The sequence below is a fragment of the Oculina patagonica genome, chromosome 7, assembly GCF_052425735.1.
Source record: "Oculina patagonica isolate OP01 chromosome 7, crgOcupat, whole genome shotgun sequence".
Taxonomy (NCBI): Eukaryota; Metazoa; Cnidaria; class Anthozoa; order Scleractinia; family Oculinidae; genus Oculina; species Oculina patagonica.
Genome location: NC_135764.1, coordinates 30,114,380 through 30,186,284, shown reverse-complemented (window position 1 = coordinate 30,186,284; position 71,905 = coordinate 30,114,380). Strand labels below are relative to the sequence as shown.

Below are 71,905 nucleotides of genomic sequence, written 5' to 3'. Positions count from 1 at the left end.
ATCCTGCTCCCCCAGAGACCAGTATAGTTGTACGTCGACTCCTGACTGATCAGTGGTCCTCTTGGCCAGGCCTTATGTAAGCTTGCTCCCTTCTTACAAGATGTCTCCCTTGATGTGTCTATTCAGAGCCTGGTTCTCATAGCAGTGGATCGATTTGGTGCTGTGGTATTTCCCCTCCGTTCCCCACTTATCAGTTCAAAGCTGTGCCCCTTCTTCGTTCTCGCCACTTGGATCGTCGCCATGGCTACCTGGTCTCCTTATCTCTTCGCCTACAAACTTGTTGAATATCAAGGAGGGCTGATGTGTGTAGCGCAGTGGCCGAATGAAGTCTTTGGAGTGTATTTAGATTACATGTTAGCAACAATTGTTGTATTCGTTTATACCCCCTTATCGTTGATAGCCATACTTTACATTTTCCTCTATGTAAAGCTAAAATCACAGACGTTTCCAGGCGAACAGTCCTTCAACGCTGGGCAGCAACGCGTGAAAAGGGAACGAAATGTGCTGAAGATGGCCATTGCTATTGTGCTAGGCTTTGCAGTATGTTGGGTGCCCTTCACTCTCGGGTTTCTTTTTTCCATCTTTGTATCGGACATACGGTCTTGTGGCCTCCAATACTTCTGGTTTGTAGCCTATTTTATGTCTCGTGCAAATTGTGCTATAAATCCTTGCATCTGCTTTATTTTCAGTGGAAATTATCGTCAAGCACTGAAGAATCTCCTTAGATGCTATTGAGCACCCCGTGGATAATCAGGCCTCAAAAATAGAGTCTCCACTGCATGATATTATTGGAAGGTTAAACGGATGATTCAGTCTTTAAAATGCTAGAAACTCATAATCTAACCCAAAACGCAAAATTGCGATTGTGCACTAAATAGTTACAAATAATACTTGAGGAAGACATTCCCTGTTTCGACTGAAACGTACAATGATATCAGTTATATTGCAAGGAGCTTCTTCAGTTTCCACTATTTACCAATTCAAACACCGCCGCACGGATTAAATGCGAAAAAAGGGTTAGAGTAATATATAGAGCGGTACATAAAAAGAAAACCTTTAGTTAAAGGGGAAGTATCACGGGATTTTGTGAAACTTCAAAAGCTAAGAAACATTTCAGTGTTATTGGTTCAGGTTCGTTATAAATTACCACCTAGTATACTAAAACTGTCGACAAGTGTCTCTAGCCATGGGTGGAAATTAAAGGATCGAAATGAATTACAACTTGAAAAATTCCGGCGGAATTCATTCAAATTCTCGCCGAGTTCTCGCATTATTGTTTCCAAAATATGATAGAAACGATCCTGAGTTTTCTTTTTTTCGAGAATTCGGTTGATATCTTTTTTGTGGTGTTCTAGGATTTAACACATATTGCCATTTTAGAACAGTTTTAAAAAAGACAACTCAAACTTGTAAATAACATTTATTTCAAACCTGGTTTCATTCTATTCAACGTACACTTCAGAAAACTTTGCAGTCAATTCGAAAGTATTTTGTAAACGTTTTGTGTAATTTTCGTAAGTGCAAAGGAAATTTCAGTCGACCTTTAACTCTAAATTATATTTATTTTAAAGTACTTCTGTTTATTTGCGTTAATGGACACTGGCTTTAAAATTTGCAATTTAAAGTTCTTCTCTTCTTCTCTTCTCTACATAATTTATTTTGTATTCAGGAAGTGTCTTTCGACCTGTAACTTTTAATTAATATTCTTTCAAAACAGCATTGTATTTGCTTCAATTTGAAACAAAAAAATAGTGACATTAAATAAAAGGACTCGGGTTTAGGGAATTCTTACAATTTAAGCAGAAATCATTTATCTCAAAGGAATTTTTTCCGTCTTATAGAACTGACCATTAAAAGTTATAATTAGAGAATCGACCATTTCACAAAGAACTCAGTTATTATTTACATTACAACGCAATCGAACGGAGAGTCAATTTCAAACAAAACCTGGTCAACATGAACAGTAATAACATCAATTTTAATAAACTGTAATTAACAAAAAAACTGGATGGTGAAATGGTTCTCTAGTCCAAAAGGCAATTTTCGACTACAAACGCCTAAAGAAGCAAAAGATTTAAGTTTTCGGAAAACATGAATTATTCCGTGATCATATTATTCTTTCTGAATGCGCGGAATTAAAATGTCCTACATCACTACATTATCATATGGCAGCAGCTGTCTATTTTCAGTCGACATCGGAAAATAAAGCTGTTTCTAATAAATGCTGTCAGTTAGCCTTTGAAAAACGAATTGTTTGCGAATGAATAACCTCAAGCCAAATAATTTCCAAGCCTTCAGGAGAACAGAAATAACGCGAGGCTTGACGTTAAAGTTGGGCAACTAGATGACAGTTACACCATTTGAGAGAGAAATAGCTGAATGATGACAACCTGAGCTACGAGAATGTTGGGAAACGTGAACACGACAACGAACGGAACACAGCTATTGAACTGCTACAATCCTACAGCAGAAAAAAACGGAACAACCGTCGTTTACTGCCTGATCTTTGTTGTTTCGCTGGCTGGAAACATCTTCATTGGAATAATTGTCTACAAGACGAAAACCATGAGAAAACCCATCAACTTTTTAATCGTAAACATGGCCATGTCCGATCTGCTGTGGCCGATTTTCCTGTTCCCCCAAAAATTCACAGAGTTGTACGGGGACTCCTGGATGATCAGTAGTCCTCTTGGCCAGGCCTTATGTAAGCTGGTTCCCTTCTCAGTTACTTTCTCCCTTGCTGTATCTATTCAGAGCCTGGTTCTAATAGCATTGGATCGATTTGGTGCTGTGGTATTTCCCCTCCGTTCCCCATTCATCAGTTCAAAGCTGTGCCCCTTCTTCATTCTCGCCACTTGGATCGTCGCGATGGCTGCCTCGTCACCATATCTGTTCGTCTTCAAACTTGCGGAGTATCCAGAAGGAGTGATGTATGCTCCGCAAGGGAATGATCACGAAGTCTTTCAAGCGTCTTCTTATGTTGAATATTTTTTAACAATACTTGTTGTATTGTTTTCCACCCCTTTAATTTTGATAGCCGTGCTTTACACCGTAGTCTATGTTAAGCTTAAGTCACACAGGATTCCAGGCGAGCAATCGATCAACGCTGGAGAGCAACGCAAGAAAAGGGAACGAAATGTGCTGAAGATGGCCATTGCTATTGTGTTAGGCTTTGCAGTATGCTTTGTGCCTTACTCTATCTGGTGGATTCTGACCCTCTTTGTATCGGACATAGGGTCAGATTGTGGCTTCCATTACTTCGGGTTGGTTGCCCGTTTTATGTCTTACGCAAATTGCACCATAAACCCTTGTATCTGTTTTATTTTCAGTAAAAATTATCGTCAAGCGCTAAAGAATCTTCTTAAATGCTTTTGAGCACTCCTCAGCAGGGCCACACCAAGTCAAATTTAAAGTGGATCGCAGAAACAATCAACTAAACTCGTGTCTTTACCAGTTATATTGATAGGTTAAACGAATGATTTCTTTAAAATGCTAGAAACGGAAATTTAAGTCAAAACTCGAATTGCGATTGTAAACTAAATAGCTGCAAATCAAACTTGAACAATACAAGGAAGGCATTGATTATAAAGGTATATATAAATGTGCTTCTTTTCCAATATTTACCAAACAGCACCGAACAAATAAAATTCGAAAAAATGATTAGAATCGAAATTAAAATAATGCAAATATCAGGATAGGCCGGATCAGATAAAATTATTATGTTTGAGGACGGTGAATAACCGCTTTCGTCAGATCCGTGTTAATCATAATTCCTTAATGGAAATGTCTTATTCATTATTTCAAGCATTAAAACCTTAAATGTTCCTTATCCATTTACTGTCTTAGCCCGTTATTCTTTATTCATAATTCCTCTTCCACCCCCGAATGTAGCTATATTGAAAACTTTATATGTAATTTTCGTAAGTTCATGGGAAGTTTTAGCTGTCCTGAAACTTGTAAATAATATTTATATCAAACCTACTTTCATTTGATATAATGTACACATCAGAAACACTTGCAGAACGGTTTAACAGTTCGTTTGGATATCATAGTTACCGTATTTTCTCGATTAAACGCCGGACCCCGATTAAACGCCGGCCTCGTATAAACGCCGGGTCAAACTTGCTAGTTTTTAAAGGAGGTTCCGGCGTTTATTTGAGGTCAAGAAAACAAGTAAATATATTCTGTTTGTCACAAATCTCGATTGCAACATAAACTATCCAATCCGTAATAGAGCACCTTTGGGAAATAATCACCTTTGGATACCCAGGGACACTTTTTCGGGGCAGAACGAAGAGAAAAATTGTCCCGCCTTGACAAAATGCCCCTTGGTCTCCAAGATCGGCAACAATAAATCAATCTGAAAAATTGGCAGAAAATTGCTGTACGTTAATAAACGCCGGCTTCAAATAAACGCCGGGTTCACGAAGTCAAGTTTTAAATAAACGCCGGGGGCGTTTATTTGAGAAAATACGGTATATGGTAAACTTTATATGTAATTTACCTAAGTTCATAATAAGATGCAGTTGCCCTTTAACTTGTTATTAATATTTATTTCAAAGTTCTTCAGTTTGTTTGATTAATTTACACTTAAATTAGAAACTTTTCGGAACGGTTCTTTAGAAGTCTCTAAGGCTGTCTTTACAATTCGCCAGTTTGGAGTCTTGTAAATTCTACAAATGATTTTGTTCTTTTCAGAAAGTTTCAGTTGTTTCCATTTGCGGAAAAACGAAGACTTGGCAACTTCTCAACTGTAGGCTAAATCGTTCAGTTAAAGGAAATTCTAGCGCAAGCTGCAACAAAGAATATAAATTAAAACAATCCCTACAATAATTCTTTCAGCTTTACGATAAGGAAAGAATTCCGGAAATGGCATGAAACAACAACAAAAAAATATACATGAAAGAAAGGAAGTCGGACCATTTTTTCGCAAATAGCGAAAACTTAAATATTTGCATAACAGTACACCTGAACTTATAAGCGAGCAATTTCAAACACTTCTGCAAAGAACAATTAACGCCATATGAACATATGATAATTAATAAATGGAACCGTCGAGAGCTCCGACCAATAAAAACCGTGTGGATTTTCAGCAACAAGAAAATATAAAATCGCGAAAATATTATAAGGCATCGTAGAGAAATTTATTTTTTCAGTATAACCCGGCATAATTATCCCGTGGCTACTTATTACAAAATGAAGTTACACTCTGGACCAAAAAAAAAAAAAGCAAGCTCTGAAAAGAATAATCATAGCACACCTTGATTACAGCTGTCGGTATTGTGACACGAAATGAACAGCAATTAGTTTTCCTTAGCCATATTTTTCGCCGTGTACAATACGCATAGAGAAGAATAAAGAACACAGGAAGTTCCGGCAAAAAGCCATCACATGATATTGTGCTCTCAATGCGCGGAAATTTCCTACATCATGACATGCTATATTTAATGATCGCTGTCAGTTAGCCTTTGAATATTGAACTGCTTTCGGACGGATGACCTCCAGCTAAATGCATGATTACGCAGTCTTCAGTAGAACATAAATGAATTATGGGGCTTGCAAGTTAAGTTAGGCAACGAGATGAAACATCATTTGTGAGATAAATAGCTGAACAAGAACCTGAGCTACGCAAATGTCGGCAAATGTGAACACAACGACGAATGGAACACAGTCATTGAGCAGCTTTATTCCTACAGCAGAAAGAATCGGAACAACCTTCGCTTACTGCCTGATCTTTGTTGTCTCGCTGGCTGGAAACACATTCATCGGAATAATTGTCTACAAGACAAAAACCATGAGAAAACCCATCAATTTTTTAATTGTAAACATGGCGATGTTCGATCTGCTGTCGTCGATTTTCCTGTTCTCCAAAGAATTCACAGAGATGTACGTCAACTCCTGGCTGATCAGTGGTCCTCTTGGCCAGGCCTTATGTAAGCTGGTTTCCTTCTTACAAGATATCTCCACCGCTGTATCTGTTCAGAGCCTGGTTCTGATAGCAGTGGATCGATTTGGTGCTGTGGTATTTCCCCTCCGTTCCCCATTCATCAGTTCAAAGCTGTGCCCGTTCTTCGTTCTCGCCACTTGGTTCGTCGCGATGGCTATCTTTTCCCCTTATCTCTTCGCCTACAAAATTGTTGAATATCAGGGAGGGCTGATATGTGTAGCGCAGTGGAATGAAGTCTATGGAGAGTCCTCATCTTTTGAAAATTACGTGTTAGCAATACTTGTTGTATTGTTTTACACCCCTTTATTGTTGATAGCCGTGCTTTACACTGTAGTCTATGTAAAGCTGAAGTCACAGAGGATTCCAGGCGAGCAATCGGACAACGCTGGAGAGCAACGCAAGAAAAGGGAACGAAATGTGCTGAAGATGGCGACTGCTATTGTATTAGGCTTTGCAGTATGCTGGCTTCCCTTCACTATCTACTTAATTCTGTTCTTCTTTGTACCGGACATATTGTCTTGTAGCCTCATTCACTTCGGGTTCGTTGCCGTTCTTATGGCGCAGGCAAACTGGGCTATAAACCCTTGCATCTGCTTTATTTTTAGTGGAAATTATCGTAAAGGGCTTAAGAATCTACTGAGATGCTTTTAAGTACTCCAGGAGTGTTTTTAAGGTGGTTCGTAGAAGAATAAATTCAAGTCTAGTTTTCACTAGTAAGACTAGTACCGCATCTGGTAGGTTAAGCGAATGATTTCTTCACATGCAGGGTAAAGAAAAACATTAATCAACTACAAACCAGTTATGAAGTTTACAAGTTTCAGTTCGTCAATCTGTACAGAAGTATCATTACGTTAAAAAAATGTATTTGATCTTTCTGTTTTTAATGCAAAGAGATGTTAATTAACTAAATATCTCTTTCAAAACGCCTTATTCCTCTATGTATCGGCCTATGTTATTTAATATAATCCTTTTGTTCGCGATATCTGGTATAAAATAGCCTAAAAGAATGCACCTTGAAAATATCTGTTTTAACCAAAGCACAATAAATTTTCTTTAGGGGGGGGGGGGGGAGGAACTTGCCCATACATCAATCTGAGCGATGTACTCACAACTTACATAGCAATCATGCATGCATAGGTGCGGTAGTCAGCAGATACCTCTAAGGCGCATGAGCAGCTCCTCTCATTCTGAAATTGCCAAAACAATTTCAACAACAACAACATGACGCCGGGGTGATGGGAGGAGAGTTCGGTTCCTTTTTTGTAGCAGTCAAAAAAGGTTGTCTCAGTTGTGTCTTTAAAGCGGAAAAATGGATTAAAGCCAAAAAAAAAAAAAAGGATTAGAGTAACATATAGACCGGTACAAAGATAAAAAGAAAATCTTTAGTTAACAGCTTTCCATTGAAAACCTGAAAAAGATCAAGTAAGATCTTTCTCTGAAGCGATTGTATAGTCGACCTGAAACTTGTAAATAACATTTATTTCAAACCTGCTTTCAATTGATTCTGGCGATCGACTGTTGTACGATTGCTTAAAAAACCCCTCAAAGTAACTTACTGAGAATAATTTTTTTTGTCTATAATTCACAAAGGTTCAGGTTTTCTATCGCAGCAAATAGCTATGTAAATATTAACTTAAAATTTGTGAAAGTTTTTTCAGGTTTAAAATAAGGAGGAAACAAGCAGCTTTATTATTTAACAATCCTACGCTTCATGTCATTTTTTAGGAGTCAAAATATAAACAGACGCTCATTAATTTTTCCTTCTTCGGCTTCTGGCAAATATATGTCTTAGTTTACACATTTGGGCAACCACTTTGACAACCAATGCAAGACCAATGTGTATTTTGTAATTAAATAAAATTCTTCCTAAAGGAGTACAAGAAGGTAATTCCGCTTTTAATACAAACACAATTCGACCAGCGTGTACACGGCGATAACTTGAGACCAGATGAGGAATAACTCTTTGGAGGAGTTTATTATAAATCGCTAATAAAAGGCATCGTAGTAGTATTTAATTCGATTAAGTCTTGAAGCTTAAAGTGCAGCTTAAACCCCCAGTGGAATAAATAACGTTTGAAGCTACCCCTTTATTTGACAGCATCTTTAATGGAGAAAAAGACTTTGTCTATCCGTTAAAAAGCTTTCATTATGATTACCTTTACATAAGAGGCGGTGGGGTTGTGCTTGTTTAGTCTAATTTCCCCCCCAAAAAGTAGAAAATCTTACTTATTTGTTGACTGAGTGGGAAGCCTGAGCAGGAAGCTTCTGTCAATCACTTGCACGGATGTTAGTTATCACGTGCAGTTCCCGGATGTTCTCCTCTTGGACACCTGCTTTGCTAAATCAGACATAATAATAATAATAATAATAATAATAATAATAATAATAATAATAATAATAATAATAATAATAATAATAATAAACCTTTATTTAACCACGATCTGTTTTAAAGCAAATACATGCTTGAGGGGTCGTGTGTACGTGTGCTAACTACCTACCTAAGAGAAATTAATATTACATTGTAATTAACTAAAATAAATGATATTATATTTAAATAAGAATAAGACTTAAAATTGAAAATCACACATGTGTTTTGGAGTTGTCTGGATTGACAAACTGCCAAAATTAAGTTTTTTTAAATATGGGGTCCATTCTCGCCTTTTTGCAAAACTGCTTGTGGTTAGTGGTTGGTAGTAAGACGCCTTCAAAAGTGATATTGTTGAGCGAAAACTAAGGGAAACTACTCTAGAACTAAAATCTATATAAATGCTATCCAGCAAAATGCATTGCGTTTTTGCCTTTGCCTGCACCACCACTGCTTCCCTTGCCAATGATTACCCTGTCAACAGTTCCACAAAGTAAATTAGTGCGACTTAAACGTTTTTGGAAATGAAAAATATTCACCCGTTTTGGATATGGCTCACAAGGTTTTAAACGATAAGCTTGAGGGATCTAAGAAGTTTTATAATTAAAATTATCCTTAATCAACGATTGTAATTTAAAAATAAAATAACGTGATATTTAAGGAAATGTCATTTTAATAACTTGTGACTTAATCAGAGAAGCTAAGGGAGATTCAAGGAAATTATGGAAGGCTGTAAACGAAGCGTCATCTCGTACCAACAAATCTTCGACTCCACAATGTATTATCGCTGACGGAGCTCATCATACAACTCCGCAGTCTATCGCTTCTGCACTGAACTCTCACTTTGCTTAGAGGATTCTAGCTGACAAAATAACATCTGTAGCTCGCGCTTCATTGCCGATTGCTCATCTTTCTGGATCGTTTCAATTAAAAGAGATCAGCGAAGCGGTTGTCCTTGAGCAATTGTTTAGTCTCAAGGTTAACAAAGCTATTGGACTGGACAATATAAGTGCAAGGCTTTTGAAGTGTGGCGCCCAATCAATTAGTCATTCCATCACAAAGTTAATAAATTTGTCTTTACGCTCAGGAAAGTTTCCGGGGATATGGAAGTGCTCTAAAGTGACAGCTTTGTTCAAATCAGGTGACCGAACAAATGCAACAAATGATCGTCCCATCTCAATACTGCCCACTCTCAGCAAGATCTTAGAAAGAGTAATCCACTCCCAACTGTACGAACACCTGGACTCAAACAATTTACTTTCAAACAAGCAGCATCTGTGGTGCCGTATTTCTGGATCTTACAAAGGCGTTCGATACAGTCGATCACGGGATTTTGATGTCCAAATTGTCATCAGTTGGAGTCTCCCCCAGGTCTTTGGAGTGCTTTGCTTCTTACCTTAGAAATCGCAAACAGCAAACTTCTTGTGAAAATAATTTATCCGAAGCCCTTCTCGTTACTTTCGGTGTTCCACAAGGAAGTATCTTGGGACCGCTATTGTTCCTTGTGTACATCAATGAGCTACCTGCTGTTATTGAACACTCCGAGGTGTCATTGTACGCTGACGATACTGTTCTTTACTGCTTTTCAAAAGTACCGCACCAGCTGGAGAGCAAATTAAACGCAGATCTTTGCAACGTAGCAATGTGGCTAAAAGCGAACAAACTTACACTGAACCTTACAAAGACAAAATCCATGTTAATCGGTAGCAACAGAAAATTAGTAAATATTTCCTCAATGTCTCTATCTATTTTTGATTGTAAATTAGATAGTGTTCATTAGTACGTTGAAATATTTAGGGATTAAGCTGGCCTCAGACTTCACATGGTCTGATCATGTAGAGTATGTAATTTCTAAAGTAAATCAGCGACTTGGTCTTTTACGTAGGATCAAACATTTGTTACCTTTCACCGCTCGCCTACTTTTCCACAACAGCCTTGTTTTACCAATTTTTGATTATGCTGATCTTGTGTGGGGCGACAAGAACAATGTGGAGCTTATGAATGACCTACAGGTTTACACAATAAAGCCGCGAAAATCATCCTGGACAGACCACTTTATTCGTCAGCTTCTGATGCCCTCGTAGCTTTAAAAAGTGGCTTAACCTAGAACAACGTAGATTTTATCATCGCTGTATATATGTTTATAAGTGTATAAATGGACTTATGGATCACTCTATGCAGCCTTGCTAACAGGGACATTCATAGCTATAACACAAGGAATAAAGACATGCTTAGGCTACCTCATGTAACAAGGAATTGGGGAAAGCAGAGAGTGTGTTATCACTCTCTGAAAGACTGGAATAACCTAGACAGAGACACCAGAAATGCACTTGATTTTGTAAATTTTAAGCGTAGCGTTCTAAGTAGGCTTTTTAGTTAATTATTTCTTTTGTATTCAAGTTAGTTTTTAATAATAGTTTTTAATTCTTAGGTATTTTTCGTTTTATTGTATATAGTCTTATTAAGTATTTTTAATCTTAGTTAGGACCTTTCTGAAAACCACTGTATAGTGAATGAAGGCTTCCTAATAAAATATTATTATTATTATGAATTTTATCAAGTAATAGAAACCCTAGACTACGAGCAGTGGCGACTCATTGATCGACAAGTGATAAGCGGAAGAAACAAGCAGGGAAAACGACCACGCGAAAATTGAGGGCGCCCTAGTTTATAACGATTTGTCCCGCACGCGACGTTCTTTGAGAGTAGGAAGGGACTGCCCATGGTCTTTCAATAAGCCAGGATACTTAGCGTTTTCAAATCAGTAAGGCCAAGTAAAAAAAAAACAACAACAAATGTTTCTTGTCTGGATATCTATGAAAAAGAGAGAGGGCGGGCGCTTTTGTTTGTTATTTGTTATTTCTTCCATCGTCAAATTCTCCAGAAGCAAAATAAATTTTGACCTCTCCAGTACGGACCTAGTGTGCCAAGGCATTAAAATAAAACTTCTTTAGGCCATAGAGAGTCGGAAAAATCAGCCAAATTTGAGAGAGACCGGCGCGTAAAATCATTATCACTGTTTCAGTGAAAAATAAAGATATAGCGCCGCTATTCCGGGAGAAAAAAAAGGATAAATAAAAAAGTTACCATCGAGGTTTTTCTTGTGCAAGTATTTCAAGGCAGGAGAACGGATTATCTTTCTTTGGTGAAGTTTATTCACGACTTCGCTTTCGGGAATTATCATTTGAAAAAAATTGCATTTACACGAAATTCTATCAATTGGCGTTACGTGTGCAAACCAGCAAAATGTAAATGTTTATTTCGTTCATAAAGCTGGCGTTATTTAAATGGACGACAAGTAACTTTTCCGCAATAATTTACCGGGTGGAGCCTGGTGCCCAGCCGGTTCTTAATCTGGACGGTGTTTTTTTTGTAGGTAGGGCATCGAAGGTCAGGCATGTTGATTGGCTTAAAACAGGTCATCTTTCATCACCCACTTTGCGAGAATCATGCGTCACGCATAACCCCCTTTAATTACCACGCTTATAAATGACTGTTCCGCTTTGCATTTCAGGATGTCAGAACGTCGAAGCGAGGCAATGACGAGCGTAAGTTGCGACAAACAATTTTTTGATTGTCTTTAATATCCAATGTTGAAAAAGATAAACAGTGACTAACATAATTAAACTCTGGAAAACAGGAAGATACCATCCTTTCAAAATTGTCAAAAAAATTTCGTGATAAGCAGATAAGAAACAAACAGCTGCTCATTTGTTTTCGCATTCGTTTTTTTAAAATTAACATCGGCAAATTAAACTGTTTTAAAAATCGTTATCATGTTTTAAATTGCCGTAATAATTACATGAACGTACATGATTGACGTCTCCGCGCCCAACGATTATCACGCCTTCGGTAGAATATAAATATAGAGTGTTATTTCCTCGTTAGTAAACCAGAAGAAGAAAAAATGTGAGAGAAATAGCTGAATAAGAACCTGAACTACGAGAATGTCGGCAAACGTGAACACAACGACGAATGGAACACAACTATCGAGCTGCTTCAATCCTACAGCCTTAAAACTCGGAGAAACCTTCGCTTACTGCCTGATCTTTGTTGTCTCGCTGGCGGGAAATATCTTCATAGCAGTAATTGTCTATACGACGAAAACCATGAGAAAACCTATCAACTTTTTTATCGTAAACATGGCCATGTCCGATCTGCTGTATCCGATTTTCCTGATCCCGCGGAGACTCACAGAGTTGTACATCGACTCCTGGCTGATCAGCGGTCCTCTTGGCCAGGCCTTATGTAAGCTGTCTTTCTTCTTACCAAATGTCTCCAGTGCTGTGTCTGTTCAGAGCCTGGTTCTGATAGCAGTGGATCGATTTGGTGCTGTGGTATTTCCCCTCCGTTCCCCACTCATCATTTCAAAGCTGTGCCTGTTCTTCGTTCTTGCCACTTGGATCGTCGCGATGGGTATCAACTCTCCTGATCTCTTCACCTTTAAACTTGTTGAATATCGAGGAGGACTGGTGTGTTCACTGCAGTGGATTGAAGTCTTTGGAGAGTCTTCATCTATTGTAGATTACATGTTAGCCATATTTGTTGCATTCATTTATACCCCTTTAGTGTTGATAGCCATACTTTACATTATCACCTACTTAAAGCTGAAGTCAGAGAAGATTCCAGGCGAACAATCGGACAACACGAGACAGCAACGCATGAAAAGGGAACGAAATGTGCTGAAGATGGCCATTGCTATTGTGTTAGGCTTTGCAGTGTGCTGGCTGCCCACCAGTATCTGCTGGATTCTGATTCTCTTTGTACCGGACATATTCATATGGTCTTGTGGCTTCCGTTACTTCTTTATTGTTGTCAAGTTTTTGCCGTACGCAAATTGTGCTATAAATCCTTGTATCTGTTTTATTTTCAGTGGAAATTATCGCCAGGCATTAAAGAATCTCTTTAGATGCTTTCGCGGCAATTCAAGGGTACTGATCAGGCCTCAGTGAGTCAGACAATTAACTAATTGTGCCTCTGCTATAAAATAATTTCGGCAGTTCAAACGGATGATTTCTCAAAATGGCCAAAAATGCAGTTCCTGAATTTAAATGTAAAATGTTAGGAACGGATCTTTAACCCAATTAAAACGCGAATTGCGATTGTGCACCACACGGTCACAAACAAAACTTGGAAGCAAACAGAATTTTTTTGTTTTCAGTTTTGACTAGAAAGATTATACACTGTTACAAGGCGGTTATTTTCAACTATTTATCAGACATAACCGAACGGATTAAATGCGAAAAAAAGATTAGAATAACATATAGACCGGTACATAGATTAAAAACTTTAGCTCGCAGCTTTTTATTGAAAACATGAAGATCAAATAAGATCTTTCTCTGAGGCGACAACACTTCTGTAAAGTCGAACTGAAACTTGTAAATAACGTTTATTTCAAACCTGCTTTCATTTGATACAATGTACACATCAGAATGTTGCAGAACAAATTTAACTGTTCTTTGGAGACTGATTTACAGTCATTTCGTGGTTATCAGATTATTCACTTTATATGTAATTTTCGGAATCAACCGAGCATGACATCCACCCAAGAAATGCCACGATCCTTGAACGAGGAATCTCAAGTTACACCAAGAGACTGTTCCTAGAGTCGTGGTACTCTACGGTGGATTCCAACGCGGTTAACGAAAGGAAACCCCTTCCGCGCGCTTACACTCCATTGTTAAGGAATTAAAGATTGGATGGCGTATTCAAACATGACTAGCGCGCGCTAATATTATAACGAACTCATTTTCAATTAGCCATGTTCAAAACGAGCAGGGGACTGGGTACGAATATTCAATATCGATTGCACTGAAAAACTGGGCCCAACATCTGAAAGAGCATCCAAAAATAAGTAACTCAACCAAATTTGAGAGTTATTGGTTTAAACGCAAAGGCATGGAACTCTTTTAAAAATCGTTAAAATAAGAGAGCTTTGTATGGCTGGATGGACAGCTGTCCCTCCAATCCATACTAAGCTCTCTTATTTTAGCAATTTCTAAAAGTGAACCATACCTATGCATTTAAACCAATAACTCTCAAATTTGGTTGAGTTACTAATTTATGGATGCTCTTTTAGATGACGGGCCCAGTTTTTTTCAGTGTTATCGATATTGAATATTCGTACCCAGTCCCCTGCTCGTTTTGAACATGGCTAATACTCTGATGAAGGTGGAAAATCTCGTACCCAGATCTTCTCAACCCTGGTAAGTAGACATCTGGGTACGAGATTAGAAGGTGGACAGAGGTCACCGAAAATTTAGTGTTTAACAATCTCAGATCGGATGAATCATTCTTCTGAAATTTCGTAAGTTAAGTTTATAGGAAGTTTCAGTCGACCTAAAACTTGTAAACAATATTTATTTCAAAGATCTTCAAAGTGTTTAGTTTATTTGAGTTAATGCACACCTTAATTTGAAACTTTGCAAAACGGTTCTCAAGGCCGTTCTTGGGACACTGGCTTTACAATTCGACATTTTCATTGAAAACTGGACGTTCAAATAAGATCTTTCTCTGAAGCGTCGATACTCGGCTGTATAGTCGACCTGATACCTGCTTTCATATGATTTAATGTACACACCAGAAACACTTGCAGAACGGTTTTTAACTGTTCTTTGGACACTGGTTTACAGTCATTTGGTAGTTTTATTGTAAACTTGATATGTAATTTTCTTAAGTTCATAGGAAGAGTGAGTCGACCTTAAAAACAGCTTTGTATTTGCTTGAATTTACACTTAAAAATTTGCAAAATGGCATTTTAACCGTTCTTTAAAGACCGGCTTTACAATAATTTTGTATTTATTTTGTAAACTCAGTTTGTTATTTTCTTAAAGTGCCCCTGTGATCAAATTTTTGATTTTCAGTTTTTTACATTTTTTTCTCAAACTCATTAATAATTCATGAATTCACAAGCCAATCGGGATACGCCAATTTGGTCAGGTGCGTGTGGTTTGAAACCCCGATGGAACACTGGACAGAGGCCTTTCCACGATAGCTTGATGAAATATCAAACTGAATCAAACTGTAGGGTTTGCATTCTCGTTCCCAGAGCCCGCGTCCCCCTGGACCAGCGGTCGGAGATGAAACGTCAAACCCTTGTGATGCAGGGTTATCCTAATTTAAATATTAATGACACAAACACCGACTGAATAGACAAGCTTCTGTTTGGAATAACTCTAAAATTTACGTTTGCCTCGCAATTCAAAAACGTTCCTGAATATCTCGTAGAGACCACCGTTCTTATTCGCAACCGAGTTTTGGACGAATTTTGTGAGCCAATACTTTAAAGACAGACTATCCAGGTCCTCCAACTTCTCTTCAAGACTTTGTACGCGATAAACATCACAATCCTTGAACACACTTCCCGGGTCAAGAAAAAGGAATTTTTGCTCGCGCACTGTTTGGTGTACATTTCACCTGAAAGTCCTAATTGAAACTATCTAAATTTAATCCCAAATTGGACAGTTCTCAGAAATTAAGGAAAAATAGCTGCGCTGGCCGGGTCAAGAAAAAGGAATTTTTGCTCGCGCACTGTTTGGCGTACATTTTACCTGAAAGTCCTAATTGAAACTATCCAAATTTAATCCCAAGTTGGACAGTTCTCAGAAATTAAGGAAAAATAGCTGCGCTGACAATATAGGATTTACTGACAGCTATATGATTATTTATAAAATTGGGCTGAAAACCATCCATCTTTATTGACTGCTAACATTTGATGTATATACACGATCTTTCTAACTTTAACACACAAGATTAAGGTGACATCAGCCTCAAAACTGGCTGGTACTGGGTTATTATAAGTATCACATTTATGCGATGGTCAAGTCAAACGCATAACACAACAGTTTTCAAAGGCAAAATAAAGATGTCGCTCGTTCAGGAAATCTACGGAGTGGATTTTCCTGTAAGTTGTTGTGAGTAAACTTCAACTGTTTGGCAGCGTTTTGGGGTAATTGCAAAAAAAAAACCGTGGCATTTTAAAAATAATCGCATTTTATTTAAAACAAAGGCTTCCGAAAATCGCTCATTACTTAAACAAATCGCGTTTGATCGCCATAAAACTTATCATTTTATATAATTTAAGGATTTTTCTTTCAGATTCTCAAAAATCTAAGCAATCGCTTCACGTTTTCCCGTCTTAAAACGCGCTTAAAAAAGAGAACCGTGTCAGCATCATTAATACCCGCGGGCCACCTTAAGGCCGAACCAACCAGAGAAAAAAAAATTAAAAGGACTTTGAGAAAGTCTAATACTCAACAAAACACAACAAACTCCCAAGACCATCAAACTGAAAAAAGTCCATTAAGACAGACTCTGGGGTTAAAAGCTCTCTTTATATATTCAGCTGGAGCTAGTTCAATAGATACAATTAATACACTTGGAGAACTGCGAGATTTCCAAGTGAAAATTACATATAAATTCATTTTTTCATCCTTGGCGTCGCCGTCGTCATTGCAAAAGAACCTTATTGTATACCGTACGCAGTGTTACTAACATATTTTTTTACTGATTTCTTCGGCATCTCATTCGAACTGATAGTCTGAAAGCCTTGGGCACAGAAATTTTAAATTCAAATTTTTGTAAATGTTTTGTGTGTAGAGAGATACTTTAAACAAAGCGATATTTTTAGAACTCCGAGAAAACACATTAGCAGCTGACTCTTCAACCATGTTTCGCGCAAAACATGTGGACAAACGACGCTTTAGGTGTCTTTAGAGTTTCTGTAATTTACAAGATGATTACAAGCAAGTGCTGTTGTGCAGGTCTATTGTTAGTAATTTTTCTTAGTTTAAATTATGCTTTTTCCGAAGCGAAGCCATAGCGAACTTGCTTACTTATTCTTCCAGTTTTTCGATTTTAACTAACAATGATTATTCTTAAAGCTTGAGTTGAACGTGTCAGAAATCATGATTGGTACGGTGTTTGTTTGACTCAAAAATCGTAAACAACTTAGTTCCTCGCGAAGCGAGGCCGAAGGCCGAGCGTAGCGGGGTGTATAATTTTGTCCCTCAAAGGGCTCAGGCGGGATGAAATCTCGTGTGGAGTTTACGGTCATATATATATATTTATTTATTTATTTGTGAGCTTGGTGTGTGGCGGAAATGACGTCACACGGCCGCCGCGCGCTGGTGGCCTAATGGTAAGGCGTCGAACTTGAAATCAGATCTTCGGACCTGAGGTCGGGGGTTCGAATCCGGCTAGGGTTTTTTTTTTCTTTTTTTTTTTCTTTTTTTTGTGGGTTCGAATTCTGAGCCTTTCATTTTTATCGTTTTTCTTTTCGGATTAAAATAACATTGATTTCCACATAATACTCCCTCAACGCCTATTCAGGCTATAAACCTTTCATCGCCATCAGGGGCGCGCGGGCGGAGGCTTCGAATCCTCCTGCCGTTCGTTCTTCTTTTTTTTTATGCCATCAAATAAATGTCCACAATGCGACTATCCAATAATTTGTCGATGATTTTGAAAATAGCCTGCGCTTCCCAACGCTTTCTACCTCTTTACGAACCAGAAAAAGCCACCATCTTAGCGGAGTAGACCCTGGGAACGAGGGTGTCGCGGCCATGCCCGTTGAAATAATATTTCTAACAAATATATCTTCCTGCCTACTGTGGAAAATTGAATATGTACAATTCAATTAATGTTTAACTTCAAATAATCCACTCCTTATTTATAACACCCCCCCCCCCCCCTCCCCAACCCAGAGCTTCGCGAGGCCCTGCGAGTCACGTATTACTAGTATTAAAATATTGAAGTAGGCTGTCCAGAGCTTAATCAAGGGAACGCCTTTTCTTCTTCGAAACATACTGTAAGTTAGTTCCTCGCGAAGCGAGGCCGAAGGCCGAGCGTAGCGGGGTGTATAATTTTGTCCCTCAAAGGGCTCAGGCGGGATGAAATCTCGTGTGGAGTTTACGGTCATATATAATTTATTTATTTGTGAGCTTGGTGTGTGGCGGAAATGACGTCACACGGCCGCCGCGCGCTGGTGGCCTAATGGTAAGGCCAAAATTTCCGGTTGGAAATTCCGGAAACTTTCTGGGTCAAATTGAAAGGCTTTTTCCGTGCGAGGTCTGGAGCCTCGTTTTCAGTCGTAAACGTGAAATCTCATTGGTCGATTAAAAATCGCTTTGTAAAGGCGCAACAAAACAAAATGGATGATGTTGCAGTTCCTTTAATTTGCGACTTTGTTGACAATTTTGACGAAGAAATCGATTTTTTTTAGAAACGAAGATAACTTTGACTTTGTTTCAATAGCAGGGGTTTCTTGCTGTTTCGTTAGAAGAAATTTATCGCGTATCCAAAACTATTTTGCGGTCGGTATAAAACGCAGACCATGCAGACTGCAGACTGCAGACTGCAGACCGTGCAGACCGTGCAGACTGAGTAATTTTTTTTTCTTATTTTTTTTACATTGTGTTTCAAAAAACTTTTTACAAACGGTTTCCGAAGTTCGTTTGAAATTCGCGAAGTTCGCTACGAACTTTAGGGGGAATTTCATTAAGTCAATCAAATTACGAACTTCGAAACGAAATTGTGAATTTCACGTGCAGCGAAGTTGAAAGGGGTCTTGAAAGGTTAAGGAGTTCGCAAGTTGAGAAGAAGTTCGTCCAGTTTATTTAATTTGGTGAAGTGAATCCGTTTACGGTACAGCAAAAAGCAATCCCAAGTCCAGTAAGGCAAGGACATCAACGGACTAAAAAGCAAGGCTGCCCTAAAAATGGTTTGTGAATCAGTGTTACAACTGAGTTTTCCCAATGTCACCCGACACCCGACTAAAAATAGATTACAAGTTCTGCCGTGTGCAGTTTCGAAGGAAAGAATTTCAACAGATGAACCGGTTTACATATAAAAATACTGTTTGTGTGTGCCGTAAAAATCTTCTAAAGAGAAAAAAACGTTTTCCTTCTTGAATACACATCAGTTTGGAAAATCTGCGGAAACAAGAACACTTCAATTCCGTTTTGTTATACTTCTGTGTTTGCACAACACGTTAGTCACGCCATCTGTCTGTTTTTGATAAACTCTGTTCCTCTGAAATAATTTATATTTGCAAAAAAATAAGCTTTGGTTAAATTTTTTTTACTAATAAACAACACTTGCTTTGGAACAATTGCTTTGGAACAATTGGAATGTGTATTTATTTACGAATTATTTATATTTTATTATTAAGGACAGTGTAAAAAATGTTGGGGGATTTCTCAAGAAAACCCTGTATTCCCAAAGCATAACTACCAACCGAAGCATTTGTTTACATTAATGATAATAATAATAATAATAATAATAATAATAATAATAATAATAATAATAATAATAATAATAATAATAATAAACGAATATTTTTAACAGGATACGATTAACCCATCAGTACTTGAGAGTACTGTTATCTTAGGGGTCCTTTTTGTTTAAATAGAAGCCTAGAGTTCAGATTTCTCATGTCCGACGGTTATAAAATTGAACTAGAAACCTGAACTTAACAAATAAACTGCTATATCCGACCAGTTCGTTTTACCTATAACTTAAAATGTTCCAATGTTTACAGTGTAACGCGCTCTCCGACAGTAGAAGAAAACTCAACAAGCTGGAAGCTAAATAAAGTAATCCTTGACCTTAAGGCCAACTTTAGATAATTCCTGCCTTCCTGGACTTGAAATTGCCTTTCCTTGTACCGTGAACGGATTCATTTCACCAAATTAAACAAACTGGACGAACTTCTTCTCAACTTGCGAACTCCTCAACCTTTCAACTTCGTTGCACGTGAAATTCACAATTTCGTTTCGAAGTTCGTAATTTGATTGACAACTACACGATGAAATTCCCCCTAAAGTTCGTAGCGAACTTCGCGAATTTCAAACGAACTTTGGAAACCGTTCGTGAAAAGTTTTGTGAAACACAATGTAAAAAAAGAAGAAGAAAAAAATACTCAGTCTGCACCGTCTGCACGGTCTGCACGGTCTGCAGTCTGCAGTCTGCAGTCTGCAGTCTGCAGTCTGCATGGCCTGCGTTTTATACCGACCGACTATTTTGAAAGAACTGTGCCGAGTTACTTTGGAGATGAGTTTGCAGCACATTTTCGGATGACTCGCACCACTGCCGAACTATTGACTAGAGAAGTTATCCAAACTGGCAAAATACCAACAGGCAACCCTTTCGGAAGGCCCACAATTCCACCACAGAAGCAGATACTGCTCTTCCTTTGGACAATGGCGACGCAAGAAGGTACTCGGGAAATCGCCGATCGATTTAATGTAACCTACAGCAGTGTTTCGCGGACAGTGGTCAGAGTGATGAAAGCGGTGTGTGAGCTAAAAAACCAATACATAAGATGGCCAAATGGTGAGTAAACTGTATGACTGTGGAAAAAATTAATTAGTTAATATATGTAACTGCCAAATACGGCCACAAGCCGGGAAGTAACTTCTATACGCACGCCATCAATTGTGATCCTTTGATATAAACAGACGTAGACCAACCCGAATAGACACGAAATGCATTACAATACACGTTGAGCAAACAATAGTTAATCGTTGTTAAAACTGAATTAAAATAAAATACGAGTAACAGAAATTACCAAACGAATTAAACTGAAAAGGACACAAACTGAAACCCAAATTTATAAATACACTTACAGAAACTTACATTTGTTACGGTGCCGGGAAAAGAAAACACTGAAAATTCTGAAAATTGTTCTGAAATCATCATGGCAAACTGCAGCAAATGCGATTAACACTGGCTCCACTGACGAAATAACGTCTAAACTTTTCAATTAATTTAAAAACTGTCCCACTATGTGAAAAAAATGGACATAACAGCCGACACACAAACATACCACACGCAAGCTTATTACAATGAATTTCTAAAATAGGCGTTCATGGTCCTACAAATTTATTTTATATTATTTGTAACAATTACCCGAAACGGAAATTTTGTCAAGTGCAGTTTATTTTTCCAGCTCCAAATGAATCGATATTTATTTGCATGCAATGAAAATATATACTTCAACATGTCTTATGCTATAAATTTGTCAAATATATGTAAACACTCCATCAATAATCACTGATAAACTTAATTGTTTATTGATGAAGTGTTGACAAATATTTAAATAAAAATTATACATGTACGTGGTTGTTAGCCTCCATTTCTACTTGAAAACACGGCTATATTGATGTATCTCGATTGCAGTCCTTGCTAATAACTTGAGTATACTAAAAGTATTCACCCATGAATGTATATTAAAAAAAAAATAAAATGAAGAAATGGATTTGCCTATTTTGTTGTCATATATTGAAGAAGAAAAGTTTGTGAAAAGCTATTTTTTGTACTTTATTAGGTAACGAGATAAATGAGGTCAAGGCGGATTTTGGGGATACTTTCCCAGGAGTAATTGGTGCAATAGATGGGACCCTGATCCATATACGATGCCCTTCCGAGAACAAGGAGGCATATAATTGCCGGAAAAGATTTCATGCACTAAATGTTCAGGTACAATGATTGTTGATATAGCTTTAGGTTTAACTTCATGTTTTACATCAGAGTTACCCGGCATAAAAAAATGTGAAGAGTATTCATTATTTATGGGGTGGATTGGTAAAATCGCAGCTCTTTATAGTCACAGTTTGAAAGAAACCTCTAATATCAATGACAAACTGAATACCAATATGACTTGCCAGAGTTTCCACAATTCCAATTGTTACTATTGTTATTGTTATTATTCTTATTTTTATTATTATTATTGAAGTTGTTAGTTGTCATGTGGTAAAAAAATTATTTGTATTGCCGCAAAGGGTTTGCTTTGATTTAATTTCCAATAAAAGAGTTGAGGAATTGAAAATACCGTGTAGTGTCACTTTCTTATCAGTTGTGAATTGGGACAAAATGAAACTATTGTTTTCTGCTCAAAGACCCACAAGCACAACTGCGATGATCTGCTATTAATTCATCATTTCACCACATGACATATACATCCCATGCAATTCTTTAAAAAAACAAACAAACACCATAACTGAGGCCAGAAGTACTGTATCAGTATTCCTTATCCAGTTCTTTTTTCCACATAATATTTAAAATTATAAATATTTTTGTAACACAGGCGTTAAGCTACAACATGATAGCACTGCTCGGTTATTGATCTAAATTTTTAAATTGTCCTTTAAGGTTAATGTGCCGCCGCCAGTATACAATATTACCATTTACTAAGTATCAAAAGAGAGAAAATACATTCAGAGAATGATTACACACATACATACATAAATTTTATTTAAAACTCGAATTTTTAGGGTAGCTGCATAGCTAATAACTTCGAGTAAATATAAAATTAAGTAATAAAAGTATGCTAATTAATTACAATAACTAGTGGTAACCACAGGTTAGAAAGTGCGGGCCTTGACGCACTTAGAACTGAAAGGCACTGACTGGTACGAGAGTGCGTAATGTTAGATGGCAGTGTCGATAAATAAATGATAAAATGGACAAAAGACAATGGTATTCTGAGTAACGCGTCACGCAAGGAATGCATGTTTTTATCATTTCCTATTGCAGCGAACCAATCTATGTTGTTGATTACACAGTTTTGTGAGGTGTAATCGAGCACTCGTTGTGAACTAAGATGTATTTTTTCTCAGTCGGTAAACTTGCTATGTTGTGCTTGCCTTTTGTTAACGTGGCGCGATTGATGAAAAATCACTGGACAAAATTAAAGACAATTATGCCGAGCAACGCGTCACGCTTTAATTATTGCCGCGAACCGGCCGCGAACCAGTCAGAGTTGTTTTTTGATTGACAGTTGATTGTGAAGTGTAGTCGAGCACGTGGTGTGAATTGAGATGTGATTTCCTCGGTTGATAAACTCGCTATGTTGTCAGTGTTATAACGAATTCCTCGAGTATAACCGTTGCTGGAATCATTCGCTTTGCCGTTGTTTTATCTGTGATATAATCACAGCAAATTTTCTCAAAAGCAGCACCTATAAAACAACGTCTACAAATTGTAATGTTTGCTATTTTCCATGTGACAGAAGCGTAGATCTTATGTGACAAACTGTTGAGAGATTGACTCATTTTTCACATTCTTATCGTTCTTGGAGAAGAGATTTTTCTCTTTCGGTGTTACGACAAACTATCGTGATTGACACATTTTTCGCGTTCCGATCGTTCTTAGTGGAAGAACAAAATTTTTAACTTCCGGTTTCTGTTCGCCTATTATTAACGTGGCGCGCACGCGTAAAACGCAATCCGCTGGTCACTGTCAAGATTAGGGTTGCGGGCCTCTCTTGGGCCCGCAATAACTTACAATAATACTAAACAAAGCTAAAAATAAACAATTCATGATAAAAATTATATAAAAACATGCTATCTAATGTGACATAGATAAAATATAAAATGCAATAAAAAAATACAATATGATAATTTTAAATAGATATAAAAAGTCATGGTGTATTCCAAATATTTAAATTAACAAAACTTAGAATGTTCCTCTTAAATACATTTTTAATCGTCACAAGTTCTCAGGACATCAGGTAGGGTATTCCATAGTTTAGCAGCAAGATATTTGAAAGAGTTCAGACCATATGTTGTAGTTCTCGGCTTGGAAAGTAACAGAAAAGTGATTGAAAAGGACGCAAAAATGTAAAGCGGAGCAAAAGAAACAGAGAATTTTTTTTAAAAAAAATAAACTGTCTACCTCTGGGGTAAATTTGAATTTCAGTCAAGTTTTAAAGGCGCATAATCCCTAGTCTCTTTCGCTTACTGTCCGAAATATCACGAACTCAGAAGAGTTGGAGTTTTTAGTAAGGTATGAAGTCCGAAGTCTGATCGAGGTCGAGCAAGACGTGCAGATCTGACGCAAGTCCCATGAAGAAATAGTTGTGAAGAAAGATGTCGAAAATTACAACTTAAAAAGGCTACTCCAAGAAGCGATATTGTAACTTACATCAAATGTAGGAGAAAAGTATTTTTATTTGTTTTAGTTTTTTAACGCTGTTATATAACGTTCAGCATTTCAGTCAGTGTCAGACCAGTTAAAAATCTTTGTTATATATTTCTTTCTCACATCTTATTCAGCTACTCTTGTACATAAAGACAATTTCGCTTATCTGTTGTTTTGTTCTGAATGTCTCTCATTCTGATATTTCAACCAGTTTTATCAGTCAATTATTCTTTATTACTATCTATTTCTATTCAGTCAATATCGGAACTGTTTTACTCATTTATATGCAATTAAAGCGGAAATAATCTCAAGTAAGTTATAAAAAATCTCACCTTGTGGATTTTCCTTTTCCTGTTCGAGATCAGTCAAAACTTGCACTCGCAGCATCACAAACGAAATAAAGGAAAGGGTGAAAAGGTGTTTGACAAGACACGGCAAAAACCATGGGAAAAACTCATAAACAGAATTAAAATGCGACAGCAATCGAAGATGGTCAATTGAGTAATATTCTTTTCTTTATTGTGACCCTGAAAGTTCGATTTATACTGACCTTCGTCGAGAATGTCCTGGCGTGTATTTGCAATGAAGTTGAAGTCGTCCAGTTCTGTGAAAGATATCATGACCAGCAAGTTGAATTACCCTAATGATTCGAGTTAGCGCCCGGGGCGCTTATTTACTTTTGGCACCTCAAAGGAGGGCGCTTATTCGGGACAGGGCGCTTATTTAATTTTTCGAAAAACAACCAAATGTTTAAAACAAAACTTTAATAAATATTAGCAAAATTTTATTGTTGAAAGTTCAGCTACTTTTAAAAGAATTGTTCATTTAAGCAGTAAATATATACATGTACGGTACGGTAAATGTTCATGCGTTTATCTATTCGACGTCGATGACTTCAGTAGGGGCATATATCCGCAATAGGGGGCGCTTATTAGAATAGGGACACCTATAAGAATGGGGACGCTTATTAGAATGGGGGCGCTTATTGGAATAGGGGCGCTTATTTACAAAAACACATTCGAAGGGGGGCGCTTATTCGGAAGGGGGCGCTTATTGAAAGGAGGGCGCTAAATCGAATCATTACGGTACTCTGTTGCGAGTTTAATTGAAGCTCATTATAAAAGAGTGCTTAAAACGTTTGCTTACTGAAATATCTCTGTGCGGGTATGTGACATCAAAGGACAGACATTCTTTGAGTGAAGAGGAGCGAAACGAGTGGATATGTTAGTGACGTAAATGAAGGTTCTCGCTGCCTGTCTGCGGATGTCACAGACATTAATCGCAGCTCCGTGTTCAGTTTATCTCTTCTCGGATCAATTCTTGCAAATGTAAATATGATAAAAGAACTGCTTTAGTTTCGCCTCTGCCAATGATTAATTATGCAATTAATAGATTTGTTTAGCGACTTTTCAGAACAGAAATGCCGTTGTGTCACCCACAAATGACCACTGCTCACCATTCAGTAGAGTTCTCAGTAGCTCAGTGGTTAGAGCGTCCGATTAGTGTACGGAAGGTCGAGTCCCATCTGTGAACTCAGAATTTTTTTCTGAGTTCTTTCTCTCCACACATCAATCCATTATTTTTTATTTAGTAATGGCAGACCTAGAATAAAACCAATTCAAGGCTGATAGTCTTGAACGAAATCGTATAATACAAACTCAAAACAATCAATAAGAGCTTTAACCTATCGTCACTGAATTCACCGGATCGTTGCTGTCTGGATCTGCCATGCTCTGTGCTTATCCTCTTCAAAAACTCTTTGTAGAAAATAAAACCATTTAAAAATAAAGTCAGTCTACCATTGGAGCAGCCTGAAGTTGATAAGTTATTTATCACCTGATAACAAGTGCTTCGGAGTTGTACTCCGTGGTCGTGCTGTAATTCACGTGCAGCCAAGCCAAACTGAACTACTTGGTGTGTACTTAGCTCAGTATAAAACTTTCTCGACCCTTCTCTGTCTGGTGAGCCTCCTCAGTTATGAGATCTAAAAAAGTATCGAGTTTCTTTCTAAGAAATAGGGCAGAAAAAACCATTTATAAGACAAGGATGTAACAAAATGTCGAGTTTTAAAGTTTACACAGATCCCAAAGACAATTCCTGCCAACGTTTTCAATCAATTAACAACAATAAACAATAATTGTCTTCCCGTTGTTCTAAAGAATAAAATAAAGTACAATGTTTGTAAACAGTTTCCCGAAAAAAACTGTAAAACTAACTAAACGAAACCATGACGGAACTTGTCGTTCCTAAACAAATAATATCAATATTTTCGCGGAAACATCAATTTCCGTCTTTTCGTAGAGAAAGGTTTTATCGGCAACATAATGTAAAAAAAAAAAAATAACGCGGTTTTGAAATAAAGTTTCTCAGAACAAAAACAGGAAGTGTTTTTTAATTGGAGGAGAACTTTTAGTCACGTCATTGGACAAAATTGATCACGTGATAACACTACTGGCCATGGGCAAATGTCAAGTGCTCAGAAGAACAGAAGTAGAGAAACATGACAGTGGTGATCACTGGGCGCTTTCCATTCGACCAAAAATTCCGGAAATTTCGGAACAAGGACAAATGGTACAGAAATTTCCTGGGAAAGTTTCCAGAAAATCCGGAAAGTGGTGACTTTCCGAAATGCGAACCATTCAACCAAAAACCCCGGAAATTCCAGAAGCAAAATCAAATGGAACTGAAAGTTCCCGGAAATTGTTTTCGAAAATTTGGGTCTACCTTGCGAGGTTGTCCTCTTTTCCGGAAATTTTGGAAAAAGCTACCATTTTACACTCAGCCTAAGTTCCTTCGGCAGAAAATTTAGCGATTTGTGCAGCTGAAAGCAGCTACATCTGTGTTAAGGAAGCATTCTTGAAACTCCAAAAAAAAAAAAATGTAGGTGAACTCGGTTGTTTTTCGTTGTTGTTTTGCAGGCGGCAGCAAACTGAAATGTACAAATATTTATAACGCGCGTGCAGGCTACGCCATTGTTTTGCTCATTAAACTTTTTGGGTTGGAGACGTTTTCGTTGCTTGTAGTTTGCCTTTTACAAGTCCCTGTATTTGTCGCCACGATGTCATTCATGGCGTTTATATTCAGTGCTGGAATGCTTTTTATTTACAAAAATATCGAGTTATATTTGCAGGAAACCGGCCACAGTGCATTATTTTAATGCACCGTAGAAATTTCCATATTAGACGCACTACCTGACCATATGCAAATTTTGTTTTGCCTTCCGTGCAGTTAACCGGAAAAGTTGGAAAATACTGTTCCATTTGCCACTGGAATTTTCCGGAAACTCAAACCAGAATTTTTGGTCGAATGGAAAGCGCCCACTGTTTCTGTGAAATCATCAAGCACTGTACCCTGCCAATCAGCGAATGAAATACTAACACGTGACTAAAAGACACGTGCGGCAGAAATGATTTCGTTGAAACTGATCGAAGAAAAAAATTATCGATAATAGTCATAATACCTACTCATAGATCAGTGACCACCAAAATCTACAAACACGTAGTTGTAGTGTTGGGCAGTCTACGAAACGTTAGTTCTGTTGTTTGACCATATCATATTATGTCATCAGCTGTTGGTTTGCATTTGCCTGTAAAGTTAAACAAAACTAGACTCAACTTTCAGCATAGTTAGAAGCGGAGAGTTATTCGTAATTTTCGCTAGGAAGTTAGTTTGTGAAATTTCAGTGTTCTTTTAAGAAAAATCGCCACCATCCATTAAAAAATTATATCTTTTCGTTATGAGATAAACAGTCAAAGGCGGGCGGAACTTATTGAATTCCAAGAAGTAAAATGATCGTACTTCATCTTTTTGAACTTTTTGGAGACATTGGTCTTTTAATGACGTAACTGGCAAATTCTAGCAGCCGAGAACAATTTAATGCCAACCCACATTTCAGCTGACCAATTCTATGAAAATCAACAAACTTGACTCTATCTAAAGATTTTTGAGTTACCGTCTTGGGAGTTTTCTTGAGTTTTGTTATTTGAGTATCGACTATCTTCATTGCAGAAGATGCTAGGTTTAGAAAATTGTTTTTCGACATGAAGGCGAAACGGGTTTGAAATGTCTCGCTAACGTGCTAAACTTACAAATTATGACATTTCAGTGGAAATACATTTTTGCGACCGTCTGTAAATATGGCCTGGCATGGAGACGTGCAAAATACAACGCGTCTATTCTTGAAATATATGTAATATAATTTTGGGCATATAAATTATCACAGCGCCAAATGTAAGTGATACCTACCATCAAAAAAGTCTATTAAGACAGACTCTGGGCGGGTTGAACGCTCTCTTTATATTTTCAGCTGCAGCTAATTCAATAAATACACATATTACATCTGGATAACTGCGAAATTTCCAAGTGAAAATTAAATATAAATTTTTTTTTCTCTAAGCGTTGTCCTAGGACGTCGCCGTTGTCATTGCATAAGCTCCTTATTGTATACCGTACGCAGTTTTACTAACATAATTTTTTTACTGATTTCTTCGGCATTTTATCGGGCACAAAAAATTTAAAATCAAATTTTTGTAAATGTTTTTCTATAGGGAGATACTATAAACAAAACGATATTATTAGAGTTCCGAAAACAACACGTTAGCAGACTTTTCTAACATATTTCACGCAAGGCATGTTGACAAACAACGCTTAAGGTATCTTTAGAGTATTTGTAAGTTTACAAGATGATTGTGTTGTTAGTAATTTTTTTTAGTCCAAACCCGGCCCAGTATGCCTTTTCCGAAGCCAAGCCATGGCGAACTTATATCTTTTAGTTATTCTTCCAGTTTATTCCATTTTAAAGGAATATTCAGTAATATTTACAAAAAATAATTGTTCTTAAACCTTGAGCTTTACGTGCAAGGAATCCATTACTGTCCTGTAGCAGCCACTGATGGCAAGTTGCCTCCCTTGTCTCCCTTTCTTCTCTTACCAAGCTTTTGGCTGGAAAGTAGTATCACTAAAAAAACTTTGTATTTATTTCAACTGGCAACATACTGTATTTTTACAAAATTATTGAACCTGGAGGTCAGATGATTTTAGCAATGATCTGTACTTGTCTAGTACATTTTATTCAGAGGCATTACAGTACAATCCATTTATAATACTGTACATGTTAATACAACTATTATTTTGCCATTTAAATCTGCAGATTTTACACAGCTGAGTGGAGTTCAACAAGAACAAAATTTGAATGTAAGTGAAATTTATGCAAACCATGAAAGGCAATCATTCTCAATGCCAGCTGTCAGTGCTATTCATATACATGTAATACATGTCATGATTTTCACTGACTGCCGCAGGCTTTGCAGGCTTTGAAGTAAGTGGCTTATCTTTTTCGGCACCTGTTGGAGACCAATACTATAAAATTCTGCTGATAACCCCCCCCCCCCCCAGTTTTAGGCTCATTTAGCTGTAGACAAAAAAATACATCCGAATATAGGCTCCCCAGAGTCTCCCCTCTATTAATGCTGTTCCAAAATTGAAATGAACTTGATTATGAATGTAATGAAATTCAAATGAATTTGATTTACATGTAAAGCTTAATTCAAAAATAATGTATTTTTAGTCAACACTACTGTTGTTCATTTGTGTGTGCTGGACTATCATGACTGTATGAGTCCCCATGGATATAGCTGCATAAAGTTTTGTTGGTCAGTCATGTTAGTTGGGATGGAAGGCAGGGTGGCCTAATGGTTAGTGTGCAGGGCCCGGTTGTTCAAAGCACGATTAAGCTAATCCAGGATTAGCGTGAAATTTGATTTCAATTTTATATAATTTCGTTGAGGTTTTCTGTTAATATTTTCTGTCTCACAGTTTTGACATGGACCAATCTCAAACTTACCAAAATACCTTATTATAGGAATATAACGAAGCATTTTAACAACGCGAACAAAATATACGCGTAATAAAATTAACGCGAATTTAAGAAAAGTTTTGGTTAAATGCTTATAGTAAACGTGTTTATATTAATTAACATCAATAAAATTAACGCGAATTTTTGTAATTCGCGTTAATAACATGTATCGTTAATTTCCTATAATAGTATTAGCCTTGGGAAACCCTTTAAGGTACCCGCCCAGGGAAAATTTTGAAGTTTTATTTTCCAATCTTTTTTCCTAATCATGTTCCTTAGTACTCCTATTTTACAGAAATATCGATTTTGGGACAAAATTCGCACAAGGAGCCGAGAACGATAAAGCTAAAATTTGTGCTTTTACCGGAAGTGAATGGTATTTCGGAGTAAGGAACTGGGACGGTTGTCAGGCTGTGCATCCATTTTTTGCTTTTTCTCCGTAATATTTTGATTCTGGTAGCTGCTTTGCGATGTTGTTTTGACTGTACGAGCTCTCTTCGCTTCGTGGACGCCATATTTGATTTGAAACTTATTCCCAGTTCTCAAAAGTCAAAATTGAGCAACCGGAAGTCTGGGGCGAGTACCGCACCTAGCAACGCATAAACAAACAATGTTTCTGCAGTCTGCAAGCCTTTTAGACAGCGGAAATTCATCCAAAATGGCGACATTGAGCTCGCAGCAGCTCGCATCGATAAAAACTCTTCAATAACACGGATTTTGGAGGATTTTCGCCAAATATTTACCGCATTTAAGTCAAATGTGGACTTCCTGCTGAGCAACGTTTCAGAAAATCACATTTTATTTCTCAACGAGAACACATTTTCAAATGAAACTTGGCATGTAGTTCGTACTTGTGTAAGTCTACAATCGTGCTCTTGGGAAACGAGCAAGGCTGAAAACTGTGGTTATGGCAGCCACAGAAACTTAAGGTATGAAAAAAATACCTAAAATTGTTTATATCTTTTCGGCAATTTTAGATATCCGATTCCCCAAACACAGATTTTTGCGTTTTTTGATGAAGAATGAAACCACAGTTCAATCATTCGCCTGTTTCTAAATGGCTGCTAGAAAAACTTGAAAATGTAAAATATATGCTGTTAATAATAAAGTTAATTATTAACATATTGATGTACTATATTGTCAATAAAATGTTGGCAACTCATTCATAAAATAACAATGACTCTTTGTGGAAGGTTTGGTGAGATTAGAGTAAAAATATTCCTATTTTTTCTATTGTCAAAAATGCACTAAATTTGCCTGGGCAGGTACCTTAAAACAAGAGAAATTAAAATCTTGATCATCTTTTAATCCTGGGTTAGCGTTAATCGTCTTTCGAACAACCCGGCCCTGGACTCCGGATCAAGTGGTCCGGGTTTTTAAAAGCCTTACTGGGATCATTGTCTTGGGTTCTTGGGTAAGACCCTCATAGTGCCTCTCTTCACCCAGGAGTATTATTGGTATCAGTGAATTAAATGTCGGGAGGGAGGGGGAGGGTACACTGTACCCATGTGATGGACTAGCATCCCATCTGGGGGGAGGGGGAAGTAGGAATACTCCTTGTGGCTTCATGCTACTGAAACTGAAACTGGGATAAGCTCCGGTCTGAATGATGGACCACTTGGCTTGAATACAGACTTAAAACGCGTTCCAAACTAAAATGTGGCGTTCCAATTTAGAAAAATTCCGCTCAAAGTTACCATAACCTGCTGAAATAATTTGTTATTCCGAACGATATGGCCTTATTGCACTGAGGAAAATTGTCATTCCGTCAAGTACAGGGTTTTAATTCATAACTTTTTCTCTATTCCGACAAATCGCCACGTTACCTTTTGTACCTCTCAAGACCTCAATAACTTCTTGAGAATTTTTGACACCCCTCAAGAGCTCACTAAAAAATTTCAGAAATTCTGAAAAATACTTAGGCCTTCAAAAATTTTGACTCTCCTCAAGAGCTCACTAAAAATTCAGAAATTCTGAATTTTTGACTCCTCAAGACCTCACCAAAAAATCAGAAATTCTGAAAAAGACTTAAACTTTCAGAAGGTTTGACACTCCTCAAAAGCTCACTGAAAAATTCAGAATTTCTGAAAAAATTTTAAGCTTTCAGAATTGTTAACACTCCTGAAGAGCTCACTAAAAAATTCAGAAATTCTGAAAAAAAACTTTAGCTTTCAGAATTTGTAACACTCCTCAATAACTCACTAAAAAATTCATACATTCTGTTACAGAATTTCTGACACCCTTGAGGACCTAAAAAAAGTTTCAAAAATTCTGATGCCCCCAAAATTAAATTTAAATTTTGTGAAGCCAGGAGGAGATCTAAAGATAAATAATATTCACCTCAACCCAACCCTTCAAATAAAAGAACAGGCTTGTAGAAGTCGAATAACCCATTGTAAGCAATGATTTCTATAGGCACATAAATAACATTTCAAAAGTTTTTATTCTTGCTGCACACATTTAAACAAAATGCCACCTATATTTTACATGTAGTCTATGGACAGGCTTCCTAATAAGGTTCTGTAAAATTCTGGTTGTAAGCCCTGGGCATACTCAATTCGTAAGGAGTCTTGGGTGGGCTTACAAATTGCGAGGATTATGGTTTCTGGGTGATTAGGTGAAATAAAAAATATAGTTTTTTGTAACATTTCAAATGATCCACGACAAAGTTCACGAGTTATGTTTTGAAGTCATAAAGTGAAAATAAAGCAACATTTAGCTCTGTTCAGCACTGTCACTGGGGGCTTGTATCCTTAGTCTTATAGCCGAATTTATTTTTTCCTTTCTGGAAGTTCCAGGTTGGGTCTATAACAAGGAAGCTTTTAGGCAAAGGGGCTTATAACCAGAATTCTTCAGTATAGGACAAATAATCTTTCCCCCGAGACCATGCTCAGCTCTATTCCTTCACCCTTTTGGCCTATACATGTACATAATTTTATTTCTACAAGGAAGCCTGCAAACAGGCTGTTTTAGTGCTGGAGAATTGCATGTATTGTAACCTAGTGTCCTAGCTACAGGTAATAATATTACTATGTAAACTGTGAAATGCATGTACAATGTACTGGTAAATAAACCCAAAAGATGAACAGACATTAGCTCACAAAACTCCCTGACTATCCCTAATAAATAATGTTTCCTTGACCAAAGATAGGTATAAAACCATTTTTCGAGTTGCAACATGCACTGATATTACTGTAATCTTGGACATCAGCCTTTCATAAGAGGGCACATTTTTCTTCAAACTTCACTTAGAAAAGATTGTTTGCTTCACGAAACAAATGTCACTGCATATTTTAACATCAAATGGAGTTTGTTTATCTACAGTTTGTACATGACCTGTATAACATGTATGAAAATATTCATTCAAATGGGGGATCACTTTTTGTTACCATGAATTTTATTGCCAAATTTCATGAAAGAAATGTGAATGGCAGATTCCAAATTCAAAATTTCATGCTGAGCTTCCACAATCTACTATTGTTCTCTCTGGCTTAGAATTTCTAAAAGTCCATTCCCTGCTCCTCAACCAAAAAAGAAAATCCTAGGAATACAGTAAAAAACTGTGAGTAAGAACCTAGTTTTTTCCAGGTTAGCCTAAACAGGTTCTTACATAAATGGTAGTGAACACAAATTTAAGCTATTTAGGTTCTAGTAGGTTAAATTTCATTGTTGCTTATAGAATATTAATTTAAGGGTGATATTCCTCCTATTATTTGTGTATTAAATTTGCATATCTGACAAGTGTTTCTGTAAAAATGAAGCACTAATCATTCACAACATGACATTGTATACATGTACAGTAAAGCCTTGTCCTACCTTAACTTATTTTTCCCAAAAGCAAACATTTTAATCAACTTTAGAAAGTAAGAACCTGTTTTTAAATTTTAGGTTCTTACTTGCAGGTTTTTACATATCTTGGAATGATCCAGAATCCCCAAGTGCTTTGTAAAAATAGTATGGAATCACTGACTAGAGACAAACTCAGAATTTTATAGGAAGGCTTTGTACACTCTAGGCATACTCACAGATATTGAAATGCAGACTTTTTAGAAAGTTTTTTTTACGTCATATATTACAAGAATAACACTGTCACAAATGCCCCAGGTTCAATTCTAACATGCCTAAACTGATACCTTTGATTGGCATACATGTATGAATTTATAGTTGTTTAAAATCAGACTTAGCTCCTTGCTGTTTTCTGAATAGATGCAAAACTGCTGCAGTCATATAAAACTTTTGTTTGTACTTTTTCTGTGTTTTCTTGTGTTACTTTAACCTGAAAAAATATAAAAAGCAAATGAATTCCACATTTACATGTAGCTTTAGGTAATTAACACGTAGTATTAAAGAATTATTAGGGCCTGTTTGCATCGAAGTCGCGTGCCAAGCTAAAAGAGCTACCATACATGTAGGCGAGCCAACTTTTCATAAGTTTCTGTAAAAAATCCATTGAAGCATTTACATGCTAGACAGGAAACCCACCTAACGCCTTACCGGGGCACTCGGCCTGCTTGCCCAGGGCACCCTTTTATGCTGGATAGCCTTTTGCAATGTAAAACGTTATGCCTGGCCTATCACGGCTTGCTGGGGATAAGTCTTTGCATGTGTTCTAAAATTAAATTAATTTTGAAGTTTACGGCATAAAATGTATAAATTCTTGACCAAAACAGTGCTCTTTAACCGAAATTACATCAAATTCTTTTTATCTGTAGGCTGGTAAATATTTCTTTCGGCAACAGCTTATTATTAAATCAAAATTCGAAATTTTTGTAGGAATAATATCCTACATGTACTGTAATTCAAAAACCATAATTTTCTTCAATCGTTTGGAGCTATACAAGGTTTTCTAACACTGTGACGCGCGAGTAGAACTGAAGGGCTGTGAATTTTGTATGTAAAGGCGGGCTATGTTTCATCCCTTCTAGCCGGGTAACTCTGTTAGCCGGGGCACCCTCCCTCCATGAAAACAGGCCCTAATCGTTCCTACACATGTAAATGAAGAGGCGGGGTATAGCAAAGATATCGTTGTCATCACCTACATGTATTACCGGTAAGCAATTATTGGATGAGGTTGACATGATATCGTGAATTATCAAAACCGATATCTGTGTTAATTCATGATATCATGCGAAAACCGAATTCAATAATTGTTTTATTGTACATTTTAAAACAATTTGCAAACGAAGACTTTTATCTGATGCAAAATGGCTTTAATTCAAAATAAGCACACTAGTTAACATAATGTGGTTCCTCCAGGTTCTTCTCCCTCAAATAACCATTCAGATTTTTTACACTTGTTTTTGCTGTTTTCTTAGTGTTTTTAGAATCTTTGTTCTCGATCAAAACTTTCAATTCCTCATTGGAAACGAAGGCGATTCGCTCAGTCATACTTTCAAAAGTTTGACAGCGCTAACATTGCAGGGATGAGGGGCTTGGAAACTACATGTAGGCGGACTTGGAACTCAACATAATAACCCAATATCTGCTGCAGATATTGGGTTATCATGTCAAGTTCACATGCTACTGTATATTGTCTGATTGCTCTCGACCAATCACATGTTTCAAAGTAATTCTAATGTATAATAATGTTATTTATGTGCCAACAAGAAAACTATTGACTAGCGAAACAAAGAGTTCTTTTGTTCAACTTGTTGGACATTTAAAAAACAAAGACAATGTCTGTAAACAGATATCTTCCCTATTCTGCAATCGCTCCTCGGGAAAAGTGCCTATTGAGTTATACCTCGTTCTCAAAGCGTTCCGACGCATGTAAATGAAGTGGTGGGGTATTCTCAAATTTCTGCAATCGTTCCGACTATTTGTGCGACAAAATGGCGGATAATACAATGGTCGAATATTTGAGCAATGTAGTTTGTGTGAATCAAGTGATTGCCTCTGCCGCCAGTTACGTGAAAGACTAAACCTAAGCTTAAAGCTCTGGTTGGTTTTAAGGAGATGTACATATAAAAGCTCTACTCACCAAAACACGTTTGTAAACGACCAAGACTGACATGGTGTTCTACTGACACTTCAAAGCACAAGGACTTTGATCGGCTCCAAGAATCCCAAGCTTCTGTTCACTATTTTCATTTCACACAAGATTTATAAAGCATTATCTGTTATCCTAAACGTGATTAATACTATAAGAAACGCTTTACAGTTTTGTAAACAAACCGTGTTGAACGAGCAGCAGAATAATTCAAATCGAGCGGGCGAAAACGAAACGATTCAACGAATTCAATAGTCACGTGGGAGGATTAGAGTACCATGATTGGTTAAGCCAGAGAAATCCGCTGGAGAATTCAACTGCAGACTCAAGAATGACCGTTTTTTTAGGGGGCGGATCAAACTGATCAAAGTTTATACGGATGGCAAAGATTTCTGCAATTATGGCGAAGGAATTACGTATCTTTTGCTCAGTGTACATGCCTAAGTTTTCAAAAATGTGTGGGATAGAAGTCTCTTCTTAATCACAATGCATACAGGTGAGTAGAAAATGTATTTTTTGTTACTGGTCTTTTCGCCAACCTATAAGTGCCTGTAATCTCTAATTCCTCGTTCCTTTAGCTTTCGGCAAGCCTTTCGGCACATATGAAATTGCCAGATATTTTGAAATCGCCCTAGTGTTACCTAACGCTCCTTGAAACTGCCCTTTTGCGAAACTACACGGTACTTGTTGACGAAACGACAGGTATCAACCGAAAGGACAGAGAGATCGATATAATGCATGCAATGTTATCAGTTATCAGGGCATGTACTAAAACCCGAAACAACGAAACGAAACCACCGAAACGAAACGACCGAAACGAGCGAAACCACCGAAACGAAACCGCCGAAACAACCGAAACGGCCGAAACGGCCGAAACGAGCGAAACGAAACAAAATTACCGAAACAAGCACAACTTCAATATTTTCGCCGCTTACCGTACTATGCACTCATTTTAGCCTACTATACACTCCGGTTAGCCTACCATTCGCTCCGGTTAGCCTACTATACACTCCTGTTAGCCTACTACACACTCCGGTTAGCCTACTTTTCACTTAGGTTAGCCTACTATGCACTCCGGTTAGCCTGTTTACGGTTAGCTCTCAATTGTTGTAATTGGTTTTGTTTGTTTCGGTGATTTAGTTTCGTTTCGCTCGTTTCGGCCGTTTCGGTTGTTTCGGCGGTTTCGTTTCGCTCGTTTCGGTGGTTTCGCTCGTTTCGGTCGTTTCGTTTCGGTGGTTTCGTTTCGTTGTTTCGGGTTTTAGTACATGCCAGTTATCAGTTGATGTCTATGTGTATTCAAGCTTTTAAATTCATTGAACTCTTGAACTAGTTTATTGATTTTTAAATATCGATTAGCTATGTTGGAATTCACCGATTCAGAGATATAGATTGCTGTATTGAGTAAGAGGCAATGTAAATGTATGAGCACAGGCCCCGGGGGGGCCTGTGCTCATACTGGTACATACTGTACCCCTTTCATATACCTGACAGGTACATACTGTACCCCTTTCATATACCTGAAAGACGTGGCGTGGACTTAAAACAGGACTTTTTCTTGTCCTTTTCGTGTAGCGCTTTAAAATAATTTAAAATAATACAGGCATAAATTGCGTCTGTTCAAAATATTTTAATAAAAGACTGTTTTAAAAACCTAAATGACAGATTTCCACACCCTTTCATATACCTAAACTCGTGAAATCCCTACCAGGGTCGTAACCAGGTATATTTTTTCATCGCTGATCCCAAATTTTAGCCCTAAATTTTGATTCCTGATCCCTAAAATGTGGCAACATTTGATCCCTGATTCCATTCTGATCCGATCTGATTGGCCGATCCGGATCCCATGACTTGTGACCCGGGATCCCGGGTCCATGATCCTGATCCCGAGGCTGTGATCCCGATCCCAAGGCTGTGATCCCTGATCCCAAGGCTGTGATCCCTGATCCCATATACCTGGTTACGACCCTGCCCTACCCTTTTGTATATCTGAAGCCTGAAAAAGGTACCCCTTTCGGGCGGAGCCTCCCCGTATAGGCCATTATAGGGAGTACCCCCCCCCCCCCCCGGGGCACAGGCACGCAGACAATCCTCTGTATTTGAGGCCGCGTAACGTGCATTATTAAAGCATCACAGTACCCACTACATTTATTTGATCTCACACGTTCACTGTACTTGATCGATCTCGGCTTGAGTCATTGTAAGAAATGCCCATAAAATACTGAATTTTGCATCTTTCAATCACAAACGTTGATCTGCTGTAAGCGAGATAAATATAGTTCACTTACCTTTTATCGTTTTGTGAACTTTTGTGATTTTATGAGGTTTTAAGGCCGTTAATTCCTCGCTAGCTGTCACCGCCCCCAACATAAGTAAGCGAAAGAGACTGTCTCTTTCTCTTATGTGCTTTTGTTGGGGGCGGTGATGGCTAGCAAGGAATAAAAACCTCATAAAATCACAAAAGTTCACAAATAATGATGCCTATGAGTGATGTCCATGTCACGCGACCTCAAACACAGAGGATTGTCTGCCTTTGGTATGAGCTCATACTGTAAAATTCTGGCTATACAGTAAAAACCTGTGAATAAGAACCTAACATACACTGTATAACAGCCTGTTAGGCTAACAATTGCAAATTAGACACCATTTTTATAATAACCTATTAAGCGTCAAATTTGGAAACATGCATTTTGGAACTAATTTTGGATAAAGCATTACTTTGCATGTACAATTGTATATACACTGCAATGTCATATTCTGAATGATAAGAGCTTTATACAGTATTTACATACCGTAAGCAATTAGCGGTATGTGGTATGCAAATTTCTGAATACCACTAAAAGTTCTATATGCATCAATGTAATTTTTTTTCAGAAAACAATAACCTATTTAGAACCTGAATATCCCAAATGTGTGTTAATTGCCATTTAGATAAGAATCTGCTTAGGCTAACGTGGAGTACGTAGGTTCTTACTTATGGGTTTTTAATGTACAGTAAGCCCCCCTGGTTATACATGTACATATCTGGTTATAAGCTCCTCCCCTCCCCCTGAACATAAGCCCTTTTCTGCTGGATGACAGTACTGAACATGCCATGGCTACATGTGCATGTAAATGTTTCTTTATAAAGACTCTTAGTCTGTGTACAGTTGCTCCACTCCGCTCCAAAAAATCGCGAAGGGAAAGTCTGTGTTATGGCGTCCATAAATTTAAATCGTCATTAATTTAAATTTTTCATAAATCTGTGTGTCTGGTTGACTGGATTTGAATCATGCGGTTCTAAATATAACACATAAAAACATCATCAAGCTCGAACACAAAGCACTAGATTGATAAAATCCAAGGAGCAAAATGTTTACAGCAAAAAATCTCTAAAACCAACCTTTTTCGTTCTCGAAGTAAAGCTACAAAAAATTTTGGCGAAGCCAGGCAAACCAGACAAAGATAGTGTCATTCATACAATACATCGAGGTATCACAATTATTAAATCCAAAACAAACAGCACTAACGAAAGACTATGTGGCACATTTAGGGCCTGTTTACATGGAGGTGGGGGACCCTGGGTAGGTAAAGGAAACCGGCCCAGCCGTGGTCGAAAATTAGCTCGCATTTACATGCAGTCTTATCACCTCGGGATCCCGGGATGACATTTACACAAGGTTAGCATGTAAACAGACAAAATGACTTTGTATATTATTTTCTCTCGTTCCTTTTAGTGGTTTCATAGGCTCGATAACTGAACTTCAGAGCCAAATTCGTTTTTGGGAAAATCGAAGGCAATACAATGACTTTTTTTTGTAAAGAGCAAGCCAGATTGGCCAAGAAAAAATTCCATTGAAATCGCATTTTGTTTTGTAATCTTTTATATTTACGGTTTATTTCTCTCATCTTGTGCTTTCGACCGATTATTTGACTAGGCAAAGTATTAGAAGTCGAAGCAGTTGTCGAAGTCATTGTTGTTTATAGTCGAAGCATGAGACTGGCTCGGGCCTACGCTTGATGCTTCACTTTCACTTTTAATTCTTCAAGCATCTTTTCGCACTGCCGTTCCACATTGGGGCAGATAAAGCTATAGGAAAATCTCGCCGGGTTTGCAGCCGTAGATAAAGCCGTAGGCAGCCATATTTTGTGTAGTTTGCATTTACCGCACTTTCAGATTAACCTGATGAGTCGTCCCTGGGTAGACAGTTTACGTCACGTTGAAACGTTTACCTTGCAAAACACGACCCCGGCTAGGAGGACCGACCCCACCTATCATGTAAACGCGATCAAGTAAAAATGAGAGTTTATATGGTCAGGCAGGTTACCCCACCTAGGCGGGTTACCTCAACTACCTGGGGTGCCCCACCTCCATGTAAATAGGCCCTTACAAAGGGTTTCAAACTACAGTGCAGAAATGTTCTACATGTAGACCACAGTCTTCACAAAACTATTGCTCTTTCCAACTTGTCCTGGCTTTAAATGATACATTGTACTGCATATTTTGCCCTAGACTTTCAATAAAGTCCTTTGTCTTGTTTATTATGGCGCGCTGGGACGAATGACTTTTCATACTTGAATCGCTTCACTTTTAGCGACCCAAAAATGGGTCGCTGAGCGTAGGCCAATCAGAGCAGCCCTTAGGACAGAAGAGTCAATCACAAGGGATTAAGCGCAGTGAGATGTGACTTGCGGTCAAACCTTCAACATAGGGTCAATTTCGAAAGGATAGATGATGCTCTCAAGGCCACCAGTTATTCAAGTTTGCTTGACTACCAGAGAAAAACAATAGAAGTTTACCTTTCTGGGAGAGATGTTTTTGTGTCTGCTCCAACCGAAGCTGGAAACCCTTCAAGCGAGACAAGTCGACCGATGGCGACTTCGTCACTCGCACAGCCGCTTTGCGCCCTAAAAGGCTCGCTTTGCTCGCTTATTTACTGTGAAAACTCGTGAGGTCGACTTGTGGCAAGTCTAATTTTGCCCTTCACAAACAAGTGAGAGGCAAAAGGCTGTACAGATTGAATGCTCGCCATAGGCTGAAATAATTTGGAATGCGACAAGCTATCACCCACATAAATTATGAATGGTTTTTGTATAAGTGCCAATCAGATCATTTTCCACACATTCCGGGAAAATCGCCCACAGCCGAACACAATTAAGAACGCCATAACACAGATGTCCATTCCGCGATTTTTTGTTTGCAGAGCGAGATGGCTGTACACAGGCTAAATTTTAAATAAATTAAAAAAAATGTATTTCAAGGTGCGTTTACACGATAGAGAAAATTGGGTACGGACCCGTCAAAAAATTGGTTCGGACCTGACGATTTTTGTAGAGAAACAGTCAAATCAAAACGGGGCCATAGGCCATAGGCCCCGTTTTGATTTGACTGTTTCTCTACAAAAATGGTCAGGTCCGGACCAAGTTTTTGACGGGTCCATACCCGATTTTCTCTATCGTGTAAACGCGCCTTCAGTCAACACTGTTGTGTATGGAAACTCAGATGGCTCAGCGATTTTCATTTGTATTTGCATTTTCACTAGGGTTTTCAATGTTTTTTTTCTCTTAGTGATGATTTGCTTTGCTTTTAGTTTTCATTTTTATTTCTTTTCTGTTATTACTGAGCATAAATGTATATCCATGCTCAAAATAGAATTCATGTGTAATAAATGACTTATGGTATTTCTGACTCAAGCTTTTTTTTAGCTCTGATTTATGAAAATGAATTAGAACAAAAATAAGTTTAAGTTCACATCTAAATAAACCCAGTCATTTGTAACTACTACTATTTTTTATTTGTGACATGCAAATAACTACAGCATGCCTCTTTAATTCAGGTTTAGATATGTAGGCCACCACAGCAACATGAAATCCTATTGAAACTGTCATTGTCCATCTGGAGAATATTAAGATGAAAAGTCAGTGGCTGTAAACCTTTTCTGTTGTGAAAGAGTAAGGAAGTGAAGCTGAGTTATTGGAAAGGGAAAGTCAAGTCTACAGAATGACCCAAGGAGCTGGACACTGGGTTGATGACAATAGTGGTTTGTGACCTTACAATAAATGATAATAATTTAAATGTGCACATGTATAGGTTTATTTTGAATATGCTTTGATATGCATGACTGTGTAAAGTACATGTACATGTAGCTGCCACAAGCTCGTTGTTTTAAAATACTGTTCTTATGCACAGAATATAAATAAGTTGGACTATGTCAAAAGGGACAAGGCTTGTAGGTTTTGTTGAAAGATCAGGATATCTTATTCTCCTTACAGTAAAAGAAGGTTGAATTTAAAAAAATGTTCTCAGAATGTTTGAACTTTCGATTTAGATTATTAGAAAGATTAGAATTTTTGAACTCTTTTTGGGGTCATTAGGGACATTGAGATCTTAAGGGTCATCAAAATTTATCTTAGAATTAATATATTTTTTAATGAGGGCTTAAGGGTGTTCAGAATTTCTAAAAGTTCTGTTTTAGGGACGGCTTTATTGTGTTCAGAATTTCTGAGAGTTTTAGTGTGAGCTTTATCGTATTCAGAATTTCTGAAAGTTTTAGTGGGAGCTGTATCGTTTTCAGAATTTCTGAAAGTTTTAGTGAGAGCTGTGTCGTTTTCAGAATTTCTGAAAGTTTTAGTGGGAGCTGTATCGTTTTCAGAATTTCTGAAAGTTTTAGTGGGAGCTGTATCGTTTTCAGAATTTCTGAAAGTTTTAGTGAGAGCTGTATCGTTTTCAGAATTTATGAAAGTTTTAGTGAGAGATTTATCGTATTCAGAATTTCTGAAAATTTTAGTGTCAGTTGTATCGTTTTCAGAATTTCTGAAAATTTTAGTGAGGACTTGTTCGTTTTCAGAATTTCTGAAAGATTTAGTGAGGACTTGATCGTTTTCAGAATTTCTGAAAGTTTTAGTGAGGACTTATTTGTAATAAAGAAATCCACTCGGAAGAATTTTGTACTTCCGAGCAAACACAGTTGTCTTTCTTCTTAATTTTAGCGTAATATTTGGATTCAGGGCAAATGATGAAAATATTACTTTAAATAAAGTGGTAATTTTGCTTTTCCGCGAAAATTGCACAAATCATTTTTGGCCGGTTTTTGACTTTTTTCAAAAGAAACACGAGTTTCTGCAACGCACAAAAACCATTTTCCGACTTAGGTTTAAATTTTACTAGTAAAAATGAGTAATTTTCAGAGTATTTACGTCATTCTCTCTAAATTTATCAAAATTGGAATGCCACATTTTAGTTTGGAACGCGTTTTAACCTTTACCTACATGTACCTACCAAGTTAGTCAGAATACCCACCAGAGCTCTTGTGGGTCCCAGTCCTGCTGACTACTTGTTCTAGTACTTATTTTTTTTCTTTTTCTTTTTTTAAACTTATTTTTCTTTCTTTTGTGATACTAGGTGCTGCCAGCTGATGAAAGTTTTCAAAGAAAAACAACACTATCAGGGATCTTCATCGATAGGCAGAACATTTTGATCATTGTACACGCCCTGTGCTTTGAAGGTTTTCTGTAACCAATAACCACAGTGACTGCTGCATTACCACTTTTTTCATAAAATTTTGCCAAGACATAAAATGGCAAATTTTGTTCAAAAACTGGATCGAGTGTTTGTTTGTTGCATCAATAATGCAATTGAAAGTTTAGTACATGTATGCTTTATAGAAACACGTATACGACAAATAATATTTAACAGAAGTATCAACATGTGGTTAACAAAGTTACAATATAATGTAGTTTGACTGAGGATGCGAACTTCTGGCAAGCAAACATTTTTTCTACAATGTAGTTCTTTTATGCTCCCACCAGTGTTACTGTATACATGACAAATTATTCAAAAGGTATACGATCGTGTTGATATTTCTCGAGTAGTTGATACATTACAAACACAAACGAAGTATTCAACAAACTTTAAAAAAAGTTACAATGTTAAGATTTTATTAAATAGTAAAGTATTAATATTTGTTCAAATGGATATTGATTTGCTTAGTTTGGTTTTTCTTTTGGGGGGATATTAGGAACCCATGGAATTGACCCAAACCGCATTCTAGGTCGTAAATCACAGAACACTCGAAGTGTTCACGGGTACTCGAGCTGTAATACCCTTGCCACCCCACGTGTAATATTCAATTATAAACACTTTTCATACCTCGCGTGAGTCTCGTGTGCCAGTCGAATATTTCAGAACATGCGAAGTTCCTGACTAGCGTTGGGTAGTGGTAGGGCTGTACGTCTGTTCTTAACAACACGACAGCTGGTTAAAATAGAACAAGAGTAGGTAACTCTACTAGTGCTTGGGGGGCACTTAAACGGGGCTGCCCACAGGGATCATCTCTGGGATCCGTTTTTGTACTTATATCATATTTTAATTTAAACAGTGTCCCCGATTAGTAAGCTTAAGGCTAGCTAGAAGACCAGACGTTTAAATAAAGTTCTTATTATTATTATAATTATTATTATATTATTAAATATCTTGCTGTCAAAATGTGAGAAAATTTAAGCATACTAGACATATCGTACTATACGATTCCCGAAAATTAGGGCATACTTGACGTGTTCTTTGGTATTCAAAGACGTTCACGTTAGATGTAGCGCCGTGTGTCACGTGTTCTAGTCGCATACCCTAGAACAGCTAAGAGTATCCAAAAATGTTCGAGTCGCAAGGTATCACGGAATGTTCGCGGGAAACCAAAAGAAACATTTTTCAAACAAAATGTATGCCGAATACTTCATCGAACACTTTGAGTCATTCAGGAGTATTCAATTTGAATTCGGAAAAACAGTCCGGATTCTAATAGGATATTCCAGGTGTATTTCGAGTCAGGCGTCATCGAATACGTCGGATCATTACTGCATACGCGGCGTTTGCCTCTCCGTATTCCGACGAATTAGGGCCCGAATACTTGAATTTTTGCGCAGTGTTAACGCGTTTCTTATATTTATTGGACACTAGCTAGCTCTACAATTTGCCATTTTGAAGTTAACTTTAACTTGTTAACTTAATAAAAAATTTTGTTGAATGCAGTCAGGAAATTTCTGTCACAATCTGGGACGTTCAAATAACATCTATTAACCGTACTGAGAAAATGCTTTGTATAATTGCTTCTATTAACACTTTAAAAACCTTTAGTTTACAGGCTAGTATATTTTTAACCGTTATTTGGAAACCAGCTTTAAATAATTTTGTAGTTATTTCAGTGGTTGTAATTTTCTAAAATTAGGAAGCAACAAAATGCGAAAATTAAAAGCACATGAAGTAAAACATGCGACGTTAATTGATTTCCTGTTCACAGCCATTCTACCAAGCTGCTGACCCGTCCCATTTTCTTACTTCCCGCTCACATTTAGCAAAACAAATTAAAATCACTCTCCTTTTCTCTCCTCCACTTAGAATTAACAGGTGCATAATTTTTTTCTTTTAATTCTACAGAAATCTTGTGTAGTGTAACCCTTGTGTTATTGATCCTGGACAGAATGTAAACTGCCCTAGATTTAAGTTTTTAGTTTGTAAGTCAGACATCGTCCTGTGCTGTAGGTGCCACAGCTGGCGAAGTTCGAAAAACAAATCGCCTCATTTCTTTCTGTCGCCAGCAGTAAATCAAAGGATTGAGAAGAGAGTTTAACACGCCAAACGTGCGGATCCACGGAGCAGCGAATGAATTTGAAAGTCCAAGGTTCAACTCAAATGCATAGGACAAAACAGTCAAAGCCATTGGTAGAAAGCACAGCCCAACAGCACCGACTACAAACACAGTTGTCTTGAGCGCTTTGTTCTCTCTAGTAAATCTTTTTACTTCTTCTTGCGGTAACTGTTGAGTAATGATTTGTTTTCGGTGGCGAATTGTTTCACGATACAAAATGATGTAAGCGACCGCAATGAAAAGAATACACGAAATAAGGGCAAAGCCAAATAAAAAATTTAGAATTATTGCGATGTTTCTGATGACCGGTTTAAACGCCACGCACGAAATAGAATAGAGCCAAACTGCGATCACTGCCACCTTAATGTTTCTTGCTGTTACTAGGTAAGGATAGCGCATAGTGAACTTGATCGCCAAAAGCCTCTCGCAAGTAACTAACATCAGATGAAGACACGAACAAAGACTCAGAACGCGAAAACCTGAATTGTGAATCTTGAACCAGCGAAAGTGATCCATACGAAGTAACTCGAATATTTGCCACAAGATAAACGAAGGCTGTACTGTGAGACCAGTTAAGACATCGGTTGCCGCTAAACAGGCCAGCAAGATTTTGGTGTTGCTCTGGAGTCTTGGTCTTCTTTTCACCGCCATTACCACGAGAGCGTTGAGCAGAACTGTCAAGGGACAAGCGATGCTGTTAATGACGATGATGATGATAACATTTACCTCGAGTGGGACAGTTCGTGCGTCTTCTTCCATGGAAGACTTGTTGGTAATTATTGTAAAATTTGAACATGTATTGTTGCAGTTGGCCATGTTTTGGGACGACTGGTTAAAATTGTCTGAAGGGGAAGGCTTTATAGGTAGTCAGGGTTTTTGATATTCATTTCCGTGCTACGAATTAATTCCACATCGATTATGTTCACCGAATCCAAATGCTTTTTCAGCATGTGTTCCCATGCAGATTAATTCGTTTTTGTATGAATCGTTTTAGTTTGAATATTTGAATATTGTTTTTTTTTTATTTCAATCACTTCAGGCTATATACTTTTGATATTTTGGAAGTTTAATTGATATTTTCCTGTCAGACCGATTAAAGAAGGTTTGGCGATATTTTTATAAAGCTGAAAAATGCAGTTAAGAGACAGTGGAAAAATTTTGCCAAACGTTATTTAGAACAGAACAAGACTTTTCTGCGAGACGTTAATTATGCTTATGAAACGTAATAGTCTGTATATTTTCCAAGTCCCAATCTTACCGTTAAAGTGCAGTAATAAAGTGATGCTTCAACGCAAGAAAAAAATAATTTAATGTAATGAAAAAATAAAGCTCGTATATTGCTTTCTTAAGATTTTGTCAACTTCTCCATTGTTAGAAAAAAAAAACTGCCTCAAAAATCTCCATTGCTACTTATGCTAATGGACGTAATATTTTACTAGTCTCATTGTTATCGCTTAAGTGCACGGATAAAGTGATGTTTCAAATGTGGTAAAAAGTAATTAAATGTAGGAAAATTAATTAGATCTTGTATATTGCGTATATTTACTAGAAATTAATTTTCGTTGCGGCGCGGATGAATTAAAGTTCTATTGGCTTTTTTTTAAAAAAAAAAAACATTCAAGATATCTACATGTAGTCAGCAAAAATATTCTGACGTTTCGTCAGGATATGCAACAATGTTCAACGATCCGAATGAGCGGCCGAGTGAACAGTGTAACATGTCAGGGGGCACCCAACACGGACCGTTTCGGTGAATATCTGTTCGGAAGACCTATAATCGCCTACGATTTTCGGATTAATTTAGTGTAATGAAAAATAAAACATTTTTAGCTCAAACATTCGTGACATGGGAAAAAGTAATGCTGTTAGGGGAAAATCGCCTTGTTTTGAATTATAAACTCAGTAAAACCACTGTCGCTAGTAAGACCTAGTAAATTGTAGAATCAGGAAAACTACGGTCGTTCGTGAATTTTCAACTCAGTAAAACTACTGTAATTCGTAATTATACTATGAATGAATGATTCTATGCGCAAAGAACATTTTTTAATCGGCAAATATTTCGACAGGTACTGGTGCTATTTTTGAGACAGCTGATGGCGTATTACACCACATAACACTCAGTTCACTTATAGTGAATTCTAAACAGCACTCGGGTTAGCCTGAATAACACTCCGGTTAGCCTAAATAGCGCTCGGTTAGTCTAAATAGCACTCTAGTTTGCCTACTTTAGCTTAGGTTGCTTGCGGTTAGCCTTTATAATAGGGTTAGGATTTTTACCTCAAAAATAGGTTTCCGGCAGCTTGTCATGATCATCGGGGGCCTAGTGGAGATGATTTCCTCTTGGTAATCCGACGACCCGGGTTTGGATCCTCTTGGTGCCTTTTTTTAACTTAAAAAAAGTTAAGTATGATTCAAACCTCATGTATGAAAAATTAAGAAGTCTCACTACATGGACTGCCGGAGTGCAGAATAGTCAATCCCGTTTTCAAAATGGCGGCTTGTTACATCCGGCCGCCATCTTGAAAGCGGAATAGACCCTGGAACGAGGTTGATAGCAGTTGTCTGATCCAGTCTCCCAGGCTTTGGGGCAAAACGAGGTAATCGGAGCCTCGGTCGGGCTACGGTGGTGGGCAATGTCATATGCTGAAGCATAACGGATCGCTCAAAAGCATGATACTGTAGCATACCCGTCCTGACAAGTCAACGTAAATCAATTATTGGAAATCAATCGACTAATCAATAGAAATCGATAATAGTTTGTTCCTCAATTGCAGGAAATGGAGTAATGAACAAACTTTAAGAAGAGCCGAAAAGCACATACTGAAAAGTTAGTTGGCGAAAAGGAAATTACTGAACTACAATAGATGATCGTTTGCTCTTTTGTGTCACGATGGAATCGCTTTCAGGTGTTGATCGCCACTGCTTTGCCAGTTTTTCGACTGCTTTGCCGGCTAGTTTTCATCAGGCGATGAGTTCGATTGTTTACAAAAGCTGCGCTTTAGCCTGCCAAATTATTTAACGTCGTTATGGAAAAGATAGCTCGTACTTTCATTAACTTTCATAAATGACTTTCCCACTTTAATTTGATTTCAAGACTTCCGAAAGTATCGAGCGAAAGTAAGCTGCAACAAGTTTTTTAATACAAACAATAACCAATATGCATGGTAGAACTATCTCTGCTGAAGGAACTTTTATTGAGCTGCTTTAAAACAAAACACAGTCAAAGTATTGAAAGAACTTTAGTCATTTAATGCAAGACGGAAAATTCTCGCAAAACAGGAAATGTCCTTCTTTCAAAATTGTTCCTACGTTTCCTAATTGACAACGGCAAATGAATTAATTTGAGGGTTTTTTTGAAAATCGTTGCATGTCATGTTTTAAATTGCCGTTTTAAACTGTGCGTGATTGACGTCGCCCCCGTCAACGATTATCCCACCTTCGTTAAAACATAAATACAGTGAAAACCAGAAAAAATAATTTGTGAGAGAAATAGCTGAATAAGAACCTGAAATACGAAAAACGTGAACATTGAACTGCTACAATCCAACAGCAAAAAAGAATCGGAACAACCTTCGCTTACTGCCAGATCTTTATTTTTTCGCTGGCTGGCGAAACACTTTCTAAAACAGTAATTAAGCGCTTTTAACAAAACATCACCGAACAGATAAGATGCGGAAAAAAGATTTGAATAACATAGAGACCGGTACATTGATAAAAAGAAAATCTTCTTGTCACGCACAGCCATTTACCGGTCCTTTTGGACAGGTAGCGCGAAAATTCCTAGAAAATTTGCCTTACTTCCGTTTTCCTCCAAATTTGGAGAACAGGAAGCTAATATGATTAGCCAATTACAGAGCGATTTTAGGCCAAGACACTTTAATGGGCCTTACACGGCCAATTTTTCACGAGCGTGACCCGTGTTTGTTTTAAAATTCCAACATGGCGGAATCAGTCGAATGAAAACAGCTGAAGATGGTTTTTGAGGAGGAAGTTGATCCAGAAGGTTTTTCAAGTCTCAAACAAAGTTATTTGGACAGTCAGCTCGAAATTCGACGCGAAAAGTTGAGGTAAATGATCTTTTATTTTGCTTCGCACATGTTTGTGTCTGTTCGCGATATAAGCACATGTTGTTCAAAATGCGACAAAAGACCGTTTGGATCGCCGTTTTTTATGTTTAGAAACTCGACTTTATCATAAACAATTTGTCCTTTGTCGAGTTTGGGAACGTAAAGCTCAATTTCTTTGATAATATCATAGGTGGCAAATTACTCCTTAATTTTGGCGCGAAATTTTAACGTTAATTTATAATTTCACATGTGAAATTATAAAATTGCCGTGGCAACGTAGTTAGCGGCAAGATGGCGTCCGTAATGAAAGATGTTTAGAGCTTAAACTTTGTACATTTTCGCTTGCATTTCATCTTAGCCAGCTTGCCTTGGCCATATAATAAAACTTTTGATGATATTTTATATTTCAAAACGTCAAAACGACTTGTAAATGGTATCGTGCGGATTTTTGATCGTTTTACACGGGCACCGTCAGTTTCAGTTCATTCATAATGTGTGAAATAATTGACAGTTGATTCATCTTAGAAACATTTTGTTAACAGCAAAAAGGAATCTCTAAAAGGTTTTCTTCAAAGACTAAAAAACTTACGAACTTGAGCAAAATGTATGCTTTCAACTTTTCAAAGCTCGGAGTTCGCGATGCAATATACCAGTCAAAAACCTACGATTGCAAGCGTAAAATTTGTCACCTATGATATGTAATCAAATGTTATACTCGTAAAATTAGGAAATAATTTCACTTGCATTTTGTCAAAATTCTTATAATTTCCCTCGCCTAAAGGCTCGGGAAATTATTAGAATTTTGACAAAATGCGCGTGAAATTATTTCCTAATTTCACTCGTCACCATTTGATTACCCATACTAATCACTCGTTTTGTAGGGATTATGCAGACGCGAGTAGCCGCACGTAACTTAAGCTCTGATAAGCCGTTGCCATGGAAACTGAAATGCGATCCTTTCTGTTTGTTTCCGCTTTCAGTACCAATTTTGTCTTAGAACACGGAAAATGATTACTTAGACCTTAAAATGTACCCAGTGGAGCGTTTTTGCACTATTTCAGTGTTGCCTAAATTTTGTGACTTATTTTTACTGATTTTTTGTGATTCAAAATTTTTTTTGAAACGTTTTAAGTATTCATGAAGGAGATTATATTTTTTCTAGAAAGCATATTTTGTGTGTGCCCTTTCAAATGAGATATTGGAGACTTTATAGCTGTAAATACTTTTGGAGTTATTAAATAAAACGTGCGACATGGTCAATATTGTATTATTTTTGTTGTGACAACAAGTGAGATCTTTTTCTAAAACGTCTTGCTCCGACCTGAAGCTTAACAGTAAATAACATTTATTTCACAACTTCTTTATATTTAATACAATTTACACAGCTCAAACACTTGCAGAACGGTTTTACAGTCACTGGTTTACTGTCATTCCGCTGTTATGTTGTGTTTAACTTTAAATAGTCGACCTAAAACTTGTAAATAATATTTAATTCAAAACTTCTTTATATTTAATACAATTTACACAGCAGAAACACTTGAAGAACGGTTTTAATTGTTCTTGGAAACTGGTTTACAGTCATTTCGTTGTTATGTTGCGGTAAACTTTATAATTATTGCCGACCTAAAAGTTGTAAATAATATTCATTTCAAAGTGCTTCTTGCAGTTTATCTGAGTTTATGAGCACTATGCAATTTTGCAAAACGGTAGTCTAAAAGACCGTTCTTTGGACACTGGCTTTACAATTTGAAGAAAGTTTCTGTAAACCTGGAACGTTTAAATAATATCTATTTTAAAAAGTTTTGTATTTGCTTCTATTTACACTTAAAGAACTTTCAGTTTGTAGAATAGTATATTCTTAACCGTTATTTGGAAACCAACTTTACAATAATTTTGTAGCTATTTTAGTTGTTGTAATTTTCTAAAATTAGGAAGTAAAAAAATGCGCAAATTAAAAGCACATGAAGTGAAACATGACGTCAATTGATTTCCTTTTCTCAGCCACTTTAAAAAGCTGCTGGCCCGCCCTATTTCCCCCTCAGTTTCAAATTAAATTAGTTTCAAATTAAAAGCACTCTCCTGTTCTCTCCTCCACTTATATTTACTAGGAAAATAAAACGTTCTTTATATTTAAAATCTCCAGAAGGTCTTGTTTAGTGTAACCCTTGTGCTATTCATCCCCTGGACAGAATGTAAAACCTCGATTTAAGTTTTTCGTTGGTAAGTCAGACATCGTTCTGGGCATGAGTTGAAGGTGCCACAGCTGGCGAAGTTCGAAAAACAAATCGCCTCATTTTTTTCAGTCGCCAGCAGTAAATCAGAGGATTGAAAAGAGAGTTTAACATACCAAACGTGCGGATCCACGGAGCAGCGAATGAATTCTTAACATCAAGATTCAACTCCAATGCAAGGGACAAAACAGTCAAATTCACAGGGCGAAATAACACTTTTAAGGTTTCTTATAGGTAACTTAAAGGTACAGTAAAGAATCATTTCCTGTACCTTTAAGTTTATCTTAAATTTCTTAAATGTTTCTTTTCTTAATCTTTAAGTGGATCACTTAAATTCAATAATGAACCATTTAATGCATCTTTAAGAAATGCACTTAAAGATGCATTAAATGATGTTTTAAGAAATTTTAAGTGATAAATTAAAGGAATTAAATGAAATCTTTAAGATGCTTGGACACATTAAATGTGACTTAAAGGTTAAGGAATGGTCACGTTTAAGTGACTTAAAGCGTTTAACTTAAAGGACCAGTTAAGACTGCTTTAAGAACATTTAAGTGGCAGCTTAAAGAACAAGAAAGGAATCTTTAGGATACTTTGCCAAGTTAAATGTCACTTAAATGTAATGTAAAGATAACCTTAAGTTCAAAGAGACTTTAAGTGGCAGCTTAAAGAACTGGAAAGGAATCTTTAAGATTCTATGCCCCATTAAATGTCACTTAAATGTAATTAAAGGATAAACTTTAAGTTTATTTAAATGTTCCACTTAAAGGAACAGTAAGGAAGGATATCACTCTTTCAGATACGATGACACATCTAATGTCCATTAATTTTAATGTCAGGGAAAGATAACCTTTTACTGAGTTATTTGAATGTGATGTACATCATCATTAATGTACATCTGGGATCTGTAAAGGGTACAATCCAAAAGCAATGAATGTGCAAGTTAACATCAAGGGAATCTTCTTGCAAGGACCTTCTTAGCATTATGTCTACTAACACAATTCACGTAAGATTTCAAAGTAATAAAAGTTTATTGTCTCTGTAATTCTTTTAATACAAACCTACATCACTAACTAAGGTGTTGACAGATCTACTTTTGTTGTAATTACAAAACAATCACAGTAACAATTATCTCCATAAACTCAAAAATTCTTCATATAAAAGATAGATTCAATTTATATTGTAACTGTACATGTGTTACTTGAATACCGGTGGGTGACCCTGCCTGGCAGAAATAAATACTTCTGTCAAATATAATAATTAAAAAATAAGTGAATGTGCGTCCAGCAGTAGCAATGCTCAGAGCCTGAATTTTTTTTCAGATTTTCAGTAGTATGGCCGCATTTGCATCTCTCAGATATTTATAATAATTCAACTTTTCCAATTTAGCTCTATAAATGAATAATATATTTATGTCCTAAATTATTAAAAAATATGCTAAATGTAACGGTTCCAATCATTTTTTTTAATGATAAATAAACATACAATATTTGTAACACATGTTGCAAATTGCTTTATTTCAGGCTACGTTTACACGGACACAGTTATCAATCGACACGGTTTCATGACCTTGAAACCGCATCGAAAACGACACAGTTTCGAAGTGTTTACACGGAGCCTATTTAACGATTTTCCAACTGTTTTTGAATGTGATTGTATAAGCCGAGCGCTGCTCTCTATGCTTGTTTCGCTATGTTTACCCTTCGCAAGCCAGCCAGTTCGTGCCAAAATACATGGCCGTTTTCAAATCGATGCGGTTTTGCCGTTTTTGACCTTTTACACGACAACGAAACCGTATCGTTTTGAAAACGCTCCACTTTTGACAGCGTTTTCAAAACGACCCGGTTACAGTAGTAGTTTCGATCGGTGCCGTGTAAACGAAAGGCGTAACCGCATCGCTTTCGATGCGGTTACAAATGAAACCGTGTCCGTGTAAACGTAGTTTCAGTCTATGAAAGCTTAAAGGTTCCTAGTCAGCATCTGCCATCAATGGCATCGAATTCATTTAAAAATGTACAGTGAAGTGGAGCCTTATTGCATTGCTGCAAGTTGCGTTATTGGGAGTCTGTTTAATTACCTTGAGCACTGAGTTTTATGGTGAGCCTTTTTGTGCTCACAGAAAAATATAATACAGCAATTCTCGCATGTAAACAAAAACAAAGGTGTGGCTGACTAGGGGGTCCTTTAAAGAAAAAAAAACTGTCAAGGTAAGTTTGATGTATATATCTTGGAAAATAATCATTAACAAAAACCTCTGTAATTTTCAATTTCTACTGAAAAGACATACCAGTATTGCTCCAATATTGATAATCTATCAGATATGTCAAATATTTCAAGAAAATATAATACTGTAAATATTCATAGTCCCATTTAAGCTCTTTAAGAACTCCTTTCTGCTTGTTCCAATTTCTCAACATGGTCTAATGCCAAGGCTCCTTTGGTTAATCCCTACAAACAAAAATGATCATTACCATGTCAACACTTGATAAAAAATATGTTTTTATACCATGCCAGGGAGGCGGACACCTCTTTAAGACAGACAGTTGAGGCCGGTCCAAATAGTGCCCACCTTACAGAGAGTTGACTGTATAACATACATTGTACAGTAACTGTTCTAATTGTTAACATCTGGGCTCCTTGAGTGTAAATGCTTTTTATTCAATATTGTTTAAAAACACTGACAGCCTCAAACCACCACATTCCCATAGTAGTGTATGTTAAAATTGTAGTGTCCTAAAAGGTAAAGAAGTATGGCTTAGTTAGTGTAAGAAGTGGACAATAACAAGGTCCTGATTGAAGTTGTTTTAAAAAAATATATAATTTTGGATAATGGTCAATTTGCTATGAGATGTTGAGATGTTGACCAAGCTATACATTGCCAGGGCTGTCACCAAGATTTGATGTTTCATGGCTCTACTAGCTATGGGTTAGTAGACAGCGAACTGAGCAGCAAAGCTGCAAGCAGCTAACAGTTTTGGTTCTATTATTCTGTGTAATTACCCTGGTCTCATGTTGATATTAGCCTGGAAAATCTATGGCCCCTGGCCTTAGAAGAACAGCTCCCTGTAACCGACTGTGGGTCAACTGTCGGCCAACAGGTTACCAACACGCCACCAACAGTCTACTGACAATTTTTCCAAAACATAAATTTTACTTTTACAAAGTTCAATTTGTAATAAATATATCGGTTGACAGACGACTGACAGTCAACCAACAATTAAAAGGGAGCTGTTTTTTCACAAGTACACCAAACTTTGCCATATACACCATATAAAAGCATGTTATTGTATCAATGTTGTGTACTTATATGATAAATGGTGAAATATAATTTTATAGAATATACACTTATTATTAGTCTCATATTTGTGAGATTTTTACAAAGATTTCTATGCATGGTAGTTACCGGGTAACTCAGGTTATGCCCTGGTCAACAACTCATAACCCAACTGTTCAAAAGTTACACTTAAAAAAAATTGAATGAGCTTGGATTAATGGCAAAGTTCAGGAAATATTTTTTTCTTGGAATGCAATGCAGGGCTAGCTGTCACTATAGAGCCAGGGGCCACAGATTTCTTGGGCAAAAATACATATTAACATGAGCCCAGTGTAGTTACACTGTAAAACAAAACCAAACCTCTTTGCTTCTTACAATTTTGCTGCTCAGTTCCCTGCTCTGAGAATGCTAGCTAAATTGTTGTTTACTCTAGTTTTCATGTTAGGCAAATCTTTTCAAGATTTAGTGGCAACTAGTGTGTTTCCAGTGAAACCTCACCTCTCCTTTCCTGCCTTGTTGCCTGCATTTTTTGCTTTGTTTGGACATAGCCACAGCACTCGAGTGCCCCTAAAAATAAAATATATATCTTTTTAGATTTGGTAAATCAAATACATGAACAAATTATAGTAAAGAATCAACACTTTTACCATCATTGGCATGCCATTCTCAAGACATACAATAAAATTAGATATGCCATGAGATTAAAGTAAGACAATTACAAGCAAGGACACTTACCTCAATTAAGACCTTTTTCCATATATACAGTTTTTGTCTCTTGATTACTCTTCCTAGTGTGTTTACATTTCTTGCTGAGATGCATGGCTGTCAACTAAAGCAAAAAACAAAAAAATGTTTCTAATTGCCTCAATGATAGATGTAATCATATTGATAAAAATATATTGATAAATTGTTCAGGCTTCTGTAACACTGTTTTTCATTTTATTAAGATGCCTTGGACTTAAAAAATCACATTTCTATCCTTTTCAAGATGAGGTGAACCTTTTTGTTGGAAGGGCAGAAAGATGATAGTAAATTGCCCTGACAAACAAATTAAAGCCAACTGCAAACAAACCATGTCGAGCTAACTGCAAACAAACCGGTGTAAAGCTAGCTGCAAGGAAACCAGGCTGAACATTACTGAACGTAAACTAATGACATTCCCTTCTACTGCTATTCAGCTGAATAGGCCATTTTTAAAAATACCATAATACTCTTTGTTGTGACTTGTCCCTCCAAAATTTTGCATATGCATTGTTTTCAATTTCTCTTGGGACAACAAGAGATATTGAAAACAATGCTTATGTAAAATTTTGGAGGGACAGCAGAGTGTTGTGTTGAAAATGGCCCATAGGGCAGGGCTCAAATTAATGGCCGGTCAATGGACAATGTCCAGCCAAGATGACAATTTGTCGGGACAAAGTTTCAGTTTGCCGGTCATTTTGACCGGTCACGTACATGGCTTTAAGAATGATAACTGATGACCAGAAGGGCATTAGAAAGTGATCTATTCATAAAAGTTGCAGCTAAAACAGCAGAAATGAGTGGTAGTTTGAAAGTGCTATTTTCAATATTTTGACCGTTCAGAAATGACACATGACCGAGCTACATGTAAAATCTGTCTGGCTGGACAACATGACCGAACACTGTCCGAAAATTATTTTGAGCCCTGTGGGGCCAGCATCCCCTAGATGCAACCTAATGATCCTGTGATGAATATTCAAGTAAATTCAAGACAGGGCAATAAGAAATTTCCCTGAAGTGTCCCTTCTGTGTCTATCAGAAAACTTTTCGTGATTTTGTCTATAAGAAATTCGGTGTCTGTCATTAATAATTAATCAGCAGAAAACAGAATGCAAACTTTACACTCAAGGCTAGCCTGCTATGCACTCTGCATTTTGCACTCTGCAGTCTGCAAATGTCAGACACTGAAGAAATTTTTTAAAGAAAACACAAAGAAGCCATATCTGATCTTAAAATCGATGGTAAAAACGTATAAAACTGAATTCAGTTTTATACGTTTTTACCACCGATTTTAAGATCAGATACAAACCAAATTTTTATTATGTCAAACACTGATCGCCCTAGCAACAAGCCATAATTAGTTCAGATTTATAACATGATTTCTCAATACAAAGATTCAAAATAATTTTATTACACTGTTTGCTGTCAGTGTAATAATGCAGTGCTAATATTTTCGAAAACAAAATCATCATTAATTTGTTTTGGAAAATATTAGCACTGCATTATTACACTGACAGCAAACAGTGTAATAAAATTATTTTGAATCTTTGTATTGAGAAATCATGTTATAAATCTGAACTTATTATGGCTTGTTGCTAGGGCGATCAGTGTTTGACAGAGATTTGTTTAGTTTAGCTTATCTAAGATCTAGAAAAGTGGTTTTGAGCCTTCAGTTCAAAATAATGCTAAAATCCGGACACTGTTCCTCGATATAGAATAGAATCCACAACCGCAGCTAACAACAGTTAAATTATATTTAGGCTTCCTGTGTGACTCTGGCATATAAAACTAGACTGCCAGACTCATGACTGGGCTGAATATAACGACCGAACAGTTATAAGCTGACTATAAACATCTGAAAGCAAAATTATAATCCCATAAGATACACAGAACATTCATTTTGTTTTGAATATATATTAAATGGTGTACATTCGGTAATTAATAAAGTAAACTGGTGATATAACACAAAATGACGTTCAAACACTTACCCGACAGCTTTTCAGAACTTCGACTTTTTAGGCGGTGATTAGGCGGTGACAGACGCCTATATGTTGTGGCCCGTGGACGGGCAATGTTACAATTACTCCAACCGAGTGGCACTGGGAACTAGGCATATGGGTCACGTGTGTTATTGTTTCCTTCATTTCTTTGGGATCCGCCATCTTGGGTTGTGGTGATTTTGCTGTTTGGTGAGAAGAGAAGCCTCGACTTGTAGTTTTGTACGTAGCTGTTATATTTTTGCACTCACTTACAAACTCTTTCAGAACTTGTCGTGCATACATACAAAATCGACTTACTCGCAAACGCGACAGGTCAAGGGTCTACATTATATTTGGTTTAACGCTTTTACGTGTTGGTGAGTGGTAGTATCGAAAACGAAGACCCCGAAAACGAAGACCTAAGACCTAAGACCCATACGAAAACTAAGACCCGTACGAAAACTAAGACCCATACGAAAACTAAGACCCATACGAAAACTAAGACCCATACGAAAACTAAGACCCGTACGAAAACTAAGACCCGTACGAAAACTAAGACCCATACGAAAACTAAGACCCATACGAAAACTAAGACCCGTACGAAAACTAAGACCCGTACGAAAACTAAGACCCGTACGAAAACTAAGACCCATACGAAAACTAAGACCGTACGAAAACTAAGACCCGTACGAAAACTAAGACCCATACGAAACGAAGACCCGGCCAAAACCAGCGTTACCAAGAGTTGCGTGACATTAATAATAATAACAGAATAATATTGAAGCAGACTGAGCGTACTGAGAACGTACTACTGAAATCGAAAATCAATGAGCGCTTTCCATTTACATGGAATTTTCGGAGAGAATTTTTCGACAAATGGAACGCTACAGTTATTTCAACACGTAAACGGAATGAAAAGATGCTGTTCCTTTTGAAAATTCCATTCTGATAGCACTGCGGGAGCCTAGGTCACACATGACTTGCCAAGGTTTTTAATCTTTTGGTCGGGGAAATGAGACAAGTACAAATATCGAGTGACACTTGTACTCGTTTTGCGCGATGTTTGTACTCTACGAATCAGTGTTGGATAAGAATAACATTGAAGCAGACGAGTACTGAGAACGTATCGATCAAGTTTCATTGAAATCCTACAAATATTTGTCTTTAATTTTGAAGTGAGTACGCCTCGTTACGCGCTACATGAGTAAAATTAAAACATCTTGGCCTACACATAAGAAGCACTAACAAAACCTTTATTTACTAAATTTAGAAAAATCTATCATTCATTATCATTGAAACTGAAACAAACTCTAAGTAAAACTAGATAACCTCGCAAACTGACGAGATCTATACACAATGTAGCCCTGTTTGGCAAATATACGACACTACACTGTCGCAATGACTTGTGCAGATCCCAACTGCACTGCAGATCCCAACTGCACAGTACAGTTCAAACAGATGTGTCCAGTTTGTATTCTTACTGGCTGATCCATCCCTTTAATTGACATTGCGGTTTCGATCCAAAAAACTGCGAAGAAAATGAAATGTACTCGTTCAATGTCAAATCATATACATGACAGTTCGAGACATTTCGAAACGAATAACGATGGCACACGTTCATGTAAACAACAATATCGACAATGTAAAGGACACTAAAGGTCACTAAAGATGACGCGTTTCTAGTTTCAAATAAAAGAAAACATCATCTGATAAATCGGTTACGCGTGAAAGCGATTTAAAAGGTACTAGTCTTGAATACCTCTCATTTATACCGGCTTGGCAAAGAAACAAAAACAAAGCACCAAAAGTTGGAAGACAAAAGGATTGTATAAGCGCTCATCGTTCATACATGGTTCAATTCCTAATGTTACCCACGGGATCATAAACACTGAGGTATAATGGGAGCAGGTTTGGCTTCAAACGAGACAGTTAGACATAACTCAGTTAGCGTATTCTTTGCTGAGAAATCCTTTTGAAAGGAACTGCTTAGAGAAAACATTTGTTTTCCTAAGAATAATTTTGATCACAAAAAGCCGCAAGGGTGTTAATACGCAGGAAAGAAACAAATTAAACAAGGTGTGTTTCATAACCCTGGCATGAGCGAAACGAGTGCATGTCTACTTAGAATACGTAATAGATTCTTTGGCGTTTTTTACGAAACTACGTGAACAAGTTGGTTTTTAGGTAGCCTGCGTAGCAGGCGCCGTATAGTTTCTAGCGCGCGTATGGGAGAAACGCGAAAGGCGCAAGGGGGCCACGCGAGGAAAAAATCTTGGAGTTTTCTCCTCGAGTTTTCCTCGCGCGGCCTTCTCGCGATAAGGGATATTTATTCCAAAAATTAATGGGATATAGGATACTCAGTCCCCCCTAATGTCATGGCCTCTAAAGGCATCATTGGAGAGCATCCCAGCACAATCCCCCCCCCCCCCTCTCCGCACCCTTCTACGCGGATGTAAAGCGAGAAATAATAATCGGGTAGCGAAGTTTATTGAAGCAAGTATTGTGCGCGTTAAGATTTCGATACGGTGCATTACTGTTGGAGACTTTGGCTGTCTCTTCTGTGACGCAGCAACCGTTTTCGATCAGGTTTTAGTTTTCGATCAAGTCTAGATTTTTGATCAGTAGTACGTTCTCAGTACGCTCAGTCTGCTTCAATATTATTCTGTCATTATTATTAATGTCACGCACTCTTAGTTTTCGTATGGGTCTTAGTTTTCGTATATACGGTCTTCGTTTCGTATGGGTCTTAGTTTTCGTACGGGTCTTAGTTTTCGACTGGGTCTTAGTTTTCGACTGGGTCTTAGTTTTCGACTGGGTCTTAGTTTTCGACTGGGTCTTAGTTTTCGACTGGGTCTTAGGTCTTAGGTCTTCGTTTTCGAGGTCTTCGTTTTCGATACTACCGTATCGGGAACTAATGAGAAAAAAAAGAGAAAGTGAAACCAAGCAGCAGAAAGAAAATAGGTTAAAGGAAAGTAGAGAACAAAACATGAAAAACAAGCAAACTGAAAGCAATGAACAACGAGAAAGGAGACTAAAGAAAAAGAGAGAATCCCGAAGAAAAGCAAAAGAAACTGAAACAAAGCAACAGAAAGAAGAACGGTTGAGAAAAAGGAGAGAAGCCTATACAAATAGAAACCAAATGTCTTGCGATGAGCTAGTTACCATTTTTCGTGAACTGGTTGCTACAGGGCCAACATTTGTCTGTACATGTTGTGATCAGTTATGGTACAAACATAGTCTTGTTAGAGCTCAAACTGTACTAAAACTTGATAATGAAGCTGTGCTAAAATGCATAAAAATAAGTGAGCAATGTTGTACAGCTCAATGGGTTTGTAATACGTGTTATAAACACCTAAAGCAGAATAAAATTCCTCCATGTGCAGTGCAAAATAAAATGAATTTTCCATCTAAACCTGACCATTTAGACTTGACAGAACTAGAATGGAGACTTGTATCACCACGGTTGATCTTTCAAAAGATACATGAAGCAGCTAGAGGAAAGCAGTTCAAAATCCATGGCAACATAGTAAATGTTCCTGCTGATGTTGTTAATACTGTAACTATTTTACCAAGACTTTCGTCTGAAACAGAGACTATCAAAGTGCAACTGAAGAGAAAATTAAAATACAAAAACTATGTCCTATCTCAAAATATAAGACCATCCAAAGTTTTTGAAGCGGCTGAATGGCTGACTGAAAATGGTGTACTATATCAACAAGAAGGCATCAAACTTAATCCAGATTGGAATGATTTGTTTACAGGGTGTAAGGAAAATGACACAATTAATGATAGACCTTGCTGCAGTTCAAGCAACATTGGAGAAATGAATGCACCTGTAGCTTCTAATGAGTCAATGAATAACAATGTGGAATCTTTGTCACAAAATAGTGGATTGTTTCCATTTCAATGTGGTCAAGTTTTTATTTGCCTTGCTTGTGAACAGGTGTTAATAGACTGGATGAAATTAAAAAGTCATATGTTGTATGATCATGCAGTAGAAACTGATAGTGAATGTTGTGAAGAGAGTAACTACCTGCCAGTATTCCATCACAATGACTGTAATAGTAATGAAGTGGTGTTTTTTTGTTCTTTGTGTAGTGCCTGGGAAAAAGAGCAAACACTTTTTAGAAAGCACATGGTCATTGTACATGATCTATTACCACTGGAAGATGACTTATCTACTGAATTCAGTGAAGCAGCAGTTAATGTAAGTACTTCCACTGTAATCAAACTGTTCAGATATAAAATTCGTGAGCCACAAAATGTTGTTCTTGTTGAAGTGTGTTCAAAAGGGTATAGATCAGCAAACCCTATTAGTCTAAAAGCATTAGTTGGTATACCAGTGACTTTGGATGTATCAAGATGCTCAGGTAGTGGAAAAGATTTGCATTTTTCTAGCAGAGATCTTTCTAAGGATTCTTGTCCTACTCAATCTGAAGGGGAAAAAGAAGATTCTTGGAATGAGGTGGATGAATCAGAAATGTGTGCTGGTACTTTGGATACAATGTTGACATCTCCAGACTTTGTAGAAGATTGTGAGCGTGAAAAGGTTTTGAACTTTGCACCAGGTGAAAGCAATCATCCAATAAGTGTGTTTAAAGACCAATATTGCGAAGAACTAGCATATCCTGGGATATTCTATGGCAAAGTGAGAGCAGATAATAAGGAAAGAAGTGTGCCTGTGTATTATAGTGACATTTGCAAATCAGAGTTAAGGCGTTCTGATCGCAGAGTTGCTAAGTGTATCGAAAATATTTTTTTTAAACTGAAAAAGCTGCAAATGAAAATAATATTAGGCAAATGCCAGATTGCTCTACGAAAGCATAAAACAAAAGGAAAGAGACTAACAGCAGGCGAGTTAAAAAAAGAAGGTGCTTTAGACAAATTAGTTCATTTGGATGAAGGCTACCGATTTCTGAGAGCTCTTCGTGGTTCACCACCCTACTTTGAGAAGGCTAAGAAAGATTTATTTGCCATGATAAGGCAACTTGGAGCTGCAACACTTTTCTGTAGCTTTTCTGCAGCTGAAACAAAGTGGAATCATCTGTTAAGGATGTTAGGTGAATTGACTGATCATAAAATATACAGTGATAATGAATTAAATGCAAATTGTCGTGGGAGGAAAAGTCAAGGTTAATACAAAGTGATCCTATCACATGTGCAAGACATTTTGACTTCCAAGTTCAGCAATTTATTGTTAAATTTTTGCATAGTGATTGTGCGCCTCTCGGAAAAATAGCAGATTGGTTTTATCGTGTTGAATTTCAACAGCGTGGCTCACCACATATACATATGCTTTTATGGATTGAAGGTGCACCAAAGTTTGGTGAAGATTCAGATGAAAAAATTTGCAATTTTGTTGATAAAATTATCACTTGTTCAAAACCTGGAAACAGTTGTGAGTTAGATGAATTAGTTTCTCGTCAGGAACATAAACATTCATTTACTTGTAAAAAAAGGTTTGAGAAAAAATGCAGGTTTAATTTTCCACAGCCTCCAATGAAAAGCACTCGAATATTGTATCCTTTAAGTGAAAGTGACCAAATTAGTCTTTTGGACGAGCACAAAGCAACTTGGAAAGAAATCAATGAGCAACTTAATGCAATGAGGGAAGGAGAAGATATTTCATTTGACGAACTTCTCGAAAAGCTTGGTGTCACAGAAGAGGTCTATATTCTAGCCATTAGATCTTCCTTAAGTAGGGCAACAATATTTTTGAAAAGAAAGCCAAATGAACTTAGAATCAATAATTACAACAAGCACTGCCTGCTTGCATGGAGAGCAAACATGGATGTTCAATTCATTTTAGATATCTACTCTTGTGCGATGTATGTTGTTTCTTACATATCAAAGGCGCAAAGAGGTATGAGTGAACTTTTAAGAAAAGCATGTGAGGAAGCTCGAGAAGGAAATTTGGGTATTAAACAGCAAGTGCGTGACATTGGTAACAAATTCTTGAACAGTGTTGAAATAAGCGCACAAGAGGCAGTATATATTGTACTTCAGTTACCAATGCGTCGTTCTTCTCGTGAAGTGGTATTTATTAATACAGCTTTACCAGATGAAAGGGTTCATCTTCTGAAATCAATTGATGACATTCAGCACCTAGAAGATGAGTCAGAAGACATTGAATCAGGTGGCTTAATAAAAAGGTACACCAAAAGGCCATCTTGCCTAGAGAATGTGACATTAGCTGACTGGGCAGCTTGGTATGACAATAATATGAAATCAAACCTGAAAAACTTGCAGAGTTGCAACAATACTGATGTTGATGGATTGCCATTAGAAATATTTGATCATGACAATAATGAAGATGATGAGGTTAGTACAGATATTACATGTGCAGCTAGCAGTGATTTGAAAACAAAGAACCAAAAACAACCCCAGAAGCGGTCAAAAGCTAGGGTAATTAGAAGTGTTTGGTTTAATAAAGAAAGTAACCCTGAAAAGCACTATCGTGAGCTCCTTATGTTATTTACTGCATGGAGAGATGAAAACACTGATTTGCTTGGTGACTTTGAGACATACAAGGAGCGTTGTCAGAGATTAACTGAACAGATAAATGATCAGATGTCTCAGTATGCACCATGTAGTAAGCAACTGGACAAGGTATTAGATGATGTACAAACTGTAGAATGCACTGATGATATGTGGGATTGCGTAGCTCCAAATGCTCAACACGTAGAACTGCATGACCTTGCAGAAACCGATAGGGAACGTTTATGCAACACAGAAGAAGTTAGGAACTACGATCTTTCTGAAGATCTGGGGATTCCTTCCAGTAGTGAGAATCGTGAACAAAATTTCTCGTTTGATGAATTGCCAGATGAAGAGTATAGGGAAGCTGTCCGTTCTCTAAATGTTGAGCAATTGCAATTTTTCTACCATGTTTTACACCTTGTAAAGACAACTAATGAACCTTTCTATTTGTTTCTTTCTGGTGGTGCTGGAGTTGGAAAGTCTCACTTGCCTAAAGTGATGTTTCAAGCAGTTTACAAATATTTAAATACAAGAGCCGGTGATGATTTTCATCAAATTAAAGCTGTCCTTGTTGCTCCAACTGGTAAAGCTGCTTACAATATTCAAGGAAATACAATCCATACTGCATTAGGTGTGCCTGCAAACCAGTCCTTAAAAATTTATAAGAAGCTTGATGCCAGTCGTTTGAACTCCTTAAGATGCAAATTTGCTGGTTTGAAGATAATTTTCATTGATGAGGTATCAATGGTAGGAAATTCTATGTTCAATATTCAGATTAACAAAAGACTTCAAGATATCATAGGTACAGCTAATGATTTTGGGGGAGTGAGTATTATAGCAATTGGAGATTTGTTTCAACTTCAGCCAGTATTTGACGGGTATGTTTTTGAAGATTTGGAGAGTAATTATGCCCCTTTAGCAGCTAATCTATGGCAAAAACATTTTCAGATGTTTGAATTGCATGAAATTATGCGTCAAAGAGAAAGCCATCAGTTTGCAGAAATTCTTAATCGGCTACGTGAAGGCATTCACACTGAGAATGACTTGAATATACTGAGAGCAAGAATCATTGAAGATCCTAATATGAACTATCCCAGACATGCTCCACACCTATTTATCCAAAATGACAGTGTTGATGAGTTTAACAGGTCAGTTTATAATTCTGCAGCAGGTAAAAAATATATTGTCAAGGCGGTTGACAGTGTCATTGGTACTCAATCTGAGGAATTAAAGGTACGGTTATTACGACAGGTTCCAGATAATCCACGAAAAACTATGCAATTAGCAACTCATCTTGCAATTGCAGAAAATGAAAGGATTGAAGTCTGCCAAAACATCAGATTAGATGATGGGCTTACAAATGGTAGTGCAGGTTTAGTGAGATTTATCAGTCTCCTAAGTTCTGAACGTCCTGATGGAATTGTTTGGGTTGAATTTGATCATGCTAAAGTTGGAGAGAAAACTCGAAATGAAAATAGACACCTTTACAGTGACAATATCCAGCAGAGTTGGACACCAGTAAAACCTGTTTGTGTGACATTTTTTGTAGGAAGAAGTAAAGCTGCTCAAATCGTTCGAAAACAATTTCCTTTACGGCCATCTGCAGGGAAAACTATTCACCGTTCTCAGGGTGACACTGAAACTGAGGTTGTAGTTGATCTTACTTCAAGACGCGCTATTCCCCACATTCATTATGTTGCATTAAGTAGAGTTACCACAATTGATGGATTACATATAAAGAATCTCAATGAAAAAAAGATAACTGTGAGTAACAAAGTTAAGAATGAAATGCAGAGGTTGCGAACAGTGGCTTATCTTCAGACATCTGTATTTTCTCTTCAAGACATTGGTGATGATTTTGTCAAGATTGTTTTTCTTAATGCACGTTCACTACACAAGCATATATCAGATGTGAAAAATGATTTTAACATAAAGGTAGCAGATGTAAATATCATTGTTGAAACTAGGTTGTGGGTGTTTGACCAAAATGATGAATATAATATCAATGACTTCTCCTTGTTTAGAAATGATGCTTCATTTGATAGGCAGTTGCATACACAAAGACCATTCTATGGAACTGCAGTTTATACCAGAGCTCAATGTAATGATGGATATCCCAAATGTCAAAATATGCATGGAGTTGAAATAACAATAATTAAAGTTAAATGTCTGCCAGATGTTCTTATTGCTGGAATTTATAGATCACCAAAAGTGTCAACGAGACATTTGCTACAAGCATTGAGAGAACTTCATTCCATTATGTCAACAGAACATTTTCATATAATACTTGGTGATTTTAACATTGATTTTAATAATGTTGTACAAAACAGCAGTATACATAATCAAATGATTGAAACATATGGATACAAACAACTTATTTCAGGCTTCACCACTGACAACAGAACTACAATTGATCACATTTATACAAATCTAAATGAATCAAGAGTCCAAACTGGTGTTCTCGAGACATACTTTAGTGACCATAAAGCTGTGTGGATAGCAACCAAAAAATAGTAGACACAGTATGTACAGTACATTTTTGTAGGCTATAATGACCAGTAAATGATTAACCTTTTAAGCCCAATCATACAAATACAAATTCTCCTGACTGATCTCCATACATTTTCTTATAGCATTGTTTGGAGAATTTGTTAAAAGTTCAAAGCAATTTCCCTTTGGTGACCATTTCACTGGAAAAGTTGAAAATTTACATGCACATGTAAATTACGATTTACAAAATGTTAATCTTATTTACATTCTTTGTAAATTAAAATTTACATGTTGGAGTTTTGTAAAACAAAATTTACATGAAATTTACAGTCTTCAACGGATCATGTAAATGTATTGTAAAAAGTGATTTACATGGTCCTTTATTACAACGCTAATTGTAAGAACATGTAAAAAACAGGTCAAATGTATTAACCACTTTTACAGTTTCTTTCTTTGTAAAAAACAGGTAAATTTCTTTACTAAATCATGTAAAGAACATGGAAAATTGACAAAGGGGCGCCGTTCGGAAACATGTAAAAACCATGGAAATTGACAAAGGGGGCCTGTTTGGAAACATGTAAAAACCATGGAAATTGACAAAGGGGGCCTGGTTGGAAACATGTAAAAACCATGGAAATTGACAAAGGGGGCCTGTTTGGAAACATGTAAAAACCATGGAAATTAACAAAGGGGGCCTGTTTGGAAACATGTAAAAAACATGGAAATTGACAAAGGGGGCCTGTTTGGAAACATGTAAATACCCTGGAAATCGACAAAGGGGGCCTGTTTGGAAACATGTAAAAAACATGGAAATTGACAAAGGGGGCCTGTTTGGAAACATGTAAATACCCTGGAAATTGACAAAGGGGGCTGTTTGAAAACATGTGAACATGAGCTTTTAATTCATGATGTAACCCACCAAATAACTTTCGCGTGCATTCATTAGTTAGACAGAACGCATCACGTGGTACGAAATTAAACGACGAAGAAGAAATCGGAGGGATTTAAGAAAGTATAAAATAAATATTTCCCCTTCCGGCTTGCTGGAGGATAATACTCCTTGCCTGAAAGATTATCCTCAAAATTTCACAGTTGCCTTTGAAGCTTAGTCAACTGTTCATTTTTTCAGCCAAGGGCATTATCCTCCAATATGCAATCGCCTGAATGGGTTTTTATTATTTACTAATTATCTAGATGAACGAAGCGCAAGACGAAATTAAGCGACTGATATCAGTTTTAACATAACTCATTACAAAAACTCTTAGTTACAAATCTTTTACTAATATCAAAAAGTAAACAGATTATAAATAAAAACCTTTTGATGCAGAAAACGAAGGCGACTATGACTTCGTCTAACAATATTTTAAACAATCTGGAGCAGTGGGGGGAAAACGCTAGCGTCCAACAGTTTGGCTTATATATTTTTCGAGGCATGCGTTTTGGTTTTCTTTATATTATAGACAAGGAAATTTTGCACGCGAACGGCGGTAAAATTGGTCGTTTGCCGTGTTTGACCTGGTCGAGAGGTAAGGCCGAGAAGCACTGGCGCGAACGAAAATTAATCCCGGCGTCCTCTCTGGTACTTTTTGGCGCTCGGTTCAACGGTTCGAAGATCGATCATTGAGAGGCCTTTTCTCTCGCTAAAAAGGGCAATTTTCCTCTCTTTAAGACCTTATTACTTCCAAATTAGCTGCATGGAGCCTTCTTTCACCGGATCTCCAATCAATACGCCTGTTTTAGCCAAGTTTCTTTCCAAGGTAAGCTTATATATGACCGTTCAAATCATGTTTGATTTCCTCTATGTAGCTTCTAGGTGAGATTGGTTTTAATATTTTAATAGAAGTTCAAAATGTAGAATTTCGTGTTTGTTCTTGCACTTCATACGTATAATTCAGCACTTCTTAAACATGAAGTTATTGTTAGAATAAATTGAATAATTGCGTGTGCATGTAGAGATGTCAACACAGGACTGTTCAACATGCTTTATTTAAAATATAAGCTTATATAATTTAAGAGTGCAAGGCTTATTTATTCATGTTATTGTATGTATAGTAATTATTATTTTGCCGATTTGCAACCGTTTAAACTCAGTGAGGCTTTCAACTGGCAAATTATAAAGCAAACTAAAACAGCTTTAAAATTATCACCCAAAGTATTTAGCAGTATTTATCAATCTTATCTATATAGTACTCCTGACATATCAAACTCATTCGATTGGTTTTGTTAGTCGAAAAAAATCGAACGTCTATTTTGCTGTGAGTTCGATTATTCCCAGGGTAACCAATCGAATGTTCGGTAATCGAACTCAATCAAACACCAATTGTTCGATTGGGTTCGGTAATCGTACATAATCAAACTCACAATAAAATTTGGTCAATCGAATTCAATCGAAAGTTTGATTACCGAACTCCTGTTTGTTTATACTGCGTATATATTGATTTATACTGCGTACATATCGATTGATTTCAAGAGCCACAGCTGGGGCAGTCGAACAACGTACTCGTCCGAAACTGAAGTCAATTTTGCATGCAAGTTTTTTGCTTATTACGATGATTTTGGTCTTAAGAAAAAAAAATATTTTACTTGTTCACTTATTATTGTTGTCATCCATGTTGATAGTAAGCACTTCCTCCAATGTAATTGTTATGCTGGAAATTGCTCTTCTCCTGTCAACGTCGCTTTTGGCCGCCCTCGAGGGCTAAGACAGACTGATGGCGGCAGCGTTTTGGCTCCCTATAATGATTCTTCACATATTGAACACACTGATTGCCTGTGTTGCAGTGAATGAAATGGTGCAACTTCTGTTTGAGTGTAATGGTAAAAACTGCAGGGCAGAAACCATATCCTTCCTTCTAATATAGAAATGTAAACAATAGTGCATTTCAGTTATTTTACCGTCCTTCTGTTCTCTTCTACCAAATATATTTTACTAAACATTGACATTCAGTTCGATATTTGGACGTTTTTATATTTATTCCATTCAATAAAAGTTGATTTTGATTAGTCCTGCGTGATTTACTTATCAAGAGAAAGATTCAGAACTAGATCAAACCCGATTGAGTTTGACTGTGTTTGATTATGTTCGATTGGTTCGAAAATCGGACTTACAGCAAAATAGATGTTTGATTTTGTTCGATTACCAAACCCAATTGAACGATTGGTGTTCGATTGGGTTCGATTGATTTTTGGTTCAATTTTGTTGGATTGGATACCCCGGGGAACCAATCATACACAACCGAACGCAACCAAACTCAATGTGATTCGACTTTGTTCGGAATCCATCTATTGATAAGTAAAAACATGCAGGACTAATTAAACCGAGTGTCAATGTTTGTTTATACATATTTTGTTTAAGAGAACGAAACAACAATTAAATACTGATATATGCACTTTTGTTTACTTTTTTATAGTGGTGGGAAGGAAATGGTTTCTGCCTTGTAGTCACCATAAGACTCAAACAGAACATTTTTTTCTACTTAAACAGAACTTGCACCATTTCATTCACCGCAACATAGGCAGTAGTAAAAACAAAATAATAAATAAATAAAAAAACAACAACAAAACATAGGCAGTAGTGCACCATACAAAATGTCTGCATAATATACAAACAAGCAAGAGTTCGTAATCAAACATTCCATTTTGTTGGATGGACCAAATTTTAATTTTAGTACGGTTATGTGCAATTACCGTACCCAATCAACCATTGGTGTTCGATGGGGTTTGAATATGGAATATGGAATGTTCAATTGGTTACGTCAGGAGTACTGAAGTGACTTTTTAATTGAGTCAGCAAAATTAATGACATTGAATTGTTTGGATGTGTTATTATTTTCAGATGAAAGGGTTGATAGCAAGAGTGGCATGTAAGTACAAGCCTCAAATACATGTTCAATTGTACATGTGCATATTTGTTTGAATTTTGTGATACCATAAGGTCTTTTATTCTTGTGTAAAGTTTATATTTGAGTGCAACCAGTGGACTGCAAAACTCTACTTCTTGCGTCCTTGATAACACCTGGATGGCAATGTACATGGAGCAATGTCTGCATGTAAAAAATTACTTTCAGTCAGCTGTTCTCAAGGTCAGCCCTCCCAGTTATCTTGAAGTCCCTAATGTGCAGGTTCAGAAGTGGTGATGTTGTGGTTTCAACTCTTTGTTGGCTTTAATTTTTCAAACCAGTTTTGATTTTTATTTTCTTTTGTTTCAGATAATATTAAGAAATGAGACAGTGGAAAGTAAAAATTGGTTTGAAATTTTTTTAACCACAACATTGATCTAACCAGAATGTCATTCCTAATGATTCTTTATAATTTGTTGTTAGGTTAAAGAAGGCTCTACCACTTTCACTGATGAAGTCTTGTACATACAAATACTAAAAAGGTGGCAATAACCAGAGGTGGTTAAGGTGTAAAATCGTTTCACCTCGGGGTCAGTATCAAGTCTGTACCATCACAATGAAGCATCTTGCTGAATGTTCAGTTGGTGTACATACATGTACATGTTGTGTGGTTTTCTGGTGGAAATTTATTCCATCACTTTTGTTCTACTTTTGTACAAATTATTTGAATTCATGGCAGTTTTCAAATAGGACCATGTTAACAAAGCCTGACAATTACAGTGATAAATGTGTAAAGTGAACCTAGGCTGGTCAGTGTTCGAAATCATTATTCAAGAGGTTCTACATGTACTATGGTTATTTGATGCCATAGCTTTTTTATCAATTGTAGTGCTATGACAGGGGTTTCATTAAGTTTTGAAGTAGGAGGGTTCTTTTGATAGAGTAAGCGGGCACCCCACCTACACGAGGGCCGAAGGCCCGAGCCGCTAGGGGGGTCTGGGGGCATGCCCCCCCAGAAAATTTTTAAAATTAGACTCTCGGAAATGCATTTTCCAGCATTCTGAGGTGGAAATTTAACATTCTACATCCTCATTTTGCAAACACAAATTGT

At 37.1% G+C, this 71,905-nt stretch overlaps 8 protein-coding genes, 2 long non-coding RNA genes and 2 pseudogenes across 10 annotated transcripts in view; 9 read left to right on the top strand and 3 right to left on the bottom strand.

Moving 5' to 3' along the window:
- The window catches only part of LOC144659846 (QRFP-like peptide receptor), a 975-nt pseudogene extending 228 nt beyond the window's left edge, over positions 1-747 (top strand).
- A 1,656-nt stretch (positions 748-2,403) lies between these two features.
- Positions 2,404-3,375, top strand: LOC144659373 (QRFP-like peptide receptor). Its single transcript, XM_078519782.1, has one exon. It carries the CDS (start codon positions 2,404-2,406, stop codon positions 3,373-3,375), a length of 972 nt encoding a protein of 323 aa, XP_078375908.1.
- Positions 3,376-5,632: 2,257 nt separating this feature from the next.
- On the top strand, positions 5,633-6,598 carry LOC144660244 (substance-P receptor-like). The gene has a single exon (XM_078520845.1). The coding sequence runs from the start codon at positions 5,633-5,635 to the stop codon at positions 6,596-6,598; it is 966 nt and encodes a 321-aa protein (XP_078376971.1).
- A 3,314-nt stretch (positions 6,599-9,912) lies between these two features.
- Positions 9,913-10,692, top strand: LOC144659372 (uncharacterized; annotated as a pseudogene).
- Positions 10,693-12,259: 1,567 nt separating this feature from the next.
- LOC144659371 (QRFP-like peptide receptor) lies at positions 12,260-17,176 on the top strand. The gene is made up of 2 exons (XM_078519781.1): positions 12,260-13,243; positions 17,123-17,176. The coding sequence occupies exons 1-2, from the start codon at positions 12,260-12,262 to the stop codon at positions 17,174-17,176; spliced, it is 1,038 nt and encodes a 345-aa protein (XP_078375907.1).
- Positions 17,177-45,564: 28,388 nt separating this feature from the next.
- Positions 45,565-46,509, bottom strand: LOC144659370 (histamine H2 receptor-like). The gene has a single exon (XM_078519780.1). It carries the CDS (start codon positions 46,507-46,509, stop codon positions 45,565-45,567), a length of 945 nt encoding a protein of 314 aa, XP_078375906.1.
- A 5,476-nt stretch (positions 46,510-51,985) lies between these two features.
- LOC144659369 (histamine H2 receptor-like) overlaps positions 51,986-71,905 on the bottom strand; it is a 40,159-nt gene continuing 20,239 nt past the window's right edge. Inside the window, exon 3 of the mRNA XM_078519779.1 lies at positions 51,986-52,141. Coding sequence (XP_078375905.1) covers positions 51,986-52,141 — 156 coding nt within the window. The remainder of the gene's footprint in view (positions 52,142-71,905) is intronic.
- LOC144661193 (uncharacterized) lies at positions 53,820-58,023 on the bottom strand. The gene is made up of 4 exons (XR_013572232.1): positions 57,995-58,023; positions 56,001-56,094; positions 55,764-55,832; positions 53,820-54,439 (listed from the first exon to the last, which is right to left on the bottom strand). It is a non-coding gene; the product is annotated as an uncharacterized LOC144661193 (long non-coding RNA).
- LOC144661192 (uncharacterized) overlaps positions 61,154-71,905 on the top strand; it is a 16,833-nt gene continuing 6,081 nt past the window's right edge. Inside the window, exon 1 of the mRNA XM_078521893.1 lies at positions 61,154-62,192. Within this exon, the coding sequence (XP_078378019.1) occupies positions 61,380-62,192 (813 nt within the window). The 5' untranslated portion in view covers positions 61,154-61,379. The remainder of the gene's footprint in view (positions 62,193-71,905) is intronic.
- LOC144661028 (uncharacterized) lies at positions 62,232-63,122 on the top strand (the record flags this gene model as incomplete). Its single annotated transcript, XM_078521743.1, has 1 exon — positions 62,232-63,122. A coding segment is annotated over one exon (891 nt), but the record flags the coding sequence as incomplete, so codon positions are not given.
- On the top strand, positions 63,108-67,041 carry LOC144661191 (uncharacterized). Its single transcript, XM_078521892.1, has one exon. It carries the CDS (start codon positions 63,278-63,280, stop codon positions 66,977-66,979), a length of 3,702 nt encoding a protein of 1,233 aa, XP_078378018.1. The 5' UTR covers positions 63,108-63,277; the 3' UTR covers positions 66,980-67,041.
- On the top strand, positions 68,394-71,605 carry LOC144660814 (uncharacterized). The gene is made up of 3 exons (XR_013572166.1): positions 68,394-68,712; positions 70,791-70,818; positions 71,278-71,605. It is a non-coding gene; the product is annotated as an uncharacterized LOC144660814 (long non-coding RNA).

Coding starts and splice junctions, on each gene's coding strand:
- LOC144661191 (XM_078521892.1), top strand. CDS start 63,278: ATGCTTTTATGGATTGAAGGTGCACCAAAGTTTGGTGAAGATTCAGAT.
- LOC144659373 (XM_078519782.1), top strand. CDS start 2,404: ATGTTGGGAAACGTGAACACGACAACGAACGGAACACAGCTATTGAAC.
- LOC144660244 (XM_078520845.1), top strand. CDS start 5,633: ATGTCGGCAAATGTGAACACAACGACGAATGGAACACAGTCATTGAGC.
- LOC144659370 (XM_078519780.1), bottom strand. CDS start 46,509: ATGGCCAACTGCAACAATACATGTTCAAATTTTACAATAATTACCAAC.
- LOC144659371 (XM_078519781.1), top strand. CDS start 12,260: ATGTCGGCAAACGTGAACACAACGACGAATGGAACACAACTATCGAGC. Junction 13,244..17,122: donor GCTTTCGCGGCAATTCAAGG/GTACTGATCAGG, acceptor CTTTTTCCGAAG/CGAAGCCATAGCGAACTTGC.